The 69,685-nt window shown below is 34.4% G+C and overlaps 2 protein-coding genes across 3 annotated transcripts; one reads left to right on the top strand and one right to left on the bottom strand.

The window, feature by feature from the left end:
- Positions 1-16,885: 16,885 nt before the first annotated feature.
- Positions 16,886-23,837, top strand: LOC120087988 (SMR domain-containing protein At5g58720). Of its 2 annotated transcripts, XM_039045011.1 has the most exons (11): positions 16,888-17,703; positions 18,787-18,812; positions 20,043-20,162; positions 20,290-20,375; positions 21,321-21,553; positions 21,716-21,789; positions 21,865-21,921; positions 22,148-22,215; positions 22,301-22,407; positions 23,040-23,110; positions 23,276-23,837. In XM_039045011.1, exons 1-11 carry the CDS (start codon positions 17,184-17,186, stop codon positions 23,396-23,398), a joined length of 1,485 nt encoding a protein of 494 aa, XP_038900939.1. In that variant the 5' UTR covers positions 16,888-17,183; the 3' UTR covers positions 23,399-23,837. The 2 variants fall into 2 exon arrangements, with proteins under 2 accessions (XP_038900940.1, XP_038900939.1); XM_039045012.1 differs by lacking the exons at positions 23,040-23,110; positions 23,276-23,837 and adding an exon at positions 22,577-23,033 and having other exon boundaries at positions 16,886-17,703.
- Positions 23,838-26,935: 3,098 nt separating this feature from the next.
- Positions 26,936-29,857, bottom strand: LOC120087589 (peptidyl-prolyl cis-trans isomerase CYP20-1). The gene is made up of 7 exons (XM_039044409.1): positions 29,704-29,857; positions 29,388-29,466; positions 28,220-28,267; positions 28,084-28,107; positions 27,640-27,822; positions 27,466-27,541; positions 26,936-27,383 (listed from the first exon to the last, which is right to left on the bottom strand). The coding sequence occupies exons 1-7, from the start codon at positions 29,767-29,769 to the stop codon at positions 27,245-27,247; spliced, it is 615 nt and encodes a 204-aa protein (XP_038900337.1). The 5' UTR covers positions 29,770-29,857; the 3' UTR covers positions 26,936-27,244.
- Between the last annotated feature and the right edge of the window lie 39,828 nt (positions 29,858-69,685).

Raw genomic sequence — 69,685 nt, forward strand, 5'->3', positions numbered from 1 at the left:
TGCAAAACAGAGTAAAAATATCCTCTTCTACCATCTTGACGATGTTAGTGGGTGTAATTGCGATAATTCATAATTATTGTATTTCTGAGCTAATTTACATACAATCAACGTATATTCCTTCTCTTTCGGCCGCAATATCTAGATAAGACAACATAAATAACTTGTATTTCTACAAGTTATCAGAGGCATGCAAAGAGGGACTTGTGTGTTGGCTAAGGGAAAGGAAGACACTTTGGATAAGAAGACAGCACAACTGGTCAAGCAGCTAAGCAGTAGGTGTCGAGCTGGGGGAGACTTTGGATACCTATAAATAGGAGGCTTGGGACAAAGAACTCTCACAACTCACTCGGGCCATTTGAGTGAAATCAAAGCGAAAATACTCAAAGAGGATAATAGTGAAGGTTACTGAGCTGCCACTTGATAACGGGCAGAAATGCACGTTATCATAGTGCTAAGTTCTTAAACAATATTGGATTGCATTGATGAAATATGTTACTTTGCATCCATTAAGCATCAATTTCGTAATATTGCAGTCGCATGCGTTCAGCGCATTAGAACAGTTGATTTTTGTATTTTTGTGCAAAATATGCGTTAACACAATGCAAAAATTGCGACCATAGGAATCATTGGTCTAGCGCAACTTCACCGCAAGGCTTTGCGTTGATCGTGCTCGCAAACATTCGACCAAGAAGGATCGCCGCAACTTGGTCAGTGCAACATGGTGGGCGCATCTAGGTGAAAGGCCAATTAAGCGTGATGGGACACAAAGTTGATGACAGTCGAATCCAAATTAAGTTGACAACCTATAACGATCACAAAGTACATTCAACTTTATCGGTGACAATTATTCGGCGCATCAGTCAGGAATTAAAGCCGTCCCATCTGTACAACCAAGAGAGAGAAGCCGCCTTTCACCATGGATGCTCTATAAATACCAAGGGCATTCTTCAGAAAAGGGGTTCATCGTTTTTACAATCTTTTGTTCCACAAGTTCACGCCGCTGTCAATAGTTTTTCTTTTCCTTTTAAGGCGGAGCAAGAGAAGAGTGGTGGTGCCGGAGATCGCTCAAGGAAACTCGAGAGAGAACCTTGGGGCATAGGAGTAGAGAGCGGGCCGACTCTCGCGAGAGCGAGATTATATTTTGAGCACGAGTAGAAACAGTGTAACACCTGGGAGCAAGAAATTGCTATCAGACTCTTTATTCTATATTTGCATTGTTATTCTGTACTTCATCTTCATATTTATACAATAGAAGTTCTATTTCTATATCTGTTCACTCTCTTAATATGCATGAGCAGCTAAACTAGTCGAATGGGTTGAGAAGAACTAAGCTAACATGACCTAGGAAGTTCATTGCTTGCGATTGTCTTTTTTTATGTTGTGCAAAATACCCTTTAGAGTTGCTTGAGAGAGAGTCTAAAGAAAGAACCTAATGTCTCGAGAGAGCTGGGTTAGAATCTGGACTCGAAGGAGCAAGATTAGACTTGCATAAACAAGAGATAGGGGCTTAGAGATAAGCTCTGTTTGTCAACTTGCATCGCATACATCCTAGAGATAGGAATGATATTATGTGGTCGCCTTATTTGTATGTGTACTATCCTGTCATCGCATAAATAAGAATAGAGGTTTAGGTGTAGGTCCTATAGAATTATCGCATATATCGCATGCGTTCTAGTATTAGAAGCTGTAGCATTCACATCGAGAAATGGTTTACTATTGTATGCATGCTGCATGATCGCAAAGCATGAACGCATTATAGGGAATGTTAGCCGAAACCCTTCTCAACCCATCTGTGACTCTTCCTAGGAAAACTAAAGTCACGTTGGTCCAAACCGTTCATAATTAGACAAGTATTCTCGCATGGTGCAGTTGAATTATCAAATGATGATGGAACCAACATATTCAAAGTCAATGGGCAGCGAGTAAAGGCATAATATGGAGAAGGCTGGCATCGCCAAATCGACTCCGTGGAATTAACGAACTTTGAATAAGGAAGGAAGTAGGTGGTCCCTGTGTTATCAAATGATTGCAATCTATCAGGGACTTAAGTTTTGGGAAGCATCAACTCTTCAATTCTTCTCCACTACTCGAAATTTTTACTATATCTTTTCAATCCTGATCTATCCTTATTCTACTATCACTATCTTTATTTCTAAAAAAAAAATTGCGATAACGAATTTTATTTTGTTTAAAATAATTTGACCCTCTCTTTGTTTTTCCTGCAATGATCGAGGCACTGGATTGCGGAGATAGTACGCGAAGAATCACTTATCTTACTCCATCACCGCAACCCACAGAAGATAGATCACCGCAAAGATGGATGCGTCAATACACAATGCAGGCGACAGCGCAAATTGGAGGGTGTATTCTTCCTTATCTTTATTTCAAATTTTGCGCTCATTGCATTTTAGTTTTCAACATTTTATCACCGCATCCTCTTCTATCACCGCAATCATTTGACGTAGATAAATTTAGTAGTTTACTGCATTTTGTCTCTTTGCCAAGTATGATTTCAATGATGAAAAATATGCTTCTATGTCTTTCATATATACTAGAGTCAACTTAGTCTTAAGATAGTCACCTCATGAAATATTTCTAGAAGTTAGGGGTTTGCTAGCTTTCTTTTAAACTCTCTTTACAATGCATTCTATGACCATCGCATGACTTATTTTAATCTTTTGGCAATGAGGACATTGCCGGATTTTAAATTTGGGAGTGAGGTATTTGTTTTTGACCTTGTTATTTTTGAAAAAAAAAATATTTTGAGAATAACAACTCCATTATCAACGCAATGGGAAACCCATGTTGATAAGAGTTAAGTTGTGAAAGGCACTTACTCGTAGTTGGATCTCCGCATGACACACGTGGGGGCAAGCCAAAATGAGAGTAAGTCACCAGGATCAATGCATAAATAAATGACCGCAACTCCACTGCCAAAAAGGTATGAGTTTAGTCTGAGAAAGAGTGCATTGCTCGTAGTTGGATGTCTGCATTACACTCGTGGGAGCAAGCCAAAATGAAGGCAAGACACTTGGATCAGCGTAAGGTCAGAAAAAAATATCAATGAAGAAAATTTTTATGCAAGGATAAAATCATTTGTCGCCCCGGTAGAATTTTTTTTTTTTTTTGAAATAAATCATGCGATATTCCGGAATTTAGTAAAGTCCTTTTGAAAGTTAAGCTTGCAATCTCTAGGTCTTAGAAATATTTTAAGAAAAAACTTGAATAAGACTTAAGGAAATTCTAGTATATAGGATTTGGACGAAGTATTCTTGAGAAATCTAGGAGAAGAACATTGCGGTTGACTTGCTAAAGGAATCTTTAGCTTATGCTTGAGGACAAGCATTGTTTAAATTTGGGGGTGTGATAACAGGCAGAAATGCACGTTATCATAGTGCTAAGTTCTTAAACAATGTTGGATTACGTTGATGAAATATGTTATTTTGTGTCCATTAAGCATCAATTTCGTAATATTGCGGTCGCATGCGTTCAGCGCATTATAACAGTTCATTTTTGTATTTTTGTGCAGAATATGCGTTAATACAATGCAAGAATTGCGATCATAGGAATCATTGGTCGAGCGCAACTTCACCACAAGGCTTTGCGTTGATCGTGCTCGCAAACATTCGCCCAAGAAGGATTGTCGAAACTTGGTCAACACAACATGGTGGGCGCATCTGGGTGAAAGGCCAATTAAGCATGATGGGACAGAAAGCTGATGACAGTCGAATCCAAATTAAGTTGATAGTCAATAACGGTCACAAAGTACATTCAGATTTATCGATGAAAATTATTTGGCGCATCAGTTAGGAATTAAAGTTGTCCCATTTGTACAACCAAGAGAGAGAAGCCGCCTTTCACCATGGATACTCTATAAATACCAAGGGCATTCTTCAGAAAAGGGGTTCACCGTTTTTACAATCTTTTGTTCCACAAGTTCACGCTGCTGTCCATAGTTTTCCTTTTCGTTTTAAGGTAGAGCAAGAGAAGAATGGTGGCGCCAGAGATCGCTCAGGGCAACTTGAGAGAGAACTTTGGGGCGTAGGAGCAGAGAGCGGGCCGACTCTTGCGAGAGCGAGATTATATTTTAAGCACGAGTAGAAACAGTGTAACACCTGGGAGCAAGAAATTGCTACCAGGCTCTTTATTTTATACTTGAATTATTATTCTGTACTTCATCTTCATATTTATACAATGGAAGTTCTATTTCTACATCTGTTCACTCTCTTAATATGCATAAGTAGCTAAACTAGTCGAATGGGTTGAAAAGAACTAAGCTAACATGACCTAGGAAGTTCATTGCTTGCGATTGTCTTGTTTTATGTTGTGCAAAATACCCTTTAGAGTTACTCAAGAGAGAGTCTAAAGAAAGAACCTAATGTCTCGAGAGAGCTAGGTTAGGATCTATACTTGAAAGAGCAAGATTAGACTTGCATAAACAAGAGATAGGGACTTAGAGATAAGCTCTATTTGTCAACTTGCATCGCATGCATCCTAGAGATAGGAATAATATTATTTGGTTGCCTTATTTGTGTGTGTACTATTCTGTCATCGCATAAATAAGAATAGAGGCTATGTGTAGGTCTTATAGACTTATCGCATATATCGCATGTGTTCTAGTATTAGAAGCCGTAGCATTCACATCGAGAGATGGTTTACTATTGTATGCATGTTGCATGATTGCAAAGCTTGAACGCATTCTAGGGAGTGTTAGCCAAAACCCTTCTCAACCCGTTCACCGCATCTCCCGTTTACCAACTCTTTTCAAACTCCGCTGAATTTGTTATTTATTTTTCATTAACACAAACAACAAACCCAACACTTTATTTATTTATCCGGTTACCTTAAAGTCTTTATAAAAATTACCAACGCAATCTATTTTCACAAGTCCCTGTGTTCGACCCTGGACTTACCAGGAAACTCAGAGGAATTTACACTTGGATTCTGCTGAGGAAACTTGAGTGCACAACGAAATTCCATCAACGCATATCATCCATATTTCCATTTCTTAAATACAAGCATCACCGCTGCGTTTGGAACTTGAGTTAGTGGCGAAGTGGTCTAGCTGAACACATAGGTTGTCGCCCAACAACCTTTTTATGTGTTCCCACCAACCAGGCACGCTCGCCCTGCTAGACGCATATTCGGAAGGACGCACACCAACACAAGCGCACGCCTGTGCATGCTACATTACACACGCGATCAGCCAGGTGCACGCCCAGACGTCCAGTGCTACCTGTGCAAGAATGACTGCCCAACGTGTCTCTCTACCCACCTACACGCACAACCACAACCACCTGCTGGGCAGTGTCTCCCAATTTGTGAAAATAACCTCTAAGGAGCTATTTTGGAATAACTCATCCTATTTTTGGGTTATTTTAAGTGGGTAAGTTGATTGTTATGATTTTTAAGGTTATTTGTGAATAGATTAAATTATTGAAGAAATAATGGATTAACTTGAAATTCTTGGAAAAAGGAAGAATCCAAAGAACGGGGCAAGGATCTGCCTAAAAGAATTCTCAATGAACAGAACGGGAGGATCTGTGAGTGGTTATTCTACTATTTGTATGATTGATTTCTATATATATATGTATGATTATTTGAAATATTGGCATGATTGGGAAACATGTTTTGTTTGATCATAATGCATGTGTCATTGTATTGGGAACTAGATTTGTACCCAGGATATTGTTAGCATGCTTTGTGGATGCTTGGCTGGGATTGCCAGGGTATCTGACTAGAATTTTCAACGTACCCAACATGTCTAACAGGAAATGTCGACATGTGCACATTCGGCGGGTTATAGGGTGCTGAGATTGGTTCCACGTCGGTCATTGCGGGTTATTCGCGGAGAATACCCGGGGTTGGGATTACATGATCATGCCAGGGATATCTAGCTAACATGTTGGGGAGGTTACATTCTATATTATGTGATTCATGTTTGTTTCTGGAATTGTATTCCATAAAATTGAATTTCTAAAGTCAAGTTTGATTTCTTATAAAGGCACCACTCACTGGGCCTATAGCTCACATTTTCCATATTTTATTTTTTTCCCCTCCCCATGAAGCAGATCGTTTGGGAAAGCCACCTGAGGTCTGAATTAAATTTTATCTCACAGGACGGGACTCAAATCATGTTAATTGGAAGTCATTAGGATAGTTAGGTTAAAGTAGATAAAATAGTATGCTTAATTATCTTTAATCATTAATAAGTTATAATAACCTAGCTTTTAGACTGATGAAGTCAAGCAGTTGATATCACAAAAGGGTGGTGTTGGATGTCTTCATATCCTCTTTCAGTTTGGGTAATAAGGCTCAGGAGGGGGTGTGATAATCAACAGTACGATACCCTTCACAAATTGCTCGTAAGTACATCTAGGCTAAATTACCATTTTTCCCCTGTAGTTACATCTAACTCTTTGAGTACCATTGATCCCTCTAATGAACAATATATCATAGTCCTACTATGACTAAACCTCTCTCAAACAAGGAAGGGTGTGCCCACATTGTTCAAGACCTGGAATTAGCCCTTAAGGGAGTAATTTATCTACTTACCCCTACCTCGGAGAAAGAGTGAATTCCATCTTGTGTAGCTGTGTTCCCAGCTCCCCAACTAGTAAAATCCCCTAAATGGTAGGCTTGTTGAGTCGGCGATCTAGACACTCTCACCCATACAAATCAAAGAATCGCCCTCATAGTTAGTAGTTTACAACTCACTCAGGATTCAAACCATGTTACCTATGGTCATCCTGGTGAAATGTAAGTCTCTATTATGAACGGTGTTATATAATGAGACTTAAAATTTTGTGGTCCGATTTTATATAAACTCCTTTGTATAGAATATCCCCGCTCGCATGTCTAATACATGAATGATCAGGATCAGATCATTTGTAGCACTTTACAACAATTGTAACACCTACAAAGTGGATCTTGTAATGTCACCAGGATAAGGTTATCCATATACTACAGACCAATTAGGTTATCACTTAAACATGATCTACTCGTATGTCTCCACATACATGTTTAAGTTACAATGATAATCTTGGATGTGTTGGGATTGGTGTTCTAATTCTCCCAGAGTCTCGTTGTTTGTAATGATACACATTGTTTTATGAATAAAATAACTGTTATTTCATTCGGGCATTTACTCATATCCAATAAACAAAGCTCCATGGTTATCTTAAAGCATGTATATGTGATATACAAGTGGATCATGACATAAGTGATAACCTAAAAAGGTCTGTAATATAAGGATTAAGGTGGGATACCTAATCCTGGTGACACTACAGATACGGCTCGCTTTGTAGAGGTTTGCAAGTGTTGTAAACTACTACAGATGATAGATCCTAACCATTCATGTGAAGACGTGCGAGCGGAGGTGTCCTATACAAAGAGTTTGTATAAGATCGGACCACGAGATGACTAGACTCTGTATATAATGCCGTTGATACTAGAGACTTACATCTCACCTAAACGAACATAGATGAACATACCTCGTTTCTGAGTGTTTTGGGAACTCTGCTTTTGAGGTGATTCTTTGATTAGTATGGGTGAGAGTGGCTAATTGCCACTCAACATGCCTACTTTTTTAGGGACTTTATCTGTTTGAGAGCGTTAGACGAGCATTAGAGGTTGTTGTGTGCTGTGTTCTAAGTATTTCGTGATCAAGGACTGATGATGAGTCTACAAATGTGTGTAGCGTTTCTCCATGACATTTTGTTGGGTTTTAATGTCCTTAAAAACTCGCAGTTTGTAAAATGATAAAAATTTTCGATTATCAATATACTTATTATTGATCTAAATTGTATGACAGTCTAAATCAATAAATTAAGACCCATGACTAATTGTATGAGTACTTGAACTTTATGTGGAGACATAAGAGTGGATCGAGTTCGAGTAAATAATCAAAATGATCTATAGTACATGAATGAGTTTGGGTACCTTATTCTGGTAACCCATTGGATGCGACCTACTCTGTAGTTGTTACAAAGAGTTTTAAAGTGCTTACATATGATGTGATCCTAATTCCGTACATGTTATGTCATAAGGAGTGGGGGCATGAGTTTGCATAAGATCCGGACTAAGAAATAAGTCACTCTTATTTTATAACGTTGTTTACTGTTTAAGACTGACTATTTCACCTAATGATCCTAGGTAACTCGATCTTAATCTTGAGCTAACTATGAACTCCCTGTTTATTCGGGATTGCCTTAGATTGCATAGTTTGAGAGTTGGCTCAATAGTGTCGGCTCAATAAGGCTCCCATTTCAGGGTAAGACTAGAAGATAACTGGGGACATAGTAGTAGTCAAAACGAGTTCACACCTACCTGATTTAGGGATAGAAGAAAGGTTGTTCTCTCAAGTATTGAATCCAGGTCTTAAACAAGGGGCCCCACCCTCTCACTGGGCTGAGAGAGTTTGGTTTGGTGATTGGATCACAAACCAATTGTTTATTAGAGGATCAGTAAGGACTTGAGGAATAAGACATAATCTCGGGAGTAAAACAAATATTTGACCCAGCCGTTATTACGAACAACCTGTGAAGGGTCGACTTGCTGATTATGGTTAAATCATGTGAACATAATATATCTACAGTGAGGGGAGTGCAACTATGGGCTTTAGTGGAATGACCCATTATTTAACGAATGAAGATTAATCTGATCTAATGAGTTTAGCCAATTAATCTCGGATCTTTGGAGCCCATGATCTGTAGGTCCGCAAGGTCCCCCTACTAGCTCGTAACGGACTAGCTTTAGAATAGCGTGATATGATTACATCGCCTTGTGGTAATGAAATCTCTTGATGCGCTTGACCGTTGATTTCTTTGGATCGCATTTTCCACCTTGCGTCAATGCATATTCTGCACAAAAATACACAAGTTAGTTCTCTTAATGCGTTGGACGCATGCGACCACAATATTATGAACTTAATGCTTTTTGGACGCAATCTTGTATATTTTTATCAATGCAAACCTACATTTTTTTATAACTTAACACTGTAATAACGTGTATTTCAGCCCGTTATCAGCTACCCCAAAGGGACACGAATTACTTTTATGATCCTAAGGAAAACAAAGTGTTTGTATCGATAAATGCTACCTTCCTTAAGGAGGATCATATAAAGGAGCACAGTCCGAGAAGTAAAGTCGTATTGCGTGAGCTTTCCATCGAAACTACTGAAACTTCAATAAGAGTTGTTGAAGAGTCTGCCACATCAACAAAAGTTGTTGATGTGAGTTCATGTAGTAGGTCAAATCCACCTCAATAGTTTAGGGAACCTCGATGTAGTGGGAGGGTTGCGAACCCACCTGTTCGTTATATAGGTTTAACTGAAATCCTGGCTATGGTAGCTGATGGTGAGGTTGAGGATCCATTGTCTTACAAGAAGCCTCATATTATGACTATGAGATATGGCAAATGGATGTCAAGACTTCCTTTCTGAGTGATAATCATGAGGAGACCCTTTATTTGGTGCAACTCGAGGGGTTCATAGCCCAAGGTCAAGAGAAAAAGGCTTGCAAGCTAAATAAGTCCATTTATGGACTAAAACAGGCATCTCGATCTTGGAACATAAGGTCAATAGTTCAGTAGTTTTCCTAGTGTTATATGTAGATGATATCCTACTCAATGGGAATGACATAGGTTTACTGATTTCAGTTAAGAACTGGCTGGCGACCCAATTCCAAATGAAATATTTGGGAGAGGCTCAGTTTATTCTTGGGATTCAGATTTTTCGGGATCGAAAGAACAAAGTGCTAGCACTGTCTCAGGCATCGTACATTGACAAGATGTTGATCAAGTACTCGATGAAGAACTCCAAAAGAGGCCTTTTGCCTTTTCTGCATGGAGTTACTTTGTCTAAAGAATAGTGTCCTAAGACACCTCAAGAGATTGAGGAAATGAGACGGGTCTCCTATGCATCTTCCCTTGGCAGTTTGATGTACGCGATGTTATGTACATGACAGGGTCACTGGACAGCCGTCAAGAACATCCTCAAGTATCTTCGGAGAACGAGGGATTACATGTTTATGTATGGTTCTAAGGATTTGATCCTTACTGGGTACACGGACTCTATTTTTAGACTGATAAAGATTATAAAAAATCCACTTCAAGATCAGTGTTCATTCTTAACAGAGGAGCTGTAGTATGGCGAAGCACTAAGCACGGGTGCATCGCTGACTCCATGATGAAGGCCAAATATGTAGCGGCTTGTGAAGCTACTAAAGAGGCCGTTTAACTCAGGAAGTTTCTTAATGATCTGGAAGTTGTTCCAGACATGTCTAGGCCCATCACCCTTTATTGTGATAATAGTGGTGTTGTGGCGAATTCCAAGGAGCCTAGGAGTCACAAACGCGACAAGCATATAGAGCAGAAATACCATCTCATCCACGAGATTGTGCATCAAAGGGATGTGATAGTCACGAAGATAGCTTCGGAGCACAATGTTGCTGATCCATTTACAAAGGCTTTCACGGCTACAGTTTTTTAGGATCACCTGCAGAGCATGGGTCTACGGGACCGACCGTGACTGGACTAGGGCAAGTGGGAGATTTCGTACTGGGCCTTAATGGCCTAGTTTATTGTTTCGTGTACTTGTAATGTGATTATCTTGCACACCCCACTAGCTTTAGGATAAATGGGAGATTGTTGGGGTTGATGCTCTAAATCTCGTTGGGTCTTGTAGTTTGTAAACATTTGTATGAACAAACGATTTGTGATTTATAATATGAGATATTTTATTCACATCAGTCTATGAAATATGAGATATTTTAGTTGCATTAACCATAAACCAATAAACTAAGATCCCTAGTTATCGTTGTAACTTAAGTATGTATGTGGAGACATACAAGTGGATCGTGCCTTAAGTGATAACTTAAATGGTCTGTAGTATATGGATAATTGTTGGTGGTTAATTTTTCTCCTTTAACCGTTTAGAGTGGGAAGTTTTTTAATCAGTTTGGATAACTGATGGATAAAAATGAAAAAACATTTTCATTTTTTTTAGAAGGAAACTCATTTCGATATGGTGAAGAAAATAGTTATACGATAGCCTTTGAGAGAGTGAATGATCAAACATCGAGGCATCGAGTTTAGTAGATGATAGTTCCTCATTACCCAACGATCGAGTACCAAATCTATACGATAGAATTTCTCATTCTCCCACTTACTCGATCGTTTAAACGATCGTTCAATTCCTCCTTCCCTCAACCAAATCCATACAGAGCCTACACCTTCTGGATTCTCACACCGAGAATACCAAGGTAACCAAGTGGTGGTGTTGAGTTTGCTGTTCGAGGGTCAAGGATCGAGTCTTACTCGACTGTGTTTGAGGATCTAATAGTTCGTGTTATTCACTAGTTGTTCATTGTGTTCATGCACTTCATCGAGTTTGCTTGGACGTTGGATTGGTGTTGATCGAGGGAATACTCGAAGAATGGTTCTTCAAAGGTATGTCACTCGATTTCTTTTGTTTTTAACCTAAGCATGCTGTAATTTACTCGATGATGCACAACTATCTTAGTTTGATTGTAAATGAGTTGTTCTTGCACAATGGGTTTGGAACGACCTTGCTTCCGCTCATTGGTTCTTTTGTTTAAGAGTTCCTTTAGGTGTCACGGCGCTATTGTACACTTTCGAACTTCTTCGAAACTCACACCGTTTTTTGCCTCGGTTTCTCCAGTATCTGGCCAGGAACTACCACGAACGACCAAAGGACAACAAATAAAGACTCGATCGCAAGTTTACGCCCCAAAACACGCGCCTTTACAACACCAAATTTGTAAAACAAAAGCGATAAATCTAAATGTCCAATCCCATAAACATCCATTAATGTAAACCATTCAACATAAAACTCATCACATGAATTTACAGAATGCAAATACCCATCATTGACTATAAAATTAAATTCATAAAAATGAGAATTTGGGATCAAAACCTAAAGGCTCTGGTCCCAATTGAAGGATCCTAGAAGAGGAGATCCTTGAGCGGAAGTGGATTGTCCAAAATCTCATTTTTACAGAAATCATAATTTTATAGGGATAGAAAACAATTATGCTTTTAACAACAAATAATTACAACATGTTAATAACGAAATTGTAGAAAATTAAATTGGGTTGGAAAACTCTTACCTTTTGAAGAATGCTTATTCAATTAGAAACCTTGATATCCAATCGGATACTAGCACGAACGCAACCTCAATATTCTCAGGTGAGAACCCAAGAGAAGTGGGCTTTGACTATTTTGGTGAGGGAAGGGAGATTGAGAGGAGAGAAAAAAAATGGTTTTTCAAAGAACTCTTCTGTATGTTGATTCTCTCTTTCTCTTTTGTAGGAAGAAGAAGAAGAATAATCAGGAACCAACCTCCCACTTACGTGATGTGGAGAGAATTAAAGAGGGGAGTTGTCAACTCCCTCCCATTAATTAATTCAAAATTAATTAAATAAAAACAATAATTTTTTATTTAATATATATTAATATAATAACTACCTTATCATATAATATATATTAAAATATATGTTATATCAAATATAACATATAGCCTATAGTTTTAATATGGTATCATATACAATATAACATATAGTTTCTTTTCTCTCACTAATGACTTTTAATATAAATCACATTTATATTAAATGCAACTATATGAATCCAATTCATATAATTAATATTTGAATCATATTCAAATATTTATTTTCTCTCATAAATACTTAACATTATAATGTATCAAATATATTATAGTAATTATTTCATATATAGTTAAAATTAAATTAATTATATTATATATAATTAATTCCCTCAATTAACTTAAACAATTCAAATTAACCCAAAAACTGATTCACATTAAATCCCGTTGAGCTATCGAAGGGACCTCATGAACCTGCCGTGAATAATTAATTAAACTCTTTAATTAAATTATTCATCATTCGTTAATTGTCAGGCACTCCACTAAAGATCGACAGCTGCACTATTCGCACTATAGATATATTTCTGTGCCCATTGGATATAACCATCAACAGTACAATGACCCTTCATAAATTGCTCATAAGTACAGCTGGGCCAAAATCACTATTTTGCCCCTGTAGTTACATCCAACTCCTTAAGTACCACTGATCCTTCTAATGAACAATAAATCATAGTCCAACTATAACCAAACCCCTCTCGGGCCAGGAGAGGGTGTGGCGCCACATTGTTCAAGTCTCGGAATCAGCCCTTAAGGGAGCAATATATCTACTTACCCTGACATTGGAGGAGTGAATTCCTTCTTGTGTAATTGTGTTCCCAGTTCTCCAATCAGACGAATCCCCAAAATGGTAGGCTTATTGAATCGGTGATTTGGCCACTCTCACCCATACAAATCAAAAGACCACCCTCATAGGCAGAAGTTCACAACTCACTCAGGATTCAGATCTTGTTATCTATAGTCATCCTGGTAAAATGTAAGTATCTATTATGAACAACATTATATAATGAGACTAAACATTTTGTGGTTCGGTCTTATGCAAACTCCTTTATATAGAATATCCCCACTCACATGTCTCCACATGAATGATTAGAATCAGATCATTTATAATACTTTACAATAATTGTAACATCTACAATGTGGGTCATACTCGTAGTGTCACTAGGATAAGGTATCTAGTCTTATCCATCTACTACAGACCATTTAGGTTATCACTTAAATATGATCCACCCATATGTCTCTACATACATGTTTAAGTTACAAGATAACCTTAGAGGTTAGTTTATTGGTTTGTGGTTAATGAAACTAATTTTGAAATAAAACATAATATATTTTATTATATATAAATAAAATGTTTGTACATTACAGTTACAAACTATGAGACCCCACGAGATTTAGAGCATCAACCTTAACATATCAAACACTCAAATTTCTTCCAAAATGACTTATTTTTTAAACTAAACACTTGAAAGTATATTCCATATATACCTTAAGAGTGGTATTGCATAATCCAGCTGCTTCTAGCTAGGACTTAAGGATCTCCTTACCTTGAACAAAAGAATTACTATTAGTCATATTGCATTATAGGAACAAACATCATTGATGACCACCTTTGGTGGCAATCATACCTCCAACGAAGACTACATCCAATGATCAATTTTGGTGATCACCTCCAGCGGCCAACTTCTACAATCACACTGCTGACAACCAACTCTGATGACAACTATCCTCGACGAGTACCAATGCTTCACTCCAACAACAAAACAATCATCGTCAACAAACACCTTTGATGGCCTACCTTTGACAATCAAATTTTGTGACCACCTTCGACACCCAAACTTTAGAGACTACCTCAGGTGGCCAACTTTGATGATCTTCATCGACGACTATCCCTGACCACCAATGACTAAATCTAACAGCCAATCTAGTTGATCAACACAAACTTTTGGATGATAGGGCTCATATAGGTACAACTTCCCTTGTCATACATTTATTTGTTCATTTTTTATTTTTACTTCCATGGCCTTTATAAGAGAATTGAACAATTTCACTGATATATATTATTTAAAATAGGTAATAAAGCAATCATCCACCAAACAATCACAAAATGGGCTATCTAAAAGTCCCACGTCGAAAAGCAAGAAACGCCTCTAAGATTTCCCTAGGAAAGAGAGAAATCTAGAACTTGACTATCTGAAAGTCCCCTTAAAGCAAGAAGCATCTTTCTAAGATTTCCCTGTAAAAGAGAGATTTAGAACCTTTCAAACTTTTAATTTTAATTCTCTTTGGAAAAACTATATAAGATCTTTAACTAAAATTTAAATTCATAAATCTACCTGGTACAAAATTGAAAATTTAAATCTCTATTACACTTTGTTATTTATATCTATAGTTTTGACTTAAATTTAAAGACCTATTCACTATTACTATTACTATTATTATTTTAACGAGAACTTCACTAGAGGCTCAAACCATTAGCCAACCCTATTTACTATTGCTATGGTAGCTATTATTATGATTATGTTAAAATACTGTTTTGGTCCATATGCTTTGAAATTTGTTCAATTTCAAGTCTCGTACTTTCAATTATCTAATTTTAGTCTTTTGCCATTAAATAAATCTTAAATTTAAGCCCTCAAAGTTTGAGTATTCGGCCCTGTGAAAGTTAATTCTTACCAAAATTGATAAATAATATTAAGAGTTGTTTCAAATATAGCAAAATGAACCAAAATATTTACAAATATAGCAAAATCTCATAATCTATCAATGATAGACATTGATAGACTTATATCTATGTCTATTAGTGACATTGACAGACATTGATAAAAGTCTAGAAACTAAAATTAAACAAGCTTCAAAATATAGGAACCAAATTGACATTTTAACTTTAGGAAAAATTACCTTTTTGATTCTTAGGTTTTAGATTTAGTTTCTATTTGGTCATTAGGTTTCAAAATATCATACATTTAGTCCCTAAGTTTCAAATGTTACAATCTTATCCTTGAGATTTTAATTTTGTTTCAATTTGGTCCCTATGTTTCAAGATTTTACATTTTTAACCTCAATTTTTTTTATTAAATACTTGTTTTCAATCATTGACGTCAATGTCTATTAATTCATTTAAAATAATCATGAAGTGAAATTTTAAATTTAATTTTAAAAGTGATGAAAAATAATAAAATTTAATTAATTATAATTATTGTAAATTTATTAAGATACATCGATAATAAAGACGGAAAATGAGTGTTTAGTGAAAAATTGAGTTTAGAAGTGTAAATTTTGAAATCTTGAGACCAAATTGAAACAAAACTTAGATGTCAAGGGTAAAATTGTAACACTTTGATACTTAATGACTCAATTGAAACTAAACCCAAAACTTAAGGACTAAATGTGTAACATCTTGGAATCTAAAGACCAAATTGAAACTAGATTCAAAACTTAAGGACTGAAAATGTATTTATCCTTTAATTATTATTATTATTATTTGGTTTAAATTCTATTTTAGTCCCTCAACTTTGAAGTTTATTTTATTTTGATCCTTAAACTTTTAAAAAGGTCTATTATAGTCTCTAAACTTTTAAAAAGTGAACTCTCGAATAAAGTGATGAGATGAGTTATTTTTAGATGTCTAGGTTGCCAAATAAGTTAGTCATGCTAAAAAATGTAGCGTTTTAATTTTGAATCAGGTGGCAAAGCAAATTTCTATGAATTCAAAAGTCATTTTATATTCAAGTTTTTTATTGTTCAGTATTTTTTCACGCTGATTGTTGACATTTTACTTTACCTTTATTTTATTCAACACATGCTGGACGCAATTTCATCAAAAGAGTTAACAAAATCTTAATAGTAGAGACCAAAATAAACAATTTAAAAAAATTCTAGGACCAAATAAGATTTAAACCTTATTATTTTAACGGAAACTCATTAAAAGCTCAAACCATTAACCAACACCACTTACTATTACAATAGTAGTTATTATTATTATTAAAAATTGAAAATAAAAGTGAAAAACTTTGGGAGCATTTGGGCAAGGAGTTGATTATTATACTCCTAAATTATTATAGTTGAGTTTTGATAGTTTGCATATGGGAAGAGAATAGTAAACACTATAACAAAAAATTAAAACAAAATAATGAAGGTAAAATAGTAAATATCGTAGCAAATGAAGTTTTGAAATATGATTTACTATAGCTACTTGAAGGTTTTGAAATAACATTTATTATAGCAAGATGTGGTTATAATCTTAGATTGTGACATCCTCCCTACTTCCATTATTCTCGATGACAAACTTGAGGTGCAATCCACTTTCATTCTCGTTGGATTGCAACACGATAATCTTTGTCCAAAAGCCTTTCTGTAATTATGTTTTTAACTTCATATTCCATTTTATGAATGGCGAAATCCGGTGAAGAAAGTGGGTGGGTGGAACGTGGGAGAGGAGTTGATTGGTGGCCTATAAATATGAAGAAATCTAATCCCCCGATTTAGTTGTGATTTTATCATATTCATGGATGGAGATTCCTCGTTGACGTCAAGATCAAGTTCTTCCTACACTTTCTACCATTTCTTTTCACACCCGTTTCCCAATTCCTCAAATCTTCATCTCTATCCTCCTTCTACAACCTAATTAGGGTTTTCAGTTCCCTCCCTGATTCTCTGGACCACCACAAATTTCTTCCTCATTCTCCATTTTTTTCTATTTATATCATTTCCAACATCGCTTCCCATGAAGAACCCTAGGAATAAGAAGAAGAAGAAGAAGATCCCAACTCCGGCGTTGGGATCCACCGCTGGTAACTTTGTTGTTAAAGATGACGTTAATGTCGTCGGCGTAGTGACTGAGGCCTTCTCGGTGGCTTCTCTTAACGATCCGTCGGTACCTGTAGCTGGAGAAGCTAGGGTTGGTCTGAACGAAGACGCTGATAGTTTTGATGATTTGACGACGACTTTTTCCTCGTCGTCAAGCGCGATCGCCGCTTCGTGTTCGAGTTCGTATTCTTCTGAGGATGTTTTGGATTATAAAGGTTATATGGGGAAGAAGCAGAAGCGGGTCGTTGCTGCTACGGGAACAATATCCACAGTTTTAGGGAAGGATTATGTTCGGTCTTCATTGAAGCGAGATTCGAGGAATAAATTCATGGAGTTAGACCGTGGGAAGTTTTCTCAACAGGAGGCAGAGCAATTCCTTTGCTCCATGCTTGGGGATGAGTGTGAGCTGAGCATGGCTGTTGTAAGAGATGTGCTATGTGAGTACCGTTACTATTCTTCCTACCTATTTCTTTCTTCCGCGCTAAAGTTTATGGGAGAAATGTTTAGATGTAATGGTTTTGGAATAGCAAACGATGTTATTTTGCTAGTTTGACCCTTGTTGTTCGAATGTGTATTAATAAACCTTAAACCATCCCTATTGTAAACTCATAAAGATACATATTTAACCATCTGAAGAACACGAGTTAACCATTCACTACTTTGTAGGTTCCGCAAAAGAAAATTACAGAGATAATTATGAAGAAGAAGAAGTTACAAAGATAAGCAAGAAGGAAATAACTTAAATTAAAATTGGCTTCTAAAAGTTTACAATGTAAGGGTATAACCTCTTTTTTTCCCTACCTTAAGAGAAAGTTTACGGACATCCTTATAACTCCATTATGTCTCCATTAAGGTTGTAACTAAACCACATTGCAAAATATTTAGTTAGAACATTTGAGGCTAGCAAAAGATAATGTCAGAGCCCTTTGTAATCCCCTTTGGTTTGGGGAATTATGCCCCTATCCCCTTGACTCCAATATTTTCATTGTTAACGAAAGTTGTCTCCTATAGAACAATTTTGGTAATTGTGGATTGGAGCCCTTTCCAAGTTTAATGCCCCTCTTTGGATGTCTATATGAAAAGACATTTGTAATTTGTAATTATTCTCTTGATCTTGTTATCTTGGATTGGAGCCCTTTTTTTTACGTTGTGGTTTAGATGTTTTTTTGTCTGTTTGTGGGCATTTTGTTTGTCCGGTGTGTATTTTTTCCATTTATTCTCAATGAAAGCATGAAAGTGCACTATTCCTGTTTGCCTTGGTAGCACCACTACATCTAATATATAAAAATTATATTACTACAAGGCAAATAATTAAGAGATGGTGCATGCCACGGGTAAACATTCTCTTTTGGAATTACTTTGTTGAATATTTTACTTTTTTTTTGGTGTTTTCATGATGTAACAGAATTGGATATCAGTTTTTTTCTTTTTCTTTTTATAATTATTTGTCATTATTATTTTTTGAAACAATTGGATATTAGTTATGTCAGTTCCTTGACTATCCAGTTCTATCTCCGCAGGTCAATGTGGATATGATGTGGCAAAGGTATCGTGAGTTTCTAGTTCTACTTTCCCTCCTGATAAGTTTATCAATTACGTCAGTTACCATCTCACAACACTTTCCCTTGTATCCTTTGCTGTTTGAATTATTGTCATAGTATCATAGAAGTTCATTGTCCAACACAGCCCATTATTCTTTTAATGCCTTGTAAGTAGTAACATATTTCCTTCAATTTAGTCACATCTCATTTATTGTATCATATTTTCCTTCAATTTAGCCACATCTCATTTATTGTTTTAATACTTGTGAGAACTGCTCTGTCTTGCGGTTCTCATTTTTCTAGGATCCGGAGATATTTGTTATTGTTTCAAACTGTTTCATTAATTTCATTAAATATTAGGCTGGCCAACTAAAAAATCTCTTACACCCTTCATCAATTTTCAATCTTTATTACTTAACGTTTGTTCATACCAATGTAGTTCATTGACGAATCACATGCTATCAGTTCATATTTTATGGTCATTTTTTGCTAACCCTACTGCTGCTACCCAAGAAGAACCAGAAATGGAATTGGAATTTTCTTTTCTTCCTCTCTACCAAAACTGTTGACATAAAGCACTGACTTGGAATAAATGATGTATTTGGTTTAAATTGACAAAGATGAAAAAGAACTGTTTGGGTTCAAGGTGGACCAGAAACTAATATAATCCGATGATAGTATTGCTTATGAAGTTTGAAGAGTATAGGCCTCCAAATTGCACACGTGCTCTGTAACAGATGTTTACCCGGTAGTTGATGCTTGATAATATATTGTCTAGGATCTTGTGTGTACCCAATTTTTTTAAAGAGAGACATTTCATTGATAAAATGAAATCAGGGGAACACCCCAACACCTATAGGTAACTGCAAAAGAGATCACTGAAGGGTACCCATTCATTAATCGATGAAATTTTTCTTATTAAAAAGAGAGAGAGAGAGAGAGAGAGAGAGAGATGTGTACCCAGTATGTAAAGAATGCCACTGCAGCTTCATGGTCGTTGAATTATGTCTGTTGGGGTGTGGGGAGGGAAGGGGTGCTCTCTCCCCTGGCCCTTAGGCTGTTTCTTTGTTGAACTACTGTTCAATGACACCTTTTGATGTTCCCCCTCAAATAAATAACTAATATTGTCTGAAAATTGTTTAGGTCCTATATACTACATGAATATTTACTTTAGCAACAATTTTTTGAGTACCGTGTTTTCTAATCCTAATTTTGGGTTTTATCAAACGTTTCAGGCTTTAAATGTATTACTTGATTTAGCTGCTCCTAGTAAAAAGTATGAAAATGGTAGGGACTCGTGCAATGGTGCTAACTTCCGACAAGATTTGGGATCTCCAATTGAGCATATTGAAAATGTGAGGAAGAGTTTTCCCCTTTTAAGTAACCTTCTGCATTCAATCATGTCGGCAAATATGCTTACTATGTGCTATGTAATTTACACTCCTCTTTCTGGAATATGCACTCGTTGGATTTTGTGGACAGTTGATAGATCGTGCATCCGATTCTACCTCCTACTCATCTGAAAGTGAGTTTCAGGAGAGTATTTGGTCGTTTGTGGCCGTCTGTAGGTAAGTTAGTTTTTTCTCTTTTTTTTTACTTTTTTTTTTTTAATTGTTTCGGCATTTAACCTCAATTTGACCCATCTATCATATTATAAACTACTCGGATTTTATTGGTTCCAATTGTTTCCATTACCATTTAGTTCTTCAATTATCCATCTCTGCTAAAGCCTTCCCTCTCCTTTAGAACCGTCAAGGGTGGTGGTTTGTCTTGATAACTGTAAATCGCTGTCTTTGTTTGTAGCTTGAAATCAGACACAGAAAACAATCTTTTGTTTTTGGAAGTCAAGAAGCTTGTGATGGTCTGTATTTTGAACTCACAATGTTTCAGTCGGATCAAAATGTCTTTTAATTAACATGCACAATGTTTGAGTGGCCATTCCTGCGTTCCCTTTGATGTCCTTGTCCACTGCAAAACTACAGAAAAATACAAGACTTACCAAAGTAGTCTTCTGGGTTCAATTTTGGAAAAGATTCTAGCCCTCGTCTTCTTCTATGCTTGTTGTTATGGCATATTGTACATGGGGGTGGAGAAAAAAATATTGAAAGTAGCCGTTTAATGCCCTCTACTTCCATGAAGGGTTTATATGAATATTTCTGGAGTTGGTCTAGTTGATCTTTTATCTTGTGAACATTCCCAGTTCATTCAGTAGATGATGAAAGTTCTAGCATTTTAAGGTGTTTCGGAGTTCATTTTCTGTTTTTATTGTTCGTGTTAATTATTTAATAAAACTTATTCTATTTGGAAGTCTCTTCACATATTTAAAGTTGTCAATGATGACGTTTAATTTTAATGATGCAATTTTTTTTGATTGTGTACTTGAGTCATTTAAGGATATGGTGAAATACATTTATTTTACAGCTTTTGAGCAATGCCATGGTGAAAATTTCTTTTGATATGTATCTGATGTAAAAATTTATCTGAACAACTCCCTCCCCATACCAAAAAAATAGGAATGATGTGAAGGTTCTTGGTGGTTCTGAAGTCCAAAAACCACAACCCTCAAGAAGTATTGAATCTGATCTCCCTCAAACATTGTTAGAAACTTTATTCAACATTTCGAGAAGTCCTGAATACGAACCAAGCACCATGAATTGGAGAAGTATGGTGAAGAAAATGCAATCTCTAGGGCCTGCCATTGATGTCAATATCTCAAGTTGTGTTCAGGATAATAATGACAATAAATGTAATTTTGCAACTTCTTTATGTGATTTTGTTTTGGTATTATTTTTCTACATGAACTCTCCATCCTGTCTTTTCCATTAATTATGAGAAGAAAATTAAATTTAGCTAATTTATTGGTTGAGATCCTCCTAACTTTAACGGCCAAGTGCGTTCAATGTTACAGCTAAAGATGACTATCAGTTCTATAGGGAAAATGCAAATCAACATTGGGATTCGGTGAAATCCTATTACCAGAAAGTAATATACTTTTAGCACCTTGCAGGTTTTTAATATCTGAATAAGTTTGGACTTATATATGGCATTTTTCTACAGGCAACAGCAGCGTATACAAAAGGACAACACAATTATGCATCTTACCTTTCAGAGCAGGTTTGTTTACATCAAAGCAGATATATGTAGATTTCATGGGTTCTTTTTTATCGTAACACGTGCAGGGTTCATAATGCTAGCTTTCTTTTTGCTTATTTTATTTGTTCATTGTATGCCATGTCCTTTTATTCCATTTATTTAAGAACTTCTCAATTAAATTTGAGGAAAATCCTTAAAATCTTCTGATCACCATTTTGTGATAAAGCTCGAACTATTGACTGTGCAGGGGAGAGCACAAACTAGACTGGCGCACAAGGCTGATGACAAAGCAAGTCATAATATATTTCTAGCCAGGTAATTATTTTGCTCAACTTAAAAGCAGTAACATTTAGGAAATTCTGTTTTTAATTGTGAATTAAACTATTAATGATTGTTGCAGAAATAGGGAGATAGAGAATGTGATAACAATTGATTTGCATGGGCAACATGTCAAACCGGCAATGAGGCTTCTTAAAATGCACCTACTATTTGGATCTTATGTTTCCTGTGAGCAATGCCAATTACTATATTTTTATGTACTCTTTCCTGATTATAATTTTTATTTTCACTGTTTTGCTCACTATATATATTTTTTGTGTTGGGAAAAAATCGTTTTTAACCTTTATACTTGGCTCACTTTGTCAATTTTGACCTCAAATTTTTTAATTTCATCAAGTTGGAACCTATACTTGAATAACTGGCTATGGGTGAGAAATTAGTACCCCTCCATAAAATAAATTAGAAAATTCCCATAGAACCAACTGACAGTTTACTAAATTTAACCAGAAAACCACTTGATGAAAGCCAGCCACAAATATCAAAACCTAACCATGAAAACTTCCCAACCGAATAGCAGAACAGATTTGGTCAAAAAGCATCGAATTCAGATAAAACAGTTCCCAACTGGATCAATTCACCCTACCAACAAAGTAGTTTCATCCAAGTGTACCATAACGATACATCTAACCACTATTTTTTTTTTTTTTTTTAAAAAAAATAGAATAATAACTTAATTTAGGGGGAATAATTTTTCAACTTATTCAAGTTTGAGTTCAATTTGAAAAAGTTGAAGGTTAAAATTGACTTGTTGAGCTAAAGTACAAGGTTAAAAATGAGTTTTTCTGTCTTTTTTATTCTAGCCATTCAGTCTCTCAGGGTTATCACTGGATGTGGATCACATGGTGTAGGGAGATCAAAGTTGAAAACTTCGGTATGTGTTGACCATCCCTTGCTTTTACCCATGTTTGAGTTGAATAAATATTAAGTCTGCATGTTGCTTTGACTTCATGTTGTGGCTTTGGAAAATTAAACTAAGTAAACATTTTCCAAAATCCATCTCTAGGAATCATATAATATCAACATTTTCATGGTGCAGGTTATCAAACTCCTAGAAAACGAGGGTGTCGAATGGAGTGAAGAGAATCGGGGAACCATACTGATCAAGCTGAGTGGTTACAGAGAGTTCAACTTTCTGGATTCTCATAGCGATACTGAGTAAGATTTCTTATTCATCAAAATGTCCATTACTTGATGTATTTTAGTGCATAGCGCATTGATCAAGGGCAAGGTATTGAAGTTCATTGTAAACTTATAGAAGTTGGCTGTAGTTTGCATAGTTAGGCAAAGAACTTAAATTAGGCCCTAATCCAAAACTAATTGATACTTATAATTGTGCCTAGAGCATTTTTTCTTGCCCTTCATTTGAAAACCTTGTAATTGCCCCTTTATTTACTTTTTAGTTTAATTGACTATCATAATGTACAACAAGATTTATAAGATTTTTTTTTTCTGTTGGGTGGAAGATTTGTACCCCATGGGCAGTAACGGTAAACTAAGTCGATCATGTATTGCCTTTGTGTTGTACCGATAGTTCTCCCTCCTAATGTGTCTGATTCTCTTTTGTAAATTGCCTTGCTTATATCCAATGATTCAATGAACACCTTTTGTATTGCTGAGCTTTACTTGGAAGGAGCTGCCATGCAATTTCCCGATGCTATAGAAAAGACGCTGCATGCTTGACTGATTTGAGGGGTAAGGTCCTCGAACTAATCCTTTATAGTCCAGCAATCACATTTGATCTAATGAGTTACAATCTATCACTTGAGATTGATTGGACTGATTTAGATTACAGTAGTTGCAATCTAATAGCATGTTTGGTGGTGATTTTGAAATGGTTGAAATTAATCACTTTTGTCATTTTCAAAATCATTGCTCATTCGAAATCAATTTTATTACATAGAAAATGCAATTAAAGTGTAAAAGTAAATATTAATTTGATTTTGAATGATTAAAGTTGTGTTTCAAAATGATTTTAAACATGATAAAAATGATTTTGATCCTTTCAAAATTGCTCTTAAACATGTACTAAATCACTTACGACTGTAAGTGTAAGTAGTATGATCACAACGTACTAATCTAATAAGTAATATGTATCTCATAAAAGAGCTATGTTTGTGCTCGAATTTTGCAGCTTTATCACTTGCATAGGTCAGTATAGATTTCTTATTGACCACTGTTATACTACTAAGAGATAAATTCACCCATATGATATAATTGTCAAAATTGAACGAGTGACCAAATAGAGGATTATGCTGACCAGTTTGGAGTTGAGTTTTAGCTTTTAAAAAAAAAAAAAAAAATTATTATTGTTATTATTTTTATTTCAAGGCCTGCGTTGATCTTGAAAAACTTCATAGCTAGTAGATCTTGAATCTTCCAATTCCATCTATATCTATATCGGAAATTATGAGATAAGATAAGACCATAAAAAGTTCATGTCGTTTAAATATGATTTAATGAACCAGTGGAGTTATAAAACCTATTCGATGGAGCAATTTCATAAGATATTTCAATGCTCATATAACCAGTGGGCAAGGTTATTTTTTCAAGTTCAGTTGTGACGCTTGTGATATTTATTTTCATATTATTTCATGCAAATATTGAAGTTGATGAATAAGTGTTCGCTATTATTAATTAAAAAAAATCAACTGCAAAGGCCTCGGCACACGAGTACACCACCCTAGGATTCACAGGCAGCTGATCCAATATTCATCAAGCCATTGCATCCAATCGATCAATGCCAAGACAATCATCTTCACGATTCTGGTTCGTCCGTCACCTATCAAGTTGACTGGCTACAAAATTATAACTTGAAAACTGCACTAATTTTACTCTCATCTTACTACGGAGGATGTTGTCAAAAACCGTTGCACGTGAATCCAGTTCAAGGAATAAATTGTATTGTTCTTTTCAATTGATTGGTGGAAGCGAGACATTCTCCGATAAGAAGGTTTGGAACGACCTAGCAAAAGCTGACATCAGGTGTATTGGATCATAATCGTGGGTTAATCTAGTAGGTGAACGAGAAACACCAATCCAGGATCGACGATAATCTGGTCAAGAATGAGTTGTTAATCTGTGAATGGTAGTATGTCTTTGAGTAAAAATCCTGATGGCGCTGGAGAAATTGGCAAAGCTTTCGAGAAAGCAGATGGCCGGCCCTCTGTTGGGGCATGGTATTGGTAATTAATTGCGTGGCCTTGAACCAACTACCGTCTATATGAAGTTTGGGAGTGTGTTTGTGGGGAAGATAATGGGTCCTTTTGAGGACGAGTTATGGTTTTGGTTAATTACGACTATTTCATCTGATCGAAACATTTGTTTCATTGTTTTATTTACTTTTTAAAAGTAGTTTCAAAATCTAAATTAAGTTGTCAAAATTTTAGCTAAATTCAAATATTTAATTACATAAGATAAAAATCATGATAAAAAATTGTGATAAAAGCAAAATTACTTGGGTCTCATTTAAAACTTTTGGTTTATTGTTATTATTATTGATGTTCTCTTTTTCATTTCACACAATTCTTTATTTTCTAGGTAAATATATGAATTCTTACCCAAATTTGAAAAACAAGTTTTTAAGAACATTTTTTTTTAGTTTTTAAATTTTTATTTTGATTTTAAGAACACTCCTAAAATATAAAACCACAAAAACGGATAGACGAAAGTGATTTTCAAATAATATCCATCAAGCGACTTTTTCTTTTTAAGTTTGTGAAAGTTATCAATCTTGTAGAAATCTCCCAAGTCAAAACAAACCACTACTGGGAAAAGCACATTCCAAAGCAAGTTTCTCATTCTATAGTTTAAAACAGAGATGTCTGACTTAGATCTCGTTTTTCAACTATTTTGTTTTTTCGTTTTGATCTAGAAAATTAAGTTTACAGATACCACTTTCACTTTCAAATTCTTCATTTGTTATCTACCTTTCACTAATAGTTTAAAAAACCAAACCAAATTTAGAGAACTAAAAAAAAACTTTCAAGAAGTAATTTTTGTTTTTGAAATTTAACTAAAAGTTCAACCAATGTAGTACTTAAGAAAGATCAAATCATTGTAAGAAATGTGGAACCTTAGTTCTCAAAGAGAGTGGTTATCAAACGGAACCTTAGTTGTTATTATTTGTTTGTACGGTAACAAGTGTAATCTATGTAGTCTAACTGTAAGTTGGAATTGCAGAGGCAAAATCGTGCGTGGCTTGTGCCTTTTCACATTAGATGCCATCGTGAAAACTATAATATCATGCATGATGTTATACCACGTCTATATATACGTATGTGCGTGCATGCATACGAAGACTCTGATGTATTGATTGAGAACACATGTTCATGAGCCCAACACATGTAATGATTGACATCATCTTAGCTGCTCATGCCAAATTTATATTTCATTTAAGAGACTATTACTCTAATTTTAAAAAGTGAAACCTTCGCTTAGAAAACATGCAAAAATTAAAAATTAGAAACAAATTAAAGACAAAGGGATGATGAGAATATTTTAAGGTTGTTTTCAAATATAGTAAAATGAACCAAAATATTTATAAATATAACAAAATTTCACTATCTACTAATAGTAGTCTATCATCTAATAGGGTAGACACCGACAGAAACTATGATCCTTTACTATATTTGAAATATTTTTAGTAATTTTTCATTTAAAATAATTTCACTTATGGGCATATTTTAACCACAGCCAATTGGAAAGTTTCACCCCCAATTGGGGGCGAAAAGTTTCTACATTTGATGCTTCAAAAAAACTATAAAGGTTTAGAAGATTATGTTAACAGACCAGATTCATTCCCTACTTGCCAAATGATGTAAAATTGGGAGAATCAAACATTACTAAAATGGAAGAAAATGAAAACCACCGCTATAAATTAAGAGATCCGTTGTGCACCACCAATTCTACCATAAACAGCACATAAAAGAAAAACAGAGTGGAGGAGTGGCTGATAATATATGGGCGTACTACGTAATGCTTAGATAGAAAAAAGAGGACCTGTCAATCATAGAGGGAGCTCGCCGCTGTCTGCAATCACAACTTTGCTCTTAGGTGTTCCGTTTTGCCTTCCCTCAGCTTCGATTTTATAAACCACGTCCATTCCAGACAGCACCTTTCCAAAGACAACGTGTCTACCATCCAACCTGTGTATAATAAAATTCTCAAATCATTGCCTTATTTTTACTGATCAAACAAGAAAAGAACTTATGCTAGACAGGGATTTACCAGCTAGTTGTCACTGTAGTGATGAAAAATTGTGAACCATTTGTGTCTGGACCGGCGTTTGCCATAGACAGAAGGCCTGCATATGTTTTACATTGAATCTTCAAGTTCCTCTAATATTTATAAAGACCAGTTGAATTATACCTTAACACGGAAGGGTAAGGTTGATCTTTTTACCTGGGCCAGTGTGCTTCAGCTTGAAATTCTCGTCAGCGAACTTCTCTCCATAGATTGATTCTCCACCTCTTCCATCGCCGAGAGTAAAGTCTCCTCCTTGGATCATGAAGCTGGGAATAATCCTGTGGAATGCACTACCCTTGTAGTGTAGAGGTTTTCCGCTCTGCCCAACACCCTTCTCCCCTGGAAATCGGACTCATGAATTAGAAACCTAAATAATCGAAACAAGGTCGGAGTGGAGTAACTCATTGCATGCTGTAAAGAAGATTAACTAATTAAAACGATTACAGCTACTTCCTTTAACTCTATTTGGGGGATTATGATGTAGAGCGATAGAGGAGGGCAGTATATGTTGTACCACACATTTTTTGATTGAGTGCATTATAATTAAGTAAGAAAGCTAAAACCTCAAATGGGAAGATGCAACTTAGTTTATCTCCTTACCGGTGCATAATGCTCGGAAATTTTCTGCATAACCACACAAGGAAGAATCCGTAATTAGTGAGTGACACAATCAAATAGCATGCGGTGTACATAATTCAGCATAATGGATAGTTCAAACTACAAATAAATAGCATACCAGCGGTTTTAGGAACAGCCTTCCCAAAAAGACCCATCTCAATACGACCTGTACAACAGTTATCATCCAAATTAACAATGAAAGATCCGAGCCAAAATATGTTTTAACTTAGTTAAACTCTGAAGTGTGAAATCTCCGTTTCTAATTGCCTTAGTATAAATGGGCGTAGAACTTTCCTTCACGTCCTTAAAATGCTACAAATATCATTCATCATTCAAATAACACGTAGTCTGAAGTAGTAAACAATATCAAACATATCAAATCCACCAAGTCTCGGCTTACTATATAATTGTTAAAGCAAAAATGGGCATTAGACTTTACTAGTTACCACATTATGCAATAAACACGATTCAAGTGACATGCATTCTATAGTAGAACATCCGATGTCTCAAGTAAAGCCAACTCAACAAACGGTTAAACAGTATACAATATACAGTTCATGAAAAAATGTCTGAATATATATTACACTAAACTACTACTCGTTGGTTCATTAAGCATGAACATCAGCTATTGTGTTGCATTGCCATTGCCACCACAGTCCACAGAGCCCCATCCCGATAATCATAAAACAAAGATATGAAAAAGAAAAGTCGACCCGTGTATTTATTTTTATTCTTTGAACAAAAAAGGTACCATTTTCTATTTTTTAATTGAGTAAACAAAGATTTTTTTTTTTTTTTTACATATTCTAAAAAAGAAAAGGCAATTCATATCCATCCGCTCAAAACATTAGGAAATTTCACTAATTGCTTTGATAAAAAAAATTATTATTTAAATTATATTATAAAAATTATAAACAAACTTCTAGGCTGTTTTTTGAATCAAACCGATTCAGATTATTCCAATCATTAATTATTTAATTGATTTGTCCCCCAAAAAACTTTGTGAATTCCCCGTTGAACCATATACTTCTTATACAGACGAACAAGATGATTGAGGTTAAACTATATTTAACTAAGAAAGATTAATCGATCAAGCATAAAATGATAAGAACGGAAATAAAGCATGTCAAAATTAGTCAGTTAATTAGGTTCATCAATGTAGATACCTAATCGATAAAGCATGACAACAGAAATCAAGCATGATATTCATACATTAATTTTTGCTGCTCTCTATTCTTATGCTGATCCGCAGTATTTCAATTTAGACAAAACAAAATCGATCATACCAGCAGCCTTTCCGTCAATTTCCACATCGAAGTAAACTTTGTGAGTCACTTCTTTCAGATTCTCCTTCGACTTCTTCGCCTGGAGTCAGAAATTTCAAAGATTAATTTTCTGCTTTCACTTTGTAAGCCTTATTCCAATTCTCATCCAAACGACCTAAACCAAAACATAAGATCTAAAACCTCACTCTCGAACCACTAAATGAAAATCGGACTTGATTACAGATCTAGAACGCGCGACAGATCACATAGAAACAAGAAGCCGTAGAAAACCTAATCCATTACAAAGAGAGATTTGATAGAGATCGAGAATGATTACCTGGATGAGAGTTAGGGTTCCTAGTAGAAGGAAGGTACATAAAATGAATGACGCCGTCTTCGCCATTTCGCCGGGAAATTCTTACTTCAAGAAAATATTTCCTTCACAGTAGCCTGCGCTTAGGGGAATTTAATCGGGTGAAAAAGGAGATGCCTCGGCCTTTTATACCCATATTTTCTGCTCGCACTGGAGCGTGTAGTTTCTAGGTTTGTCCAACCGTATTCTGCCACGTGTTTTCCTCTGCCCTCCCATTGGTTGAACAACTTTTTTTTTCTTTTTTTTTTTCCCCTAATAAAATGGTTTAATTAAGGCGCAGTTTGTTTCTTTTTAACCTTTGGATACCCACACTTATAAATGTTGGACATCTTAGATTAGCATCATATTTGTTTAGTAGGATTTTTATTTGAAATGTCTTGAAATTATATTATATTCTAATCATGTTTTTATGATTATTCATTGGATTATAATTAATTTAATATAATTTAAATTTTTATAACATATTTGTTTTTATTAATAATGTGGATTTAAGAATTCTTATAAATTTATTTTAATCAACAAAATAAATAATAAATATCAATAGATATTTATTTTAAATGACAAAATTGCTGAAAATATTTTCAAATATAGCAAAATGTCATGTAGATTAGACATCTATCAATATTCATTACTATCAATCACCAAAAGATAATGACCTTTTACTATATTTGTAAATAACTTAGTTCATTTTCTTATATTTGAAAATAGTCTTGGTAATGCCTTAAATTTACATGATACTATTTTTCTCAATATATATATATATAATTTTTTATAAAATAAATATTAATTTAAATGTGAATACAATATTAAAAAAAAACAATAACAACTAAACTACAATGCAACCAAAGTGGGAGAAATACATTGTTGACAATATTTGTATTAATTAATTATATATATACAAATTTTTATATATCCATATATATATATATATATATATATTATTTATATATATATATATTATATATATATTTGCCTTATTTAAAATAGATTTAATTATTAATTTAATTTATCTTAATTTTGTTATTTTAATTTGATGATTTTTCACATTTTTTACTCTAATTTTGACCTCTTTTTAACTTTTATTTTATAAGTTTGGTTAAAGTAACCATTTTAGTTAGGGTAAAAAAAACAAACAAAACAAATGTGGAAAAATTTTGAATTTGGTTTTGGTTGTCCAAAGTTGTCCTTTCTTTTTGAGCTATGACAGGTTTGGTGAAATTACAAGTTTAAAATAGAACCTCCATACCTCCAAAAGAAAACCCTAAAAAGAGTGAGCCTCCATCCAGAATAACCCTAAAATCCTCATTTTCTCCTCAAAAAAGAAACCTAACAACTACATCCCAAATCTTCTCTTCTTTAAAAACCCTAGAGTCTCCATCCTTACATACATTAAAGAGAGTTCCATACACACACACAAAAAAAAATAATAAATAATAAATAAATAAATTTAAGGCTTTGTTCCCAAGGATACATACTTCATACCATAAGACAATTTAATGTTTTGGATTTCACCCTTTTTTTTCTTTTTCTTTTTTTCTTGAAGCTCCCCTAAAAAAAACTAAAATGTTAGATATTTGGTTATTGTTTTGGTTCTTATTTCTCTATTTTCCTTTCTAATACAACTAATTCTTTATGTCTTCTGAGTTTCTCTTTTATTTATTTATACATATTCACATTTTGTTGTTTATCTTTTTTTACTCGTTATGTTTGTTTTTACTTTTTTTTCCCTTTGAGTTTCTTTTTAGAGTATGATAGATGAAAGGAGTAAAACAAAATAGATGAAACAAGATAACTTTGTAAAAGAATTCAATTTCATTAATATTATTATTTCTTTATGTTGGGTGCAAATTCATATTTAAAACGGTCAATTGATTATATTTAAAACGGTCCGTTGATTAATTTTTAAAATGGTCCGTTGGTTATATTTAAAACGGTCCGTTGATTATATTTAAAACGGACAATTGATTAATTTTTAAAATGGTCTGTTGGTTAATTTCTAAAATGGTCCGTTGATTAATTTTAAAACGGTCCGTTTCGATGCTGAAGGCCTATAAAAGGTAAGGCCTTCAACAGTTCGTAGACATAGAATTCATTTTCTAAATTCCCACTTCATTTTCCTCTCCTCCTCCATCCTAGCTTTCCGAGCAGTAAGTTTAGAAATGGTGTACGTTCCGATCGGTAACGGTGCATTTTCGATCGGTTTTTATTTGGTTGTTTTATCTTGGGGACGACGTGGCAATTTTCAGACATGCTTGCACATTTGCGTAGAGTCGCAAAACGTCTTAAAGAGAGCGAGCTCCGCGACTCAGCCTATAACGAGTTTCTGTTTTGCAGGTTTTGCTCTTCGCTTTACCGTCGTGCCTTGACGGCTTACAATTCATCGTTCTGAGGGCCCTGCTATTTCGAACAATTTTAAGACGTTTCCACATCTTGGCCCTCAGTAGCAACAATGAGATATCTGACCTCAACCGTCCATTCCGGTTCAAAGGAGCAAACTTCAAGCAGTGGAAGCAAAAGATGTCGTTCTTCCTCATCGTCAAGAAAATTATCAAAGTTTATACCAGTGCTAAGCCGATCGTCCCTTTAGAAGAACCAACTGAATAACAGAGAAAAATAGCTGTTGATTGGGAGAAGAAAGACTTTCTATGTAAGAATTTCATTTTAAATGGTTTGACTGATGATTTGTATGATTACTACAATACAATGAAGACAACGAAGGAGGTCTGAGATGCCTTGCAAAAGAAGTATGACACCGAGGAGGCGGGTCGACGAAATATGCGGTTAGCCATTATCTCAAGTTCCAGATGACGGATGAAAAATCTGTGGAGGCTCAATCCCATGAACTCCAGAAGATAGCTCACGAGATAATTACTGAAGGTATGCCTTTAGACGAACAATTCCGAGTTGTTATTATTGATAAACTGCCCCCTTTGTGGAAGGACTTTAAGAACACTTTGAGGCATAAGACCAAGGAGTTCTCCTTGGAGAGTCTTATAACCCGGCTAAAGATCGAGGAGGAAGCCCGAAAGCAGGACCAGAGGGAGGAGGTGAATGAAATATCTAGGAAACCTGCCTCTGCCATGGTAAAACCTGACCAAAAACCTAAGGGGACAAAGAGGAAAGGTCAGAACTGTGGCTCCAGAAACCAGAACCAACAGAAAAAACTGAAGCCCCCTTCAGGAAAAACGGTACAATTCTTCTGCTTTAATTGTAATAAACCTAGGCACATGGCTAGGAACTGTAGGAACAAGCGTTGTCTTGCTGGTCAGGCGAACCTAACAGAAGAACCATTCGTAGCCATGATCACAGAAGTAAATGTGAACGGTGGTGGATAGACACTGGCGTGATGCGCCATGTCTGTCACGACCTTAGTCTATTTAAAACTTATACTGAAACTAAGGATAAAAATATTTTGTTAGGAGATCACCACTCTATGAAAGTTACTGGAACCGGCAAGGTGGAACTGAAATTTACCTTTAGAAAGACCCTCACGTTGAAAGACGTTCTGCACACTCCGGAGATACAAAAGAATTTGGTTTCGGGCTATCTCCTTAACAAAGCCGGGTTTACTCAAACTATAAGGGCAGACCTATATACCCTTACTAAAAATAATGTATTTGTAGGGAAAAGGTATGCAAATGAGGGAATGTTCAAATTAAATCTAGCCCTTAATAAAATGAAATCTTCTGTGTATATGCTGTGTTATATGAATATTGGCATGCTAGACTCTGTCATGTGAATAAGAATTTAATTAGTAACATGATTAGGCTGGAAATGATACCTAAGTTATCCACGAATGATTTTGATAAATGCGAGTATTGTAGTCAGGCTAAAATTACTAAAACTCCGCATAAATCTGTACTTAGGAATTCTGAGCCTCTAGATTTGATTCATTCTGATGTTTATGATTTTGATGGCATATTGACTAGGAATAGTAAAAGATATTTCATTACTTTTATTGATGACTGCTCTGATTTTACTTTTGTATACCTGCTGAAAAATAAAAGTGATGCTTTTGATGCCTTCAAACTTTTTGTTTCTAAAATAGTGAACCAATTTAATAGAAAAGTTAAAAGACTTCGTAGTGATAGGGAAACCGAGTACGACTCGGACAGTTTTAATGAATTCTTTAACTCACATGGAATAATACACGAAAAGACCACACCTTATTTTCCTGAAATGAATGAAAAAGCCAAAAGGAAAAATAGAACTTTAGTTGAGCTAGTAGTTGCTATTTTACTTAGTTCAGGAGCCGCGTCTTATTGGTGGGGTGAAATCATCCTTACCGTGTGTTATGTCCTAAATAGAATCCTAAAATCTAAAAATAAAACTTCACCTTACGAAATTCTCAAGAATAAGAAACCAAACTTGTCCTACTTTAGACATAGGGTTGTCTAGCCTTTGTAAGGATTCCTGACCCAAAAAGGAGAAAGTTGGCTAGTAGAGCTTACGAGTGTGTTTTTATAGATTATGCCTTAAATAGTAAAGCCTACAGGTTTTATGATCTAGTGAACCAAGTGATCATTGAGTCAAATGATGTCGACTTCTTTGAAGATAGGTTTTCCTTTAAATCAATGAATAGTGGGGGCTCTGGTTCAAGTGGTATAACCTTAGTTAGAAATCCTAATCCTAGAGAGGAAACTGACTCAGAACCTATAAGAAGCAAAAGAGCTAGAACCGCCAAAGATTTCGGAAATGACTCCCTGACCTACAATGCAGAAGAAGACCCTAAAGATCTAAGAGTTGCCCTATCCTCAGTAGATGCCAACCTATGACAAGAAGCCATAAATGATGAGATGAACTCACTTGAGTCAAATAGGACTTGGCACTTAGTAAATCTACCCCCAGGATGTAAAGCAATAGGGTGCAAATGGATCTTAAGGAGGAAACTTAGATGACTGTCAACAAATTTAAAGCCAGGTTAGTAGCAAAGGGCTTTAGACAGAGAGAAAACATAGATTTCTTTGACACCTTCTCCCTTGTCACTAGAATTACCTCTATCCGTGTCTTATTCTCTCTCGCTGCCCTTTATAACCTCGTAGTACATCAGATGGATGTAAAAACCGCTTTCCTAAATGGTGAACTTGAATAAGAGATTTACATGGAACAACCTAAGGGTTTTGTTATCCATGGTCAAGAAAATAAGGTGTGTAAATTAGACAAATCTCTCTATGAACTAAAACAAGCCCCTAAGCAATGGCATGAAAAATTTGACAACCTTATCCTATCTAAAGGTTTCAAGGTCAATGAAAGTGACAAATGCATCTACCATAAGTTTAATAATAACCTCTACACTATCTTGTGTCTATATGTAGATAATTTATTGATCTTTGGGTCGAAATTGCACGTCATAAATGATGTAAAATCAATATTGAGTGCGAACTTCGACATGAAAGACTTAGGAGAAGCTAGTGTAATCTTAAGCATAAAAGTAAATAGGTCTGAAAAGGGAATTTCTTTAGATCAATCTCACTATATAGAAAAGATTATAAAGAAATATAATTACTTTGAGTGTAAACCAGCCTATACTCCTTATGACCCTAGTGTCAAGTTGTTCAAGAACACTGGTGACAGTGTTAATCAATTTGAGTATGGGAGCATCATAGGCAGTCTTAGATACGTTGTCGACTGCACTGAGCTTGACATAGCTTATGCTGTAGGACTACTTTGCAGGTTTACAAGCAGACCTAGTAAAGAGCATTGGAATGCTATAGAAAGGGTCATGAGATACTTAAAGAAAACCCAAAACCTAGGATTACATTATCAAAAGTTCCCCGCTGTCTTGGAAGAGTTCAGCGATACTGATTGGAACTCTCTTTCGGATGATTCAAAGGCTACAAATGACTATGTCTTTAATATAGCTGGCGGAGCTATCTCTTGGAAGTCCAAGAAACAGACTATTTTAGCCCAATCTACGATGGAATCAGAAATGATAGCACTAGTGACAGCTAGTGAAGAAGCAGGCTGGTTTAGAAGTCTGCTATCAGAGATGCCCTTATGGGAAAAGCCGATACCAGCCATATTGATCCATTGTGATAGTACTGCAGAAATCGCAAAAGTTCAGAACCGTTACTACAATGGAAAGAGACGTCAAATACGTCGTAAGCACAGTACCACTAGAGAGTTTCTCACTACTGGTGCAGTTAGAGTGGATAAAATACGAACTGATGAAAATTTGGCAAATCCTTTGATGAAAGGATTGGCCAGAGAAAAGGTTTTCAAAACCTCAGAAAGGATGAGACTCATGCCTATCGAAAAATGAATCACAGTGAGGAAAACCCAACCTGTAGACTGGAGATCCCAAGAAACAGGTTCAACGGGTAATAACTGATCATGAATGATATATAGTGAATCATGCTAAACCAAACACAAAGTTCCATTCCTATGACTTAAAGTCTGAGCATGATATCTTGAAGCGTAAGAAAGGTTGAACTCAATTCTTAATGAGATCTATACTTGATGACAAATGAGGTACCTGGCTACAGGAGTACCCTTGATAGACTCACCTGTGTGAATGTGGAAGTGAGGGTCGCTTCCTATGGAGTTTATAGGCAAACTCTCTAGAGCATTCACTAAATCGGGATTCACGTGTTAGGCCTTAAATGCATGAACTTTCGTACTACACCCTAATGACACTCAGTGTGAGATGTTGTCAGAGATAGAGTTCAAAACCAAGGGTTACTCTAGTATATTTTGAATCATTTACACTATGTAAAGGTTCAAGTCGTAAGACACCTTTGCTTATGCACAGTGTTGTATAGACTGAAACTGCTCGATGAAAATCTTTCCTTTCTTCTCGTTTTGTTCAAATTTAAATTTCCAAGTAGGGGATTGTTGGGTGAAAATTTATATTTAAAATGGTACGTTGATTAATTTTTAAAACGATTTGTTGCTTAATTTTAAAACAGTCTGTTTCGATGCTGAAGACCTATAAAAGACGAGGCCTTCAACAGTTCGTAGACATAGAATTCCTTTTCTAAATTCCCTCATCTCTTCCTTAATCTTAGCTTTCCGAGCAGTGAGTTTAGAAAGGGTGTACGTTCCGATCGATAACGGTGCATTTTCGATCGGTTTTCATTTGGCTGTTTTATCCTGGGGACAACGTGGCAATTTTCAGACCTGCTTGCACACTTGGGCAGAGCCGCGAAACATCTTAAAGAGAGCGAGCTCCACGACTCAGCCTATAACGAGTTTCTGTTTTGCAGGTTTTGTTTTTCGCTTGACCGTCGTGTCTTGACAGCTTACAGTTCGTCGTTCTGAGGGCCCTGCTATTTCCAACACTTTATTATTTCTTTCATTTGTTAGTTTATTCTTAAACCTTTTTCTTTATATATCTATCTTTATTTTATATTTGATTATAGCATTGATGATTGTTTCTTTAGCATTTTCCCATCTTTTTATATGCATAGTTAAATATTTTGTTTTTTCTTCTTTTTTATGGTCAATTGAATATATTATTGTTAATAGTTGTTTAAGTTTATTAATATTTTTAATTAATTTTCTTTAAAAAAAAAATTGACGATGGATTCTAGAAATATTTGGGAGCCTGATTTTCTAGAATCTTAAAGTGAGGAAGTCGAATCTTTGGAAGTCCGATCGACCTCCAGTATGCTTTATTAAATTTTTAAAATCTTTGTAAATATCATTGTTCGTCTATTTATTGCTTTAAATGCATTGTTAAATTATATATGTTGCCAATGTAGCTTTACATATTTAAATTAATGTTATTTTTTTAGTAACATTTCTCTAGGATTTTCAACACTTTTACGTTTATTTTAAATAATTGAAAATAACTCATTGTGAGTTTTATTAAATGTATTTTAATCTTTTTTCTTAAATATTTGTTTCAATGATAACTTTGTTATAAAATTTCCGACGACAGAATCTAAAAATATTTGGAAGTCTGATTTTCTAGAATTCTCGAGGTGAGGAGTCGATTTTTTGGGAGTTCGAGATCGATTTCAATACATTTTTATTAAATTTTTAATACGCTCGGGTATATTTATTTAATTCATCAGGAGTCTTTTTAAATATAAAAAAAATATTTAAAAATATTTACACTTTATAACAAAAAGTTTCAAAAGTACAAACACTTTTGGAGCTTTTTGCGGTAAATATTTTGGAAATTTTTCTATTTATAAGAATTTTTCAATTCATTATTATGTTTCTTTAATTATATTTTTGCTTATATAACGTTGATATTGAAATTAATTTTGATTTCTAATTATTATTTTTTGAAGTTTTTATTTTTTAAAACTCTTTCAAAGTCATTTAAATTAATCCTTTTTTGGAACATTTAAAAAATAATATATTATTTCTAAAGGTTTTCAAATAATTTATTTTCTTTAAGACTGCACTTTTTCCTAAAAAAATTCCTATATGATGGAATTTAGAAAATTTGCGAGTCCGATTTCATAGAATTCTTGAGGTGAGGGATCACATCTTTAGGAGTCCGAGTTTTGATTACAAGAAAATATGAATTTAATAAACATTTTTAAAAAAAATCTTTTATTAAAATACTATTCCTATGACAAATTTTGAGAAATTGTAATAATTTCTCTCATTCTTGAGGTCAGGATTTTTTCCTCAATTATAATATAGTCAAATTCATGAAAATTCTTCCACTTATTTTATGAGATCATTGCTACAAATATTTGAGTAATGAGAGGTAAAATAATACATTGATTTTAAAACTTTTTTTTTTTCAAAAGAATATTTCTTTAAAAAAAAATTCAATTCAAGATCTAAAATTTGACCACCGTTTTCTAAACAAGTATTGTGGGGTGCTAACACCTTCCTCATACACAAGTGATTCCCTAACTACTCTAGTTTCGCAGACCATTTTCATTTTTTAATTAAAAATTATTAATTTTATTTCAGTATCTAATCACCCCGTAAAAAAATGGTGGTGACTCCTATTTTTATTTTCTTTTAAAATCAACCATTTTTAAAGACGTTGGTCGCTTCGCGTCGTTTCAGGCACATGGCGATAGCTTGGTGACTCTGCTGGGACATGAGGTTCCACCTTGAGAGTTTGGCCATTTTTCCTAATCTTGAATGATTTTATTCTTTAATTTTATTTAAAGTTTATTGTGTGTATCTATTGTGCATTTTATTATTGCACTCACGATGACAAGCCTTCTGGACGAACTTTACCTAATAGGATTAGAATCAAGGACAAAGTAATATTGACTTTCGAGAAGCTTATACTATCGTGCAAGCATACAAAAAATCCCACTCAATTCGGTCAATTTGTCATGTGCGACTTTTGACCAATTTGAGAGTCTTTTTTATATAGGATCTTAGAGCAAACCTCATATCACTTGGAGCCTTTTATGTTGACATTATTTAGTCTATTATCTTGCCCCACACACTATCACAAACCTCCTATCCAGGTTTTACTCATCAGGTCTAGAATCAAGAATAGAGTAGTGTTGACCTTCGAAAAACTTATGCTTCCATATAGGTACACGAAAAATTCTCACTCAACTTGGTCATTCCATCATGTATGATTTTTTTTTTTTTTTTTATTACCAAATTGGGAGCCATTATCATTTAGGGCTTTTGAACTATCCTCACTTTATTTAAAATTTTTATGCAATGTCCTAGTGTATTACCACATGCATTTAAAAGTTTTTTTTCTAATTTTTTAAGATAATTTAATTTTAAATAATTTTGGTAAAAAAAAAAATTAAAGGTTTATTTTGGAACATTATATATTTATGTTTGCTTAAACATCAAAATTGCATGAAATTTTAGTAAAAAGTGAACAATAACTTTTTTTTTTATTTGGCAATTTTGATTTTCTTAATCAATAAACATTTTAGTAACTTTGTGGATGTATTTTAAAGTTGAGCATCATATTTTAAAGAAAACTTAATTAAAAATATATTTATTCAACTATATGTGTTTGGAAAAAAACATTTATCTAGTAATAATTGGTATAGTTTTTCTGAAAAAATATAAATAATTTTTTTTTATCGATTTTATGTTAATTAATCAAAAGAATGAAGCTCTTAAATCACCATATAATTAATATAAGTAATTAAATTTTATAGTTTCGTAAACCTTTTGTGGTGATGTTTTTTCTTAATTAGTTTTCTTGTATAACCACTTTTTTCTCCGTGGTGTTTTTGTTAATATTTGCAATTAATTAAACAAAATGAAGTTACCATTTCTCATAAGAAATTGCACATTTAATAATTAAATTATTATTAAAGTATTTTTGTTACACTTATAATTAAATAGCTAATATTATTTAATATTAATGGCATTTTTGTAAACATATAAATTAAAGAATGAATATAATTGTCCAAAAATGTTTTTTTTTAAGTTTGTGGCTTTTTAATGTATTATAGATTATAGATTAGGTTAATATGCTCATTTTTCTATTTTTTTTTATCATTTATTTCATCATTAAATCCATTTAGTTGCACAATCTAACACTAAAAGTCATTTAATTATCATACATAATCCTATGTTTATAAGTAGGGGTGTTAAAAAAACTGGATGACCCGAAAAAATCAATCAACCCAACCCAACCCATGTGGCTTGGGTTGAGTTATCAACTCATTTTGGTTGAGTTGGATTAATTCATGGATTCACCTAAAATAACCCAAACCAATCCGAACTTATTGTTAATTTTAATATATATATAAACCTTATATACATATATTTATTTAAATTTTATTTTTTGGGACAATTTATTCTCCAATAACTCCTAAAATTAGTTTTTTAGCACTTTAGGAAAAAATCATTATATAAATTGAAATTATGTCAAAATCTTAATTCAATATATGAAAATAATTAAATCATTTTTTTTCGTATTAACATCTTACTTCTTTTTAGAACATAAGTTTAAATAAATAACCCGATTAACCCGAACCAACACAACCCGAAAGTTTCATGGTTGAGTTGGGTTGGGCTCATTTTTTAATAAGGGTTATTTGGATTGAAGAAATTAACAAACCGAACAATTGAGTTGGGTTTAAAAAGTCCTTCAACCTAACCCAACCCACGAACACCCCTATTTATGAGCATTCATTTCCACATTATGTCATCATTAACTAGTATTTTGTTTTAAAAAAAATATCATTCGCTATTGCATTTAGTCATTTCTTCTTGAAATATTAATGAATTTTGTTCACATTAGGCTTTTATAATTATTGCATTGTCGGTGAAGTCTCACATGCATACACCTCATACTAATAATTAATGTCAAATAATTGAACTATTCTTTTTCTTTACAAAGAACAAAAGAGTTAAAATTCTTACAAAATAGCTCAAAAGATCTCCATTCCATCATTATTTTTGGACTAGAAGGAGAGTAGAGGTTATGGAAGAGTTTACGAGCCATGTGCAAGCAATAAAAAAGGATGTCCAATAGCTAAACGAACAAGTGACAAAGGTTTTAGAATTACTCAATCTAGTTAAAGATAGACTATAGCAGAGGCATTCAAACATACAAAATTCGTACAAAACCAAGTTCCAGATGACACCTCTCCTTACCCACATGGCTTTACTCCTAAGAATCTGTCAGACCCATCATTGGTAGAATTGAAGGCATACCTTACACAAGTTTGTAGTTGAGCTCCACAGCAAGTGAGCCATTTGAATGACTCGGTTTCCACCCTAAGCATGCAAGACTACAAGAAGAATTCTGAAAATGTAGCCAACAGTAGAGGATTAAAGTTTCTAGAAAAGAGATTGTGTGTAATAGAAGGCACCAATATTTATTTAGGCATTGAAGCAACACAACTGTGTCTAGCCTCGAGCGTCATATTATTCCACCGAAGTTCAAGATGCCAAACTTTGGAAGGTATAATAGGGCAACTGCCTCAAAAACCATCTTGTCATGTACTGATGGAAGATGCCAGTCCACTCACATGATGAAAAAATATTGCTTCATCACATTTGCGATAGCCTAATTTGAATTATTTTATTTTGTGACAATGGATTTATTCTCTATTGGTATAGGGTACGATGATGGTGCTAAGAAGGTGTCAACCTAGTTGAGATATTATGATATGCCTACTAATCCCACCTATCCCTTTAGTTGCTTATTCATAAAAAGATAGTCTAATTGGCTCAGTTGCTCATTGGTACATACAGTTGGATAACTCTCAAGTGCACAAGTATTGAGACAATACAAGCACGGTATTAATTTGGCCTTAGACAATTTAAACCTCCAATATATGAAAAATGAAGCAATAGAGACTTTCAAGGTATATGCTCAAAGATGTAGAAAAATGGTCACTTAGGAGCAACTACCATTGACTGATAAGGAAATGTCACCAGTGTTTATAAGCACTTTAAGTACTATATATTACGATAAAAGTATTGAAAATACCTTAACAAACTTTTCTGACATTATAACAATAGGAAAAAAAATTAAGAGTGCAGTTAAAAGTGGAAGGATTATAAAATGATGCAGAAGTAGAAGTTAGTACCATCAAAAGAATGATTCCACAAGAATAAGAAGATAAAATGCATGAGATCAGCTCAGGGCAAAGCGTTATTAGCCATGCCTCACTACCATAATTTAAAAAGTAAACTACGTTCAAAGTTCTTAACAAAGAGAAAAAAAGTCAACTAAATACACCAAATCAACGATCAATAAAGAAAGAACGTCAAAGCACCTTGTCATTGACATCTCTAGAAGTGCAACTCCATTTGATAAGTTGGTTTATCGATGCTCGCAAAAATCCGAGCTTCACGACTGGGAAGTCAAAGAACTACCAAAGTGTTGGGTTTTATGCCCTAAAACTCATAAATAGTAAATGTTATTTCGATAAGTGTATTGATTGTGTTGTATTCATTTTGTCTTAATAACCCTAAATCCAATAAACTAACATCCTATGTTGTCTATGTATCAATATTCAAGATACAGCCTAAAGGGTTTATAGTATAGGGATAAGGATGAGTACCTTATCCTAGTGACACTATGGATGCGGTGCACTTTGTATTTGATACAAACACAATGATCCAATGCGTTCATGTAGGTGACATGCGATGGAGATATCCTATGCAATGAGTTTGCATAAGGCCAGACTGCGAAATAGTAATGACTAGATGTAACTTCATTGACTAGTTAAGTTTCTGTTTCAATAGATCACCTAGGCAACTTAGTCTTAATCCTGAGTCTCTTATGAACTTCTGTTTATAAGGGATCGTTCTTTGATATGCATGGGTGAGAGTGGCCAGTTCACCAACTCAATAAGCCTACCATTTTGAAGACAAGACTGAGTGGGGAGCTGGGAACATAATAATACAAGATGAATTTCACTCTTTCCCGATGTTAGGTTAAGTAGATGATTGTTCCATTAAGTGGTGTCTCGGGGACTTGAATAAAGGGCCTTACCCTCTCATTAAAGGGTGAAATGACGCTCAGCCTTTGTAGAAATGGATGTGATTGCTCGTCCTGTGGTGTTAATGCTGTAGAAGTTGTTGTGGTTATTGTTGGGGATGATGCCCTAAAGTCTCGTGTCCTGTAGTTTGTAAACAGTATGTACGAACACTTTTGTTGTTAATATATGATATTTACTTCACATCTTGTATTTTGCTCATTTACTTGTTTTATTTGCTTTACCACAAACCAATAAACATAAAATCCCTGGTTATCTGTATGTAACTCAAACATGTATATGGTGACATACAAGTGGATCATGTCTTGAGTGATAACCAAAATAGTCTATAGTATATTAATATAGGAGGAAAACCTTATCCTGGTAACACTACAGACACGACCCGCTTTGTGGAAGTCACAAGTGTTGTGACTTGTTACAAATGGTCTGATCCTGATCATTCGTGTTGGGGACATGCGAGCGGGGGCGTCCTATACAAAGAGTTTGTATAAGTCCTGACCACAAAGTGTTAACGTCTCGTTATATAACACCGTTCATGACAGAGACTTCACTTCACTAGAATGACCATAGGTAACATGACCTCAATCCTGAGTGAGTTGGGAACTCTTGCCATTGAGGGCAGTCCTTTGATTTGTATGGGTGCGAGTGGCCTGGTCGCCGATTCAAATCTACCATTTTGGGGATTCGTCTGATTTGGGACCTGGGAACTCAGTTACCAAGATCGAATTCACTTATTCCTCGAGGCAGGGGTAAGTAAATAGATGGCTCCCTTAAGGGTTGATTCCGGGGCTTGAACGATGTGGCGCCACACACCTTCTCTTGGCCTGAGAGGTGTTCACACATAGTTGGACTATGTTGTATTGTTCATCAGAGGAATTAGTGGTACTTAAGAAGTGAGATGTAACTACAGGGGCAAAATGGTAAATTTGCCCAGCTGTACTTACGAGCATCTGTGAAGGGTCATCGTACTCATGATTGGTTATATCCGATGGACACAAAAATATATCTATGGTAAGAAGAGTTCAGCTGTTGGTCTTTAGTGAAATGCCTGACAATTAACGGATGGTGGATATCGTGGCTAAAGAGTTTAGTCAGTTATTCACATACCGTTGGAGCTTCAAGCCACAGGTCCATTAGGTCCTCTGGGTAGCTTGGATAAAAGTCGAGAACCGGTATTTGGGTTAATTTGAAATATTCAAATTGACAAGAAGAAGTTCGATTATATATGATATAATTAGACTGGTTAATTATATATGATATAATTAGCAAATGTATGAGATATATTATTTTGGAGGAAATCAAATATAAATATGATTTATATCAAGTAGAGGAGAAAATACTATAGTAGATATGTGATATCAAACTATAGGATATAAATATAATATGATTATATTAATTATTAATTAATTATATGATAATTAATCCTTTTTCCACGTTCGGACGTGGGTAGTAGGCAGTGTTGGTTATGGTAACTGATGGGTTAAAAAATGAAAAAAGTTTTTTTTTTTTTAATGGTGCAATCGATATTGATTCTTCCGCCCAAAAAGATTTCATGAAACGATCGCCTGATAGCCTATACGATAGTTGCTTCTCCGCCTAAACGATCGTTCACCTCACATTTTAACTAAACGATCGTGTACATTTTTCCTAAACGATCGTTCAGCATTTCATACACGATTGTGTAGCTCCTCTATGCGATAAGCACTTCTGCTATACGATAGAACTGTTTTCTCTCCTACTTGCTTATCTCCTACACGACTCGTTTGTCCTCCGTCCTCTACCAAATTCACCAAAGCCCACCTTTTGGGTTTTCACTCCGAGAATACCCAGGGCTCATTAGTGGTGGTGTCGTCCCCGTTGCGGCGTTCGTGTTCGCGTTGATCGTATTGTTGCAGTCGACGTTCTCACCAGGCGTTGCTAGATCTCTTGGAGGGTTTCTGTTGCGTTGGAGTTCCGGAGTGTGAAGATAGTCTTCAACTGATATGGAACCCTTTCCCTATTAATTATCTTGTTCTGAGCATGCCGATAATTAGATTTATTTGTATAACTGTATGTGTTGAATGTATATATTTTGTAATTCGATCACGGTGACATCGGAGCGATCTGAACACGCTCATGGAACTCTTGGTATGAGATCATTCAATTATTTCTTCTAATTCTCGTATTTCCTTATGAACACTTTCCTCAGATGCATGATCTTTGTCTTGTTAACTTTTAGATTCTTCATGCGATTTTCTTTTTACAGTCTCTACTATTATGCGTCCACTCTGTAATGTCACCACCTGACATTGTTCCTTGCCTTTGCCTCTCATATAGTGATGAATTTCTGTGGTGCTGGGAAGTGCTTCTTGTTACCTATTTTTCAATTGGCTTGCGATCTGGCCCATTTATACTTCAGGATTGCGAATGGATGTTGCTTGATTTTGAAGAACTATTTCATTCTTTTAAATATATTCCTTCAGTAAATTTTCTAAGGAAGAGGATGTGGATGACTGAGATGAATTGGTTGTTTGCTGAAATCCATTTGATCTTTATTGAAACCCTAGTGGCCCATCTCCATGGGCATTGTGAAGATTGACTTGTGTTTGCTGCTGATTACCACCCTAAGAGAAATTCGGATGGTTTCTCCAACCAGGATTATACATGTTGGAGAAAGGGTTGTTTTTAATGTAGACGAATTGAGGATTGCGCGGCACTCCTCAAAGGAATGAGGTTCCTCGCAAAGGACACAACTTTCGTTGTTCATTTGGGTAATCACATTCACTTGCCCGCCCTTCGCTCCAGTTTTGGTCATGCTCATCACTTATAGCAAATTCATCATTGCATTTATTTGTGTTTGCAAAGATGCAATAGCGTCATTATTCTGAGTTCTATTCATTTTTTACCCATACGCATTTTCCTACCAATCTTCATGATTCTTTGAGATCCGATCCAAAATATTATTGGCCTCAATATATGACTTGTCCAATAGTCCCTCTGTCGTGATAGCATTCATGGCAGTTTGTGATCTTGAGTTCAAACCATAATAATAGATATTCATCTGGAGACAGTCAGAAAGTTCGTTATGCGGATAATCCCTAACTAATCTTTTGAATCGCCCATGCATCACTGAGCGTTTCTGATTCTCCCTGCTGAAAGTTTGTAATCAGCCTTCTTCTCTATGCATTTTCTATTGGTGGGAAGTATTTTTTCATAAACTTCTCTACTACTTATTCCCATGAAGTTATCTCCCCTGGTTCAAGCGAGTATGCCCATTTTCTAGCCTCATCGTATAGTGAAAATGGGATTATTGTGAGTCGTACTTCCTCTGATGTGATGTTTGGAAATATAAAGGTGTTGCATATTTCAATAAAACTCCTTAGGTGAGCGTGGGGATCTTCACTGCCTCTTCCCCCAAATTGACCAGTTGCTTGAGTCATTTGAAGCATTACGGGCTTCATTTCAAATCTTGTTCCATCCAAGGCTGGTTGCATGATTCCTAGAGATAAATCATACAAGTTGGGTGACACATAGTCCCTTATGGGTCTATTGCAATCATTTGCCAACAAAATTAGGTTGGCAAGTGCTTCATTGTGATCATTTTCCTCTTGTAGTTCCTCCTGTCTCTTATACACATCTAGATGTGTATAAGAGACAGGTTCTATTGCGATCATTTGCCAACAGAATTAGGTTGGCAAGTGCTTCATTGTGATTGTTTTCCACTCGTAGTTCCTCTAAGTGGTTCTGTTGCTCAGCCATCCTACGAGCTCTATTTTGTCGCCTTCTTCTGTTGACTCTCTGTCTTCTGCGAAAAGTTCTCTCTATTTATGGGTCGTATATGAGCTCGGGAGTATTTCCTTCACTCATACAGCGCTTGCGCCTTTCTCGTAGTCAAGGTACAATACTCCAGAAAGTCGAGGTCTACAAAGATCAATAAAAAAAATAGTTTTAGCACATTTAGTTACCACAATCACCGACAACGATGCCAAAAACTTGATGCATTAATAACATGCGATGAATTGATAAGACTTATGTGGTTTAGTGCTTTGTTTTATCTGGTCGAATCCAAGTGCAAATTCAACCAGAGTCCTAGTGAGTCTAAGGTCGAACACAGGGATTTCTTACATATGTGCGGTGAAACTAAAAATATGATTGTAGTGTAAATTGAAATGTTCAAAATGGTTGAGTGAATGAGATATTTTAAATCTAAGTACTATGCGATGAAAATTATGTCTAAATGAAACAATGTGAATCTAATGACAGATATATGATGATAGGGTTAAGAATAATTATCACTAACGCTTCTTAAATAACTAAGTGGATTATGCGATCAAGTTATGTACTCAATGTTACGTCTAACACTTCTCAGTGTATCTAGCCACATTATCTTATTTCTAAGATGCATGCGATGAGTGCAATGTGCAGAGGATATACTTATTTCTAAGAAACATCTTCTCTTGTTTTATTAAATCCAAATCTCGGTAGGGACCCAGAGAGCTGTCTTCGCTTTTGGCGGTAGAGGGGAGTCGACTTATTTCTAAGAAACATCTTCTCTTGTTTTATTAAATCCAAATCTAAGGTCTTTCAAACTTAGATTAATTTTACTTAGAAAAATCTCTCAATTGATTCAAGCAAGTCATATAAGCATGCATAAGACAAGTTGATCGCATGATTCTCTTGTTGTTTAGTAGTGTCAGTTGCACACTTCTCAACCCATTTGACAATTTAGTTATGCATGATATTGATGGAAAAGATGGATAAAAGATAAGATGAACATGTATTCATATTGCAAAGTCTGAATTTGTCGATATAGAAAGTACAATGCAAATACACAAAGAAAAATAAAGGAGTATAGAATCAAGTCGTGGTCTGCAATGTCTTGCTCCCTATGGCCCTTTTGATGACTGTTTCATGTAGAACATTAAACAATGGTATCCTTCTTCCTTTCTCATAGGAATCCTAAGCCCTCACTAGGGAATTTCTATGGAAAAATGGGAAGGTTTTTTAGCAGAGTTTCCTCTTAGAATTTTCTCTCGTCTCCCACTATGTTCTGCATGAAAATTGCATGGGTATTTATAAGCATTTTAGGATGCTTTTCTTCTTTTTTATCTTTCGAATGAATGCATTGATGATGCGCATTAAATTCCATATCCTGTTGCGTCATCTGCACGTGTTAGGGGTTCATTGAATCTTCGACAAAGTTTTCTTGTCGGCTACCAACGCAGTCTGTGATTTGACTCCCACCGCCCATGTCATGTCGAGGATCTGTCTCTTATACACATCTAGATGTGTATAAGAGACAGGTGTCATGTCATGCCTCATCACTTATAGCTATGCAATCATCTACTTTTCTGGCAGTTCTTGCTTGATCGTGTCAGTGGGTACTTGACTTATGCAATCATGCGTTCATCTTATTATGTTGAAGGGTATTCTGCACAAAGATAGCAATATCAATCCAAAATTCAGATATGTTAGATATTGAAAGTGTGTGATCGCGTACTCCATTTTTTCGTAAAGAATGTCGAAACTTCATGCCTTTTTCTTTTTTTTTTTTTACATGGAAAAGATACAATAACTTGTATTTCTATAATTTATCAGCATTCGTGTGCACCTGACGTTGGGTATCTACACGCTGTTGAGGATGTGCAAGAAGGGGTGGGCGATGGGGCTGCTGGGCATGAACACAGGCACGGGTGATAGGCGATGGGCGTCTCGCTGTGCTATGCGTCCGTCTAAACCTTCAACCTTCCAACGCCAATTCCTCTTTCCTCAAAACTCCATTTTAAATGGCAGCCCAAAGTCTCTTGCTTCACTCCCCTCTGAACACTCTCACATTAAAATTACTCAAAAAGCACAAGTGATTTGTGAAAACCAAGCCCCCCAATCTACCCTATTTATAGGCATCCAAACTTGCCCTCAACTTGACACTTCCTCCTTCCTCGCATGTCCAAGTGCCCTTCCCTCATGCTGCCAACGCCTCCCCTTGACACCTTTTTCTTGAACTGTCTTCATCTCCCTTGGCCAATGCAAAGCCTCTACTTTGCATGTCTTCTCATGCTTCCATCTCGCCTTGGTTCAAACCCAACTCCCCCTTGATCAGCCACTTGTCCAAATGAGTTGCTAATTTAACCTTGTTCTCTAAGTCACACCTTGTCGATGCATACTTCAACCTAATGGCCATATGCCTCTCATGAATGCATGCCATGTCTAACACTTGGCCCCTTCTTGTGCCCACATTACTTCAAGATCATCGCATACTCCCTCTTGGCCACACACTTCTTCCCATGCATGGCTTACCCTTGGCGCATACCTTCTTTGGCCAATGCATCCTCCCTTATGCGCTCATTTTTTACACATAGGCCGTCACATGCTCTTCAATGCATACAACACAACCAACGCAAACCTCCTTACCTAGGCCAACCATGTCACATGCGTCCATAAGGCCTTCCTGAACCTCACGATGACTTAGCCATCGCATGGATTCAACGCAAAGGTATTGTCTCGCCCACTCATGCGATCAACTAACCTCTAATTGCCTTGGCCAATGCCTTGCTTTAACCTTACAAGTCCTTGTGTGTCACATGCCCTTACTCTTGTCCAACACCTTGTGTTTGACATTTCCCTCATGCCCCCGCCTAGACAACTCCTTCATGTCATTGCTCAAACACCCCCACCATGCGTCCATCATGGACTTGCCAAGCACAACACTCATTGCTTGGTGTCTTGGCCGCGTGCTTCACACCAACGCATGGTGTCTTTATGCGTTCCATCCTTAGTCAATAAGCTCGCCTAACCTCTAATAACATTGTCATCCCCTAAACTTCAAATGGCAAGGCCATTGTTTTGCACACCTTCCTTCCAATGCATGGCATCAATGCATGCCTTCCATACTTAGCAAAAATTTTGTCTCTTAAGACCTCACTTAACTACAACGTATGTTTTAGCCTTTAAGGTCTAGTTTTCAACACTTAAGGCATTTTCCTCCTCTTTTATCCTTCTTCAAGCTTTCTTGCTAACCAAGTTCTAACCTAATTCACTTAGGTGAAATTCAGGGTTTTACATAAATACCTAACTTTCTCCAAAAAAACTCTAACCACCATTTCATACAAAGTTGTTTTTTCTCTTAAATAAGAAAACTCTCCTTCTTCTCTAGAAATCCTAGAAAGCCTCCATAGCCTCCACATCCTCTTTGCTCACCAAAAGAACTCTAAAAGAGAAAAGCCTTCATCCATAACAACCCCAAAATCCTCATTTTCTTTTTCTTTTTTTTCTTTTTTCTTTTTAAAAAAAAAACTAGTTGCAAAAATCCATACTTTATACAACAAAAGAGTTTAGTGTTTTGGATTTCAACTCTTTTGTTTTGTTTTTTTTTTTCTTTGAGCTCCCTTAAAAAGAAAAAAAAGAACTAAAGGGTTAGATATTTAGTATTGTTCTTATTCTTATTTTTCCATTTTCATTTCTATTACAATTAATTCTTTATTGTCATGTGAGTTTCTCTTTTATTTATTTATACATATTGCTTCACATCTTGTTGTTTATCTTTTTTTTTTTTACTCATTGTTTGTTTTTACTTCTCTTTTCTTTTCCTTGTGAGCTTCTTTTTAATAAAAAATAAGAAAAAAAATTTTTTAAAAAAAATGTTTAGAGTGGGACAAAAGAAGGGAGTGAAACAAAATAGATGAAAAAAAGCTAACCTAGTAAAAAAATTCAATTTGGTTAATATTATTATTATTTCTTTATTATTTCCTTCATTTGTTAGTTTATTCTTAAACTTTATTCTTTATATATTTATGTTTATTTCATGTTTATAATTAGCATTTTAATTTAATTCTTTTTTTTCATTATAGTATTGATTATTGTTTCTTTAGCATTTTCCCATTTTTTATATGCATATTTAAATATTATATTTTTCTTCTTTTTTTTTGGTCAATTTAATATATTCTTGCTAATAGTTGTTTAAATTTGTTAATATTTTTAATTAATTTTTTAAAAAATATTTGACGATGAATTCTAAAAATATTTGGGAGTCCGATATTCTAAAATCTTGAGATGAGGAAGTCAATTCTTTGGGAGTCTGAGATCAACCTTCAATATGATTTATTAAATTTTTAATATCTTTGTAAATATCATTGTTCATCTGTTTATTGTTTTAAATGCATTGTTGAATTATATATTTTGCCAATGTAGATTTATATAGTTTCCCAGACCATTTTCATTTTTAATTTAAAATTATTGATTTTATTTCGGTGTACGGATTGGTGGCGACTTCTATTTTTATTTTCTTTTAAAATTAACCCTTTTTAAAGACTTCGGCCACTCCGCGTGTCGGGCACTATATATATACAGGAAAAAAAAGGTTTAAAAAGTAAAAAAGAAGATGCCCTCTACACATCAAGAAAATTCATTTTTCAGAAGGGCATCCAAAACTCTCGAGATACAAGGCATCTTACATCATCGCAAAATAAATATGCTAATCCAGATGCTCAGACCATGAGAATATTGAATTTTCACAAAACAAACAACCCTTAAAATTTTCTTTTCGAGATTTTGATGACTTCGAAATTTCGGTCCCAATTGGATAAAATTTCGAAAAGATTTTATTTTGTGGTCCTCTCATTTTGACGAAATTTTGATATTTATTGACATTTCAAAAAAATGAATCTTTTTTAATTAACTACATAAGCTTATTCAAGTTTTTCAATTTTATGATCTTGTTTATGCACAATTATATAGTTTAACACGCCAATATTTTCTACCACTAATGATGAAGCTTTTTCAGTGTATTTCTTTTTCAAATTTCAAAATTTCTTAATCTACAACTATATTTTTAATATGAAACATTCCTTTCTAAATAAACTAAATTTGAAAAGAACCACAAAAAATTACCTACATTTATTTTTAGGTTTAAATCTTATTTTAGTCCATGAACTTTGAATCTTATTTTATTTTGGTCCCTAAATTTTCAAAAACATTCATTTTAGTCCTTAAATTTTTAAAAATTGTTTATTTCAGTCCCTACTATCAAAATTGTATTAATCTTCAACGGAAATGTGAAGGAGTTTGTATTTTTAGATGATTAAGCTCTAGATGTATTTAGCAAGATGAGGATGAAGTAAAATGTCAACAACTAATATGCCAAATATTGAATGACCAAACTAAAAATATCTTTTAAATTCTTCCACTTTGCCACCTTATTCAAAATTGAAACTTTAGATTTTTTTTATTTTCTCTTTTGCATAACTAGCTTATTTAGTAATCTAGTTATCCATAAATACAAATCTCCTAAGCACTTTTTAAAAGTTGAAACACTAAAACGAACATTTTTTAAAATTTAGGGACCAAAATAAAACAATATTCCAAGTTCAACGACTAAAACAGACATTTTTAAAAGTTTAAGGACTAAAATAGAATATTATTAAAATTCAGGACCAAAATAAGATTTAAACATTATTTTTAACCTCATTCAAACTTTTTTCCATCAAATTTTCACATAATTTTAACCCAAAATTGAATTTACGTGATGTTTTTTACCATCCAAAATTTTCTTTTTTTACCAATTCTTTTTTTACATCATTTTCACCTCAAAATATTCATAAATTTTATAAAATTTTTAATTAGTTTTACATTTATTTTTTTTTTAATTTATGTTCTTGCATCAATATTTATGCATGCATTTACAATATACATCTAAATATGATGTTATTTTATAGAAATAATGATTAAATAAGGTTAACTATTGTAACACCCTGCACATTTTTTTAGTAATAATGTAATTTCAGTAACTTTATTTTTGGAATTTCAGTAATTGTTATTAGTTGGAGGGGATTTTTGGAATTTTTGGACTTCAAGTGTAAGTGCGGGAATTAATTGTTGGTGTGAAATTATTCAATTTGAAAATTAATGGCAGGAATTAATTTTCTTTTGAAATGAGAAGAAATTTAATAGTATAAAACGGAAAGGAATTAAATATAATTATACTTATTTCCTTTTTTTTGTTTTATTATTGTTGTTGTTGTTGTTGTTGTTGTTGTTGTTATTTTATAAAAATCAAACCCCACCCCCTTTTTCTTCCAGTTTGTGTTTCCTTCGGGATTCACCAGTTTGTATCTCCTTCGGGATTCACCAGTTTGTGTCTCCTTCGGTATTCACTAGTTTGTGTCGCCTTCGGGATTCACCAAAGGTAGTGGGCATACTTAACAACAGTAGGATAAGACTCAGTATTCTTCTTGTTTCATGTGCATATGTGTCCAATGAGGACTAGAGCAGTTTATATGTTTCAGCAGAGGTGGGTATCTAGAGGACATAGATGCTCAGCCTAACCCCAGTAGTGGAGTTACCTACTGAATATTTTATACTCATTCTTTCTCATGTTGTTGTTTCAGGTAAGGGTAGAGATGCACCGGCGATGGACAAACAGAATTCGTGATCGAGCCACTAGGACTAGTTTTTACACTTCCGCATCATGAGATTTAGAGTTCTTTTCATGTTTCTCTTAACTTTTAGTTTTGATGTTTAAAACTTACTTTTTAGAATCGTTTTTCAGACTTATTTATTATCCTTTATGATTTATGGGTACCCTACTATTGATTTAGTATTTGAATTTATTGAAAGCCTTTTGAACTTACCTTATTTAATTAGCATTTATTTCGCCATAACCGAGTATCGTTTTGAGTTCCATGCATGCATGTATTTAGTAACGGCCTAACTTAAGTCCTAGGGGGTCGGGTCGTTACAGTTGGTATCAGACTCCATGTTTTGGGTTCTCTAGACTGACTTACTATGTAAGTCTAGATTGTCCCTATGGCCCATGAACAGATTCCTCGTCATCGCCAAGTATGTCCTATCAATTACAAGTTTTATGATAGTTGTGCATTAAAATATTTGTTTAGATTAAATACACCAGTTATGTTCTAATGCTAGGTCAGTGACTCGTTAGAAGTTATTATAAGAGGATTATCAGGTACGACATTACAAAAGGAGGAAAATAAAATAAATTATGAGGTCACTTGGCACTAATTTATCTCATAGAAATTATGTTAGAAATGAACAAATATATATACCTCAGCTTAGAGATCTTAAAGATTGATGCAACTATGTAGAGTTATGATAGTTTAGGAATAAAGGTATGTATATGTTTAAGCCAAGGAATAAATTGTCGAAACAAGAATTGATCAAGGACTATTGTTATGTTTTGTGTTGGATGGTGCAATTAGTGGTAGTATAATACACAGGCCAGTACTCAAGTATAAGGTTAAAAGTTGTTTTATGGATAAGAAGGAAAAGAAGAAGAGTCTATAAATTTATTAAAGGTTCTGAGATATTAAACCAAATATTTCGATAGGAACTTTGGAAGTGATTAATAAGTCATAAGCACTCTGGTAATACTAGGAACTTGATGGAGTAGGTAAAGTATATGTGATGATATAAAGAATTATTTTGGAATATCTAGCTAAATTGATGTCATTAAAGGAAGCCAAAATAGTTAGGCATGAGTTTGGACTTAAAGGGGATAAAAGCAAGGTGTTATTTGTTTGGGTTGAAGGATTATTTTAGAGTACCTAGATTAAATCCATAGCGTGATTGTGATGAGGAGATCCAAGTTGGGCAAATTTGAACAAACAAAAGTCTTTCGGAGTCTAAAAGCATGAAAATTGGCAAAGGAGAATTCTACAAGATGGAAATTCTTAGTGAGAAATATAAGACTTATAGAGGAGTTAAGTAAAATATAACTTAGTAAAGAGATTATGTTCCAATTGGACAGTAGAAAAAAAAAGAAAAGAGGTGTCTTGAATTTAGTGGTTTACTTTTTGGAAAGAGAAAGGAAGTTTACATTTTGGAAAGAGAAAGGAATTTAATGTGTTCAAAACTCTTAGTTAAGTATGGTTTGGAGGCAGGATATGAAGGGTTACAGGGTATTTGTTTTGGTGTAAAAGAAAAATATTTAATGATCATGTGGGACTTTGGGACAATATGTATTAGATGGAAAGATATCTTACATAGATGATTGGGTATGGAACTTTGTTTTAATACAAGAATCTGTTACGAAAATAAAAGGTCGAGAAGGGTTAAAACTAAATGGAGTTACTAGTAACAGTAGATGTTCGAGGACTATTGATATGGTATGTTGAGGCTTCATTAATTAAGAGATAAATCATTGAGAGCATTAGTAAGATTTAAGGGATTTTGACTTTGTGTGCAAGTTGGAAACATGAACTAGCAAGACCATTAATTTGATTGAAAAAGGAAATTAATCCAGCTCAAGGTAGCCAAAAGTGGTATATGCACAAAAGTAAGTAAGTTGGATCTTCTAATATCACCATTGACATAAGGGATAGACTGGTAATAAAGTTGAGTTGATAGCAAGAAGTTGCTATAGGTGAGTTTGGAGCAGTACCAGATAATATGTTTTCCCTTGCATTGGCATTGAGTTAACCAGCTCTAGGGAGTACGAGTAATTCAAGCTACGACTTATGAATCAAGAAGGTTTTATCAAAAAAAAAAAAAAGAACTTCAGGGATCAATTTTGGTTATTACGAGGTTATGGAAATGTGTTATCACTTGTCTGATGCTTTAGCATCCAGGGACTTCGAAACCTCATTTTCAGAGGGAATTATGGACTTGTTCACAGCAGGGCCTAAGTAATGATATGTGATTGTTTCAAGCCTAAAGAATAATATGAGGATTGGCTCAAGCAAGTTTTATAGCCCATGACAGTATAGAGCCTCATGATGAGTTTCTCGTTAATGTGAGACTTAATTAAACAGAGTTATTCTCAGACATGTAGACCCTAAGAAAGACATCACAATCGGCGCTTCTAAGAGTATAAGCAGTTTTCAGTTGACCAGATTTGCTGTGGAAGCAGTTTTTAGTTGACCAGATTTGTTGTAGTACGTATCTTCAGATGGTGCATTATATAGTATGACCAGTTTCTCCACTACACATATGAAGTTTTCCCAGTGACAAAATGGTAAGTTCAAATGTATGTTTTTAGTGGATAAGACGGCGGCCAAGCTCACGATAGTTTTCATAGTTCTCAGCTTGAAAGTGTTAAAGTATTGTTGGTTTTCAGCATCTTAAGTTTCATAGTTATGTATGGAAGGGGTTGTCACACCTCTTTGATGCTAGTTTCAACTATGTCAAGCAACGACCCTCGTTTTACATCTAGTTTTTAGAAAAGTCTCCGATAAGGTGTTGGATACCCAGTCAGAATGTATTACAGCTTTTAGCTCATAGACTGATGGTCAAACAGAGCGTTTGAACCAGATATTAGAAGATATGTTACGCGCCCGTACAATAGAGTTTTTAGGAAGTTGGGACTCTCATCTGCATTTGATGGAGTTGCGTATAATAACAGTTACCATGCCACTATCGGCATGTCGCCATTTGATGCCTTATATGAGAAGAGTTGCAGGTCTCCTGTATGTTGGGATGAAGTAAGGGAGAGGAAGTTGCTAGGGTCTGAGCTAGTACAGATCACAAATGAGGCAATACAGAAGATCGGAGCTCGTAGCAAACAACTCAGAGTAGGCAGCAAAGTTATTCGATGTAAGACATAAGGACCTGGAATTTGAGACTGGTGTGAAAGTGTTCTTAAAAGTGGCACCCATGAAAGGTATTATGAGGTTTGGCAGGAAAGAAAAGTTGAGTCCGAGATTCATTGGACCTTTCAAGGTCCTAGAACGAGTTGGCCTCGTAGCTTACCGTTTGGCATTGCCCCTAGCACTATCTTCAGTTCATATGTTTCCAGTGTTTCGATGCTAAGGAATTATGTGACAGACCCGTCCCATGTAGTTGACTACGAGCCCTTATATTTGAATGACAACTTGAGCTACGAGGAGAAGCCTATAGAGAGATCCTCGCCAGAGAGGTAAAAACATTGGCCGCCGAAAAATTACATTTGTGAAAGTTCTGTGGCAGAATCACCAGTTCAAGGAAGCTACCTAAGAGCGAGAGGATAAGATGAAGGCTCAGTACCCGGAGCTTTTTCAAGAATGTACTTTCGAGGATGAAAGTTCTTTGAGGAGGGAAGAATGTAACACCCCGCATATTTTTTTAGTAATAATGTAATTTCAGTAACTTTATTATTTAGAATTTCAGTAATTGTTATTAGTTGGAGGGCATTTTTGGAATTTTTGGACTTCAAGTGTATGTGCGGGAATTTAATTGTTGACGTGAAATTATTCAATTTGAAATTCAATTTAAAAATTAATGGCAGGAATTAATTTTCTTTTGAAACGGAAAGGAATTTAATAGTATAAAATGGAAAGGAATTAAATATAATTATACTTATTTCCTTTTTTGTTTTATTATTATTATTGTTGTTGTTATTTTTATTTTATAAAAATCAAACCCCACCCCCTTTTTCTTCCTCACGTTCGTGCGTAACCCCCCCTCCCTCATTTTCTTCTTCCTTCACCGAGCTTACTCCCAGCCGACCACAGTTCGTTAACCGCCGACCTAGCACTGCCTCCCCAGCCCAAGCTGCCATCCTCCGTTCACGGCTGCGTCGCCCAACCAAGGACGTCGTTTCGTTCATCAGCCGCGCGTCAGATCTGTCCGGCTGTGTCGCTGATCCGATCCGTCCAGCCGAGCCACTCGTCCAAGATCTCTGCCGCTGCCCGTTGTTGCTCCTCCGTCCGACCAGCCGTCGGTTCGACCTTCGCCGTCATTCCGTGGGGTTTTTGCCAGAACTTGGAATCTGGGGTAAGATCTAAAGTTTGTATTTTTTTTGGATGGGTTTGGTCACTCTTTGGGTTTGGATTTAATTTAGTATAATGTTTATGTTGTGAAGCTGGGATTGAAAGTTTCAAGGTGTCAGGACCTACTGTCTAATAAGATTATAGTTCGGCTTCAAGGAATTTTGGAGCATGTTTGGTAAGTAATGTGAACTTGAAGCTCTTCGGAATGGGTTAATATGCTGAAAATTAGTTTTAAATTCCAAATTTTGGGTTATGAATAGATTGGTATCTCCATGCTAAGCTTGGAACAGATTTCTGGATCTTCACATAGTTTGGGTAACTTGTTTTGTGGCATATGAGGTATTTTCTTATTTGGAATTTAATCCTAAATGTCGGACTTAATTTTGATTTTTGATTCAGGGTGTGATTCAAGAATTTTACTAAGTTAAAGGAGGGTGTGGGTTACTTTTTTGTTAGATTTGGTTTCGAGGTAAGTAATCTTACTACTGGAACTACCCACGGGCTAGGCATTAAACGTATGCTAGCATGATAAATGAATGTTATAGCAGAATGACAGCATGATAGATTGATAGTATAACATGATCAAAGTATGTTCTGTTACGAGATCCGAATTATTTATTTATGCTCATAGACACTTGAATGCTAGTATGAGATGGTATGTGCTTCCATGGTTATATTTGATCTGATGATGTTGAGGTATACATGTATGTTGTAGAACCATGATGTTGAGGTATATGTATATGTTGTAGAGCCATGATGTTGAGATTTATATGTATGTCATAAATTCATACAGTGATGATTATGATGTTGAGACTGTGCAAATGTCCTTACTGATTAGTTAGATGCCCATTAGATTTTGTGTTTCATTCGGGATTCACCAGTTTGTGTCTCCTTCGGGATTCACCAATTTGTGTCTCCTTCGGGATTCACCAGAGGTAGTGGGCATACTTAACTACAGTAGGATAGGACTTAGTCTCCTTCTTGTTTCATGTGCATATGTGTCTCATGAGGACTAGAGCAGTTTATATGTTTCAGCAGAGGTGGGTATCTAAAGGACATAGATGCCCAACCTGACCCCAGTAGTGGGGTTACTTACTGAGTATTTTATACTCATTCTTTCTCATGTTGTTGTTTCAAGTAAGGGTAGAGATGCACCGGCGATGGACAAGCGGAATTCGTGATCGAGCCACTAGGACTAGTTTTTACGCTTCCGCATCATGAGATTTAGAGTTATTTTCATGTTTCTCTTAACTTTTAGTTTTGATGTTTAAAAATTTATTTTTAAGAATCGTTTTTCAGACTTATTTATTATCCTTTATGATTTATGGGTACCCTATTATTGATTTAGTATTTGAATTTAATGAAAGTCTTTTGAACTTACCTTATTTAATTAGCATTTATTTCCCCATAACCGAGTGTCGTTTTGAGTTCCATGCATGTATATATTTAGTAACGACCTAACTTAAGTCCTAGGAGGTCGGATCGTTACAACCATAATCTAATTAAATGTTGTGCCGTAATTCATGGGATTAATGGCCTGTTTGGATTGATTTGTAGAAAAAAAATATTTTTCAAAAAACTCATTTTTATTTAAACACTTTTGATAAAAAATAATTCATCTCGAAACAGTTTCAGGATTTGAACCACATACCTCCTGGTCTTTCGTTCATAATGTCAGTTGAGCTAAACTCTTTCTGGTATGTTATTGGCTTAATGAAATTCTTTATTTCAAAGAAAAAAAAATTAAGCAACAATCAAAGTTTTAATTATAACAATTTTCTTCAATTTCCATAAAATTTTCTGGAATTCTCATCGACATTAATATTTCCATAAATTCGAGACCTCTATATTTCGAACCTTTGTTATAATTTAACCAATGAATTATATATATTTTTTTATTTGAATATTTAGATTAAGAAAATCAATCCATTTATAAAACCAATAATGACTTCTTTAAAATTTAAATGATAGAGAGAAATGTTGTTGTTTTTAATAAAAAGAACTTCATTGATCAAACCAAAATTGTTGAAAGCCTACAACCATCAACATTATAAATTAGAAAGGATATTAACCACCTCGAGAATTAGAAGACCAAACATCTCCAACTTCATTAGCTAAAGTTCACCCAATAATATTAGGAGCAAAATTATTGGTAGATCTAGGACTGAAACTACAATATTTAATTCACATCACTAGCATCTAAGTTCGAATTTTCTCCAAAATGGCACCTTGAGGAGAAAGAAGATTGGAAGCTCATTTCTTTTGGATGGTCGATATCAATAATTGGTTGATTCAACCTAAATGTTTGGGGCTGTTTGAAACGCTGAGTTGAGATAGGATGTTTGGAGTTCATATGTCTGTGTTTGGGGTGCAGAGTTATTTGGTCTGAGTTCATGTTTGTGTTTGGGGTGCAAAGTTGAGTTCATATGCCTAAGTATCTGATGCAGTTTTTTGAACTTTAAATAATATGTTTTTATGATTAATATTTTTGTTTTGAAACTTTTTTATTCAATAATTCTACCTATATTTGTTTGAATAAGATATAAATTGCAATTTTTTCTTTTAATTTTTAAAACTTTTCTTTCTTTCTTTCTTTTTTGGGCAATGAATAACAATTAACTCATTATATTTCTTGTGGAAATATGGTTAAATGAAATGAGAAACTAAAGCGAAATCAAAACTTTTGATTCTAGATAATTTTTCTCCATGAATTTCATTATCATCTTCTTCTTTTTCTTTTTCTTCGTATTGTTGCTCTATATTTTTACTATGTCGTGAACTTTTAAAGTTAAATCTCCACTATCATCGTAACAGCCAATGGAATATCACCACATTTCTTCAACAGTTTCACTTCCTTTCCTCTAAATTTGAAGGATCATCAGAGAACAAATCTCTATTTTTCACTAATTCTTACTGAAAAATGTTCTAGGAAAAAAAATTCTCATTTTATGGTTTTTTTTTTTTTTTTTTTTGTTATATGTTACCTACATTTCAACTACAGACATATGTTTTGTCTAAATATTCTTAACACTCATGTGATATGTGAATTCATTACGTACAAATATTGCACTTAATGTTGACAAAATAATATTTTTTTATATAATCAACAACCCTACAACATCTTTTAACAGACATCAGTTTTATAGTAGTCGAAAGTGGTTGATGAATTTGATTATCGAAGATGATTTTTGCTGGAGTTTGTAGTTGGAGGTGGTTTTTGGAGCTTGAAGTTGTTCACGTGAAGGTGTATTGGAGTTGGTTTTCGAAGTTTGTTATCGGAGGTGGTTTTCGAATCCCAGAGTTGGTCGGGCGAAAGTTTTCGTTGAAGTTGATCATTAAAGATGATTTTCGCTAGAGATTTTAGTCAGAGGTGACTATCGAAGCCAAAAGTTAGTCGCATGAAGGTGGTATTAGAGTTGGTTGTCGAAGTTTGTCATCAAAGTTTGTTGTCAAAGTCTCGAGTTGGTCGTCGGAGTTGCTTGCTTAAAGATGATCATCGAAGTGGTTTTCATCGAAGTTTGTAGTTGGAGGTGGTTGACAGAACCTACGAAGATGATTGTCGGAGTTGGTCGTCGGAGTTTGTTGTCAAAGCCAATTGGTTGTCGGAATTGGTAGTGTGAAGATGGTCATCAGAGTCGGGTCACCAGAGGTGGTTATCGGAGGCCATAATTGGTTGTCAAAGTTGGTCGACAGTGTTGTCATCGGAGGTGGTTGTCGGAGTCCAGATTTCATCATTAGAATTGTCATCGGAGGTGGTTGTTGGAGCCCAGAGATGGTCGCCGGAGTTTTCATCGGAGATAGTTGTCGGAGTCCAAAGTTGGTCGTCGGAGTTGTCATCGAAGGTGGCTTTCGGAGCCCGAAGTTAATTCTTGGAGTGCGATAATGGCCAATGGGTGGAGCCACTGAAAACATGAGAAGAAGAGAGAGTTGGGGTGAATTGGTAAAATATACCGACTCAACTCTACCAACAATTAAAGTTGGTGAGTCAAACAATGAGTTGGTATGTTATACTAACTCAACTCAACTCATGTTGGTAAGCCAACCACCCCCTTTGAGAGACCATATGTTTGAGCTTTATGGAGACCAAGCAACATAGAAAGAGCTTAGTGCAAATAAATGTTGTAAATTTAGTATAACGGATCCAATTGAATTTTCATTAATGAGTGGTTTTAATCCATTCATCTCTCTTCTTCTTCTTCTTTTTTCAATTTATTTATAAACAATAATAAAAAATAAAAATAAAAAAAAGCTCAACTCATGTGATACATTTGATACAACTATTGATATATACTTGATATATTCCTAATATATACTTGATACATTCCTAGTATATACTTTAGTATACACTTGATACACTTGCACTACTAATATATTATTGATAGACATTTGATGCACTTGATATACTACTGATATACACTTTTTACACTTGATACCCTTGATGCACTACTAATATACTCTTGATCTACTTGGTACTTGCAAGTGTCATCTCTATTTGCTTCTCTCTCTCTGTCTCTCTTTCAGCAAGCAAAATTTAGTGACTCCAACAAGAAGTGGTGGCAGAACACGATTGACGGCGGACAAACAACAGTGACGGTGGCTGAAATTGGAACAAAACTGAAATGAGAGTTTAAAGGGAGACGGAGAGACAGAGAGAAACTTGTTGAGATCGATGGACGAGTAGTGTACAAAGGCAGAGAGAAAAACGATGAATAGATGGAGAGTTTAGATATTTAGAGACAGATCGATGGGTCCTCGTATAGTTTAGAGAGAGAGATAGATCGATAGAAGAAAACGTAAATCTAAAGGGAAAATTAATTGATGGTTGTGTCCATGCCAGCGAGGCGAGTATGAAAAAATAAAAGAAAATTATTTTTTTAAAAAAAAGTAAAAAAAAAATAGAATCAAAGAAAGATACGCATGGTAACTAGAAAACTATTTTAAAAAAGTGTCATACCTGCAAAATGGAAAAATGTATGACACATCTGTCATATCCCATTCTTAAATTACTATCAATTACAATTTTTCCTTTTTTAACTCCTTTCATAAAACTTTGACTTTGAGATGACATTTTATTTAAGGATTTTGTGATGATTTTTAATAAAAAGTAGGAAAATTTTCATAGATAGAAAAAATGTCAAACTATTTACATAAATAACAAAAAAACACACGAATAGACTTCTATCCGCATCTATTATATAGTATTAGTGTATCATGTAGTATCAATGATAGACTTCTATTAGTTTCCATCACTGATAAACACTCATAGATTTCTAGTAGTCTCTATCAAATAAGATTAAATTTTACTATTTTGTTTAAATATATAATATATATTTTATTTTTAGTTTTAGTTTTTTGAAAATCCCCTAAAAGTAGTTATAATTTATAAATTACCAATGATAATGTAAACGTTTAACTAATACAATCTAAAAGTTCTCAAGGTATTGGCTATTTTCCATTTTTTTTTCTTTTTCTAGGAGAATTTTCTTATTCTTGTTTACTGAAGTCCACAAACTTAATCAAGCATTCCTTAGAAAGCAATAAAGTGTTGTATCAATAGATTTTCTAATAAATCCTTCTGGTTTTAAAGAATATTACAGCTTTAAAAAATCAAATTGAAATTCTTTGAAATAAATTTCTAATTGTGTCGTAGATTATTTTATTAATAATAATACTTTTTCTTGATGTATATTAATTATAATAGGTTAAAAAATACTTTTGGTCCTTAAACTTTTATGAAAGTAATGATTTAGTCCCTGAACTTTGGTTTGTAATGATTTAGTCTCTATACTTTCAATTTTATAACAATTTAGTTCCTGAACTTTAGTATGTAATAATTTAGCACTTGTCCTTTCGACATTGTAACAATTTAGTCCCTACAATAAAAAGATTTATCAAAATTAGATGTCAATTTTTAATACTTTATGATGTAAACTTTGTATTTTGTAAAAATATTAAGTCTCTAATGAATTTAGTGTTTTATTTGTGCATGAAATCTCATTAAACCTTGACATTAATTTCTATAGTAGGGACTAAATCGTTACAAAATTTAAAGTTCAAAGATTAGATTGTTATATATAATAAAATTCAGTGCTTAAATTGTTACATAATTGAAAATATAGGAACTAAATCATTACAAACCAAAGTTCAGGGACGAAATTGTTACTTATATATGAAAGTTTAAGGACTAAAGGTGATTTTTAACCATTATAATACTTTTTGCAATAATCTAAAATAATTTTATATGGGGTGACATAGTGTCAATCTCTCTCTTCTTTTTTTTTTTTTTTTTTTAATGTACAACCTTGATGAAAATTCAATAGTTAGAACTTCCAACTTCAAATGTTGTTAAACTAAAAAAAAATAGTAATAATTTAGTATGATATAGTCCATTATTATTTGTATTATATCCAACTGTTTAGAACAAGTGAAGACAAGTTAGCTATGTTGTTTAATCATTGTCATAAATACACTATTAACTAAATATTGATAACATAAGCTCTAGAATTTTGACTTCTAAAAGGAGGGGAAAAAAACAATTCACAACATATTCCAAGAAAGAGAGTTTTATAAAATAAACGTACAAAATTATTTTGGGGAAAATTTAATCATACACCAAGACATGTACTAAAATCATAGATGAATGATTGTATCCATTTAAATTATGAATTTTTATAAGTATATACATTTTATACCTTGTATTTGGATAAACATCCGGGAGACTAGAGATTTCCATTTAATCTGAATAGTCTGGCTCTTCGGATCAAACCTCGAATGGAGGTAAGGAATTCCTGATTGGATGATGTATTTATTTATTTATCTACTTTAATTAGATTAATTACTAAATCTTTTTTATTATATCAATCTATCTCATGTATTAAGGCTACAAAATAAGGAGAAAGAAGAAATATTCTTGTAATCAAATAGATAAGATAAAGTTTCATAATAAACTATATTTACATGCAAGTGTTTTTGAGGATTTAAGATTTTCTTCAAGAGCAATGTCTAAAAATTACTAAAGCATAAAAAGCATATTGTAATGTATCTAGGAATATAAATGGTTGATGCTATATTGTGTGCCAATAGTTAAACAAATATTATGATATTGGGAAAAGGGGGGGAAATCTTTATTTGTTGAATTAATGTTTATGTAAATTAGGACATTTTTTCCCTTTCACATGTTAATAAATTAAAACTTTTAATCAAATAGTGAGATAGTTTAAGATATGTTTGGAGTTTGATAGTATATGAATTTTGTGATGATCAAATCATTTTTTTCAATTATCGAAAAATAAAATTCCAACATCTAGTTATCGAATGGAGAAGGAAGCGAGAATAATCTTCTTTTGTTAAATAGGGATGAAGATTATATTCTCTACTCCGATTAATTAATGAAGTATTAATACATCCATGAATTAATTAATTATATTATATTACATAAATATTATACAAGTTCATTTGTGTAGTATTTAAATTTTAATTTTGAGAAATTATGCGAATGGAATATTTTAGTTATATTTTCACAAATAAAATATCATTGTTTTAGTAAAGGAATTATAATGTTATATTGAAATTTTTTTAAAAAAAATAGAAATAACCTAATTAATATAGAAATTTGATTTAGTTGAGAATTAAATTAAAAATGGTTTAAAATGAATAAATTAAAAAAAAAGTGATATTTTTACTGGGGGAAGCTGATTTCCATTGAAGAATCTTGCTGTAACGACCCGACCCCCTAGGACTTAAGTTAGGTCATTACTGAAATACATGCATGCATGGAACTTAACACAACACTCTTTTATGGTGAAATAAATGCTAAATAAATAAAGTCAAATAAAATATTTTCATTAAAACTAAATAAAAGTCAAACAACAGGGTACCCATAAATCATAATTAGAAATTTAATGAGTCTAGAAAACTGTAAAAGTTTGGGAACAATACTAATCAGTAAGTTTCAAACATGAAGACTGGAAGTGGAAAAGACATTAAAAAAATCAAAACATCCTGAGTGGAAGCATAAAACTAGTCCTAGTGGCTCGATCACGGATTCCGCTTGTCACTCGTCAGTGCATCCCTACTCTTACCTGACACAAAAATATGAGAAATGGTGAGTATAGAATACTCAGTAAGTAACCCCACTACTAGAGTCAGGCTAGACATCTATGTCCTCTAGATGCCTACCTCTAATGGAACATATAAACTGCTCTAGTCCTCATGGGACTCATACATGCATGAAAAACTTATTTCTATCCTACTGTAGTTAAGTATGTCCACTTACCTCTAGTGAATCCCAAAGGAAACACAATCTCTTACATACGCATGGTTATGCATACACCTCTTTCGTATACACATAACCCACTTAATGTGTACCTTTTTCGTTCACCTAGTTAAGCATACACCTCTTTCGTATACACCTAACCTACTGAGTATGTACCTCTTTCGTACATCTAGTTATGTATACACCTCTTTCGTATACACATAACCCACTTAATGTGTACCTCTTTCGTACACCTAATTAAGCATACACCTCTTTCGTATACACCTAACCTACTGAGTATGTACCTCTTTCGTACATCTAGTTATGTATACACCTATTTCGTATACACATAACCCACTGAATGTATACCTCTTTCGTACACCTAGTTAAGCATACACCTCTTTCGTATACACCTAACCTACTGAGTATGTACCTCTTTCGTACATCTAGTTATGTATACACCTCTTTCATATACACATAACCCACTGAGTATGTACCTCTTTCGTACATCCCAGATCCTCTCTATAAATGTAGGGATGCATACCTCTTTCGTACACATGGTTAGGCATACACCTCTTTCGTATACACATAACTCACTGAGTATGTACCTCTTTCGTACACCCCAGTACCCTCTAGGTATGTATCACTTTCATACACACCAGCCCTAGTACATCTCTTTCATGTACTAGCGCCCTTGGACGTGCATCACTTTTATACAGTCACATAGTCTGGAAAGGAAAAGAGATTGCATCTAACTTCATATTACATATAACATTCACCTAATCATGAATCCTCCAAAATCTCCTGATCAAGGTCAGGTTAGTTAACTTTAACATACGTAATTAATCTAGTATAATGGATCCACTTTAGTACATCACTTTCATGCACTAACTCATGTAACAATCAAACATTTGAAATTTCATAATACATCATATAACTTGCACACTTTCATAATAAATCACATCAATAAGCACATTAACAAAATACTCCAACTTTCACCTAACTTTAAGACATTTCCGTAGTAGTGTCGCTTAACTCATAATTTAGGGTCATGCCCAATCGTCCTTTTAATATATATCATAAAATTCTAAATCATGCTCATACACTAACATGCTTCAGACATATTATCACATGCTCATATGTCTTTTCTAAACAATCCATTAAATCTCAAAAGAGTCAGAATTATCCTTGTAACTAGTCTTAAAATCCTCAAAATAAATCATAAATTTACCGTCCGACACAAAGGCGGTTCCAGAAGTAAGATTGCTTACTTCTAATCGCAAACTCTAGAAAGAAGAAGCTCAACCTCTTCCTTGCCCAATGGAACCTTGAATCAAAGAAACATGCAAAATAACTTTAATCATTGTTGGTTGTTGTTCGAAATTTGGAGCCATTAAGAAGTGGGTAACTCAAATCTAAGTCGCAAGCGTTGTGGCCGTTGAAGGTTGTATGTTGTGGCATCAGAGGACATTGGTTGGAGATTGTGGGCATTGCCGTTGTTCATTGGAAGGAGAAAACGAACAAATGGGAGGTGGGTTTGGCTTTTTTTTTTTTAAAAAAAAAAAACTAATAATAATAAAATAAATAACAAAAATGAAGTAAATATAATTACATTTAATTTCTTTCCGTTTTATACTATTAAATTCCTTTTATGTTTCAAAAGAAAATTAATTCCTGCCATTTAATTTTCAATTTGAATTTCAAATTGAATAATTTCACGCCAACAATTAAATTCCCGCACTTATACTTGAAGTCCAAAATATCCAAAATGGCCTCCACTAATAACAATTTACTGAAATTCCAAATAATAAAGTTACTGAAATTACATATTACTAAAAAAGTGTGGGGTGTTACATTCTTCCTCCTCAAAGAACTTTCGTCCTCGAAAGTTCATTCTTGAAAAAGCTCCAGGTACTGGGGCCCTCATCTCATCTCTCACTCCTAAGTGGCCTTCTTGAACTGATGATTTTTCCACAGGACTTTCACAAGCGCAATCTCCCGGTGGCGCAATGTTTTTACCTCTCTAGCGAGGATCTCTATAGGCTTCTCCTCGTAGCTCAAGTTGTCATTCAACTGTAAGGGCTCGTAGTCAACTACATGGGACGGGTCTGTCACATACTTCCTTAACATCGAAACATGGAAGACATTATGAACTGAAGACAGTGCTAGGGGTAATGCCAAACGGTAAGCTACGGGCCAACTCACTCCAAGACCTAGAAGGTCCAAGAATCTCGACTCAACTTCCCCTTCCTGCCAAACCTCAGAATACCTTTCATGGGTGCCAACCTTTAAGAACACTTTCACACCAGTCTCAAATTCCAGGTCCTTACGTCTTACATCGACATAGCTCTTCTGTCTGCTCTGAGTTGTTTGCATACGAGCCCTGATCTTCTGTATTGCCTCATTCGTGGTCTGCACCAATTCAGGTCCTTACAATTTCCTCTCTCCTACCTCATCCCAACACACAGGGGACCTACAACTCTTCCCATAATAATTTTACGGAAACAAGGACTTATTATTTTATCAATAACCCTCAAACTTTTACAGACGAATCAATTTAGACTTCTAATCCGAACTTTCTTTTAAAATCATCTATATATCAATAATCGTCTATTTAATTAATCTAACCAAACTTATCAAATTGTTACGTAGATAAATTTTTTATAAGTTTAAGAAACAATCATAAAAAGTTTAAATTGATTTAGTGATACTTCAATTGAAATAGCCATAAATATTGTTCAATGTTTATTAGGACAAACAAATTTGGTTTAAAATTACCATCAAATTATTACCGGCACGAAAGTAACACAATTTGCAATTTGTCAGAGAAAATAGAAAGAAAAGGGACGATGAAAATCATTTTCTTTTTGCTTTTTAATTCACACCTTAGATTGGCAATTGGGGAGGGGAGATGGAGAATTTTCTCTCACTAAAAAATAAGGATCATTTTTCTCGTCTTAATCAATTAATTAATTATTAAATTAAATTAATATTATTAGTATAGTTATTTTTATATTAAGTAAGAAATTTGAATTACAGACGCAAGTTGAGTTAAGCTCTTGTTGGCTATTAGTATATTAATTTGAAGACTAGAATTTGTCGTAATATTTTAATTTTAATTTTTTGAAATTTTGAGAATTAAACATTTTAATTATATCTTCACACATGGAATATTATTGTTTTTAGTAAAAAAAAAAAAATACAATGATATATTTAAATAAAAGAAAATGTATTGAAAATTGCTCATTTAATATAACAAATTTTAAAAAAAATTGTTAAAAAAATAACTAAAAAACAATCAAAAAATGTTTCTAAAAAACTGATCGTTCGAATTCTCTTGACAAAAATTTCCTTCCATACTTCGCAAAATTAAATGAGAAATTTGGTGAAAATGATGATTGAAATAGGGGTGGGACTAAAGACGAGAACGATCTTACCCTCGAATATTTTATGTGAGACTTATAATTTTATTAGCTCAAGACTCTTAAAAAATTTATTCATGCATCAATTATGACCAATGATATAATTATGAGTCTTATTACTCATATATTTTTTTGAACAAACCAAATTAGTTAAAAATCACCATCAAATCATTACCGGCATCAAACGAACACAATTTGCAATTTGTCCGAGAAAATAGAAAGAAAAAA

This window comes from Benincasa hispida, chromosome 10 (genome assembly GCF_009727055.1).
Source record: "Benincasa hispida cultivar B227 chromosome 10, ASM972705v1, whole genome shotgun sequence".
NCBI classification, from domain to species: Eukaryota; Viridiplantae; Streptophyta; class Magnoliopsida; order Cucurbitales; family Cucurbitaceae; genus Benincasa; species Benincasa hispida.

Coding starts and splice junctions, on each gene's coding strand:
- LOC120087988 (XM_039045011.1), top strand. CDS start 17,184: ATGAAGAACCCTAGGAATAAGAAGAAGAAGAAGAAGATCCCAACTCCG. Junction 17,704..18,786: donor TGTTGTAAGAGATGTGCTAT/GTGAGTACCGTT, acceptor CTATCTCCGCAG/GTCAATGTGGATATGATGTG. Junction 20,163..20,289: donor CAATTGAGCATATTGAAAAT/GTGAGGAAGAGT, acceptor TTTTGTGGACAG/TTGATAGATCGTGCATCCGA.
- LOC120087589 (XM_039044409.1), bottom strand. CDS start 29,769: ATGGCGAAGACGGCGTCATTCATTTTATGTACCTTCCTTCTACTAGGA. Junction 29,467..29,703: donor GAACCCTAACTCTCATCCAG/GTAATCATTCTC, acceptor TTCTGACTCCAG/GCGAAGAAGTCGAAGGAGAA. Junction 27,823..28,083: donor TTTCCGAGCATTATGCACCG/GTAAGGAGATAA, acceptor TCCGATTTCCAG/GGGAGAAGGGTGTTGGGCAG.